At 40.2% G+C, this 72,089-nt stretch overlaps 1 protein-coding gene and 1 long non-coding RNA gene across 2 annotated transcripts; both read right to left on the bottom strand.

The window, feature by feature from the left end:
- Positions 1-3,576: 3,576 nt before the first annotated feature.
- LOC140122108 (uncharacterized) lies at positions 3,577-8,661 on the bottom strand. The gene is made up of 2 exons (XR_011854252.1): positions 8,223-8,661; positions 3,577-4,343 (listed from the first exon to the last, which is right to left on the bottom strand). It is a non-coding gene; the product is annotated as an uncharacterized lncRNA (long non-coding RNA).
- Positions 8,662-25,401: 16,740 nt separating this feature from the next.
- Positions 25,402-56,895, bottom strand: CLDN16 (claudin 16). Its single transcript, XM_072139565.1, has 5 exons — positions 56,737-56,895; positions 52,498-52,600; positions 46,484-46,648; positions 28,153-28,344; positions 25,402-26,070 (listed from the first exon to the last, which is right to left on the bottom strand). The coding sequence occupies exons 1-5, from the start codon at positions 56,878-56,880 to the stop codon at positions 25,937-25,939; spliced, it is 738 nt and encodes a 245-aa protein (XP_071995666.1). The 5' UTR covers positions 56,881-56,895; the 3' UTR covers positions 25,402-25,936.
- Positions 56,896-72,089: the final 15,194 nt, after the last annotated feature.

Genomic DNA, 72,089 nt, shown 5'->3' with positions numbered 1-72,089 from the left:
ATTAGGAATCGGAACGCACCTCTGGGTGCAGAGTTTTGTGTTGTGTTGGACACAGTGCAGCTGTGACACAAACCTGGCACAGACACATCATAAATACATGTGCAAGCAGCGTGCATATGTATGTATGTGTAAACTGCACATAACAACTGGCACAGCCAGTTTTATAAATGTGCCCCAGTATCTATACTTCTTTGATCAACTTACTAAGAGAAAAAATATAAAAAGAGAGAAAAGGCGTTCAAAGGGCAAATACTTGTAGGTTCAAAGTGGTCAGGTCATAGTGGGGAAAGGTGGTCTGCATGTACTCTCACCTGGATGGGTTAGGCCAAGTGCATAACCACTGTAGAGACTCTAAAAAAGATATACCGTTCACTGCTACAGTTCTCCTTCTGGCACTCCAAAGGCTGTGTTGTAATATGAATCTAGGTAGAAGAAAAATGAAGTATCTTCACTGCACTGTTGCATCGAGAAGGACCTAGTGCATTAATTGATCACAGAAGGTTTATTGTATTTAGTCAAGTGAACTACGCGTTTCAGGAGCGAACAGCTTCCTTCATCAAATAATTAAAAACCTGACCATTGGTAGTAATTTATGAGAGTTTTGGAACAATTCTGTGGTAACTTTTCACAGATTTGGGTTTTCCCCAGTAGAGTAGCAAAATCTGTGGAAAGTTACCACACAACTGTTTCAAAACTCTCACAAATTACTAGTACTGTCAAGTTTATAAGTACCTGATGAAGAGAGCGGTTCGCTCCTGAAACGCGTAGTTCGCTTGACCAAATAAAATAAACCTTTGAGTGATAAATTAATCACAGGATTCATTTTGATGCAATAGTGCCGTAAAGATACTCCATTTTTCTTCTACCTAGCTTCTTTGATCAACTTATTTTTGTTTAGCTGCAAGGTCACATGTAAACGTATGGCTTTGTAGGTGAAATGTCAATTAGCAAAAAAGAAATTTGGTAACCTTTTTTTATTTTAGTAATTATTGAACATTTTCGTGCACCATGGGTATGGTCGGGAGGACTCTCCCAGATTCACCACCTAGAGACTGTCAACTCAGCCTTGATTGACAGTGCCCTGTGACCCCTGTGAAACTGGAAAAGATGGTACACCAGAATTTGCATGGTGCCGTAGCTTTAGATCACTGGGGGTTCAACCATATAGAACTACAAGATCCCAAAAACACTAATGCAGATCTAAAGCTTTATTCATTCACATGGGTGTCCTGTACAATCTTTGTGGCGCTCCATTCACAATCTGTGAATTGCTTTTATTCCTTCTCAGTTAGTTGGCATAAATATTTAAAGGGGTATTCCCACAAAGACAACAATCTTAAATGTACTCAGGATAACAAAATAACACATTCTCCAATTCACTGTTATTAACAAAAATAAAGCATTTTAAAAATATAATTCCAACCTGTCTCTATCAGTCCTGGTGTACACAATTTCAGTTGCCCCTAGACATGACCCTGTAATTTCTGACTTAGGGTCGAGGAAGCCATCTTGGATTTCTGTTTGAGGGCCATACAGCTGAGTTTCTCTCTCTCTGTTCCCTGCACTCTAGCCCCAACCCCCTGCAGTCCAGGACGGAGCTCACAGTGACACATACACTGACTTCCTGCCAGCAGGAAAATTTGATAATTTTCTGTCATGGGAAAAAACCCTTTAACTTCTTTATGAAAATATGGGCGCTGTGGTTTACCATGCCTACCAGGAACACTGGTGGGTAAACTGTGTCATTGCTAATACTGTTGCGGGCACAATATTTGGCATAATAATGGTTATAAAAGTGTTGCAGATTATGGCTCCTTAGTATGGAGTTGTACAAACCCTCATATAGTTGTTTGGTAAGTGTTGAAAGGAGTTATGGCTCTTTGGTGTGTCATATATGAGAGATGCTACACTGGTTCACACAAAGTGAGATTATCTCTGCAGCTCCGTTCTATGATATACTGTTGTACCGTGCTGTCAGAAACACCTCCATATTATAGCAAACCAGACAAATAATATAGCATGCCATATTCTGTATGACTGTATAAAACCTGAGACATAGGGGAATATAAGTAGGGTATAAGCATGTAAATGGCAAGTATCTAGACACAATAGCTGAGGTCACACTTATTCCTCAAATCAATGTGTAAAGTCAAGGCCTCTTCTGTATGCAGTGACATGACCTTCTTCATCACTTTTATCTGGTGCTAATGTCTGACTGCTACATTCAGAAATTGCAGTGCTGCTTCAGTGACTGGTAAGTATGAAGTGTCCCCAGCAGCCCAGACAGTGACAGCTTTACAGGCAACATTCAATCTCACATGACTGATGTCTCCTTAGTAATCACTCTGGATGCCAGAACTGTAATACAAGGTCCTTATGTTACAGAGCACAGCTCAAGTCTTCCTGACAAGATGTTTTGTGATATATTGTAAATGCTAATCTCACACTTTGTGAGAACATGGCACCCTAAAAGTTATTGTTACCGATATGCCATACAGGAACCCACAGCAGAAACAATATATTAAACTGCAAAAGGGACACTAAGAGGCAGATTTATGAATACTGTAAATTCAAACTGCTGTTGTTGCCCAAAGCAACCAATCACAGTACACGTTTCATCCCAAATTTGACTCTTGAAACATGAAAGCTGTGCACATTGATTGGACAAAGTAATGTCCCTGTCAACTCCTTGGAAACATAATGCATGAAGCACCACACATAATGGACCATTTTATTAAAACATTTTTTAGTGCACACATATTATCTGCAAAATCTATTTGTGTAAAGACTTATGTTTTGGTAAGATGTTTGGACAATTTTTTAGGGCACCATTAACCCATTTCAAATGCTCATGTTGACATGTTTATTCTATAAATATTTGCATAGTACTCTTTATTTCAGACTTTTTTCATTACTTGAGTCACTGTTTTGGAGGGAAATATAGCATTCTAGTTCCATTATTCATGTCAATCATTTCAGAGAACACAGATTGACCCCACTATAGATTAGTAGGGAATGTTGAGCATCTGTAGTAAATACTATGACAAAAACATGAACAGGAGCATCAGGCGGCTGCACTGGAGGATGTTGATGCTGCGTGTATGTGTAGTACTACCCTGCATGGACACTGACCAATTGTACTGACTTGTACATGACGATTCGGTTCAGTTAAAGCGGTATTTCCAAAGTAGGCGGAGTTATTGCCAAGATGGCCGCCATTAGGAACTTCATGTCCCATGATCCTTCATGTTCTCAGTATCTCCTCCTCTCTCTTATGCACTATTCCCAGTGATTATCTAACAGTAATGATCTATGTAACTGCCATCACTGCACATTACATCTCACCACAACACTGGCCATACTGGATGCACTGCAACCAACCGACTACATACATACATAGTGATGATCACATGACCTGCCCAGGCAGATGCAGTACATGTGATGTAGACTTGTGACCAGCGGCCATCTACTGTCCTGTGTCTGCTCCGCACAAAGAAATTGAATGGACTGATTAAAGGGCCGGTAGCATTTTAATTCTTCATTACCGTGTATGTCCACAGCATTTTTCCTCTGAGGGGAACAAAGTTTTAAATAATAACTTATTACATAATTACATAATAATAAGAAATGACTAATTAATTATTAGCGACTCATTTGAATATGAATTATGCTTATTCCTGAAATACCCCTTTAAGGACAGTTAATCCAACTAATATGCATAGGGAGCTTCATGTGCAAAGGGTTATAGATCTATATAGCATAATGGCAGCTTTTCACTTATGGTTTTATATTATAGCATCTATCAATCAAATTTGACAACTGTACTTTGTGTCTTTTGTGTTACAGGATCTTCCTACTTGTCCTGTTAATCCTGATTGTGCGCTGTGTTACTGCCTGCTGCCTCCAGTGTTGTGTAAAGAGACAAGCAAAAGTTTGTTCTAGAAAGACAGTTACAGTTGTCACTCTGAGTAGGTCAGATTCTATATATGGTAAGTACATTCACAAATATTTTACCATACTTAATATCGAGCATTGGTAGGAACAATAATGACCTACCCAAGATTTGTTTGCAGTTAGTAATGTAATGGACAGAAGTGGAAGCTTTAATATTGGATGCTTAAAATAAGTCTATTTTCACACTGGACAGAAGGTGGAGCACAAAGCCTTTTTTTTAACACTGCACTCTGTCTAACACTTTTTTTTTTGTTTCCTGCAGGAACAGATTCTTCCCAGTGTCCTCCTCCCCAGCCATGGACTTCACATCAAACTTCAGATTCTTCAGTTTTTACAGTGTCACTTGGAGACCTGGAGTTAGGAGCTCCACCGTCATATGAAGAATTATTCTGCAATCGAAAAATTAATCAATTACAACATAGCTTAGTTGCTGAGTCCAAAAATATGGTTGCAAAATAATGTTGGTTAGTGTCACACTTGAGGTCCATCTCACAACAAAAACAAAGGAAATTTAACATTGTCTTTTGGATAATTATGTATACTTAATATTACAAAATGCAATAACTTATTTAGTTCTATTGGCCGCATCTGGCCACATCCATTTGCTACTCAAAAAACTTATATTCTTTATGGAGATCATAAAATTGACTGAAATAGAAAACTGGTGAGTTCTGTGTAAAAAGAGTGTTTTAATGTAAAAAATAAATAGAAATAAAATAAAGAAAATTTTGAATCACCTCCTAACAAAATGAATTTACGGCTTAACACTGTTTAGTTTCTATCATACCTTTATGACCACATGAAATTTGTAGTTTTTTGCAGTGGTAAAACTTCATGAATAAATGCATTTGACATCCTGGAGCTTATTTACTAACGGTCTGTCGACGCACTTTCGTCGGACTTTCCGACGTTTTTGGGTGTGACCGATATTTAACAGAGGATTATGTTGCATGTGTTTGGATTTTTGCGACAGAAGTCGGGGGACGGGCCTTCTGACGTTCCAAGTGATTCGGACTGAGTGCGGGATATAACTTTTAAATTGTGTCACAAGATCAGCACTTACATGCACCAGGAAGAAGAAGGTGAACTCCGGCAGAAATGAGCTGGGGAGCGACACATGCAGAGTATCAGGCGTAGGATTTTAGTGAATCGCGGCAGCTGTGATGATAGTCGGACAAGGCACTTTCTGTGACGGGTAAATAAATGTGCCCCACTGTGTTTATATCCCACTTTACACTTAAACTTTCATATGCATATGTATCCATACGAATTTGAAAAGTTTCCTCCACTGTGCTCCTGTATAACACAGAATTTGCACCACATGTCATTATAAGATAAGATAATCCTTTATTAGTCCCACAGTGGGGAAATTCACAGCGTTACAGCAGCAGAGAGGGTACAGAGAGTGAAGTACAAACTATGACAACAATAATATTAGGGATAAATGAACAAAAAGAAAAGGGGGATAAAAAGACAAAAAAGAGACAAGCAATGATCGGCAGTTTGATGTTTAGTCTGTGGATGGGACCTGCAGGGACTGGTTAGGTGGGGGGCGCAGGTTACTTCTGTTTGGGCCTTGTTTGTTGAACAGCCTGATGGCAGCGGGGAGGAATGACTTACGATAACGCTCCCTCTCACACTTGGGGTGAAGCAGTCGGTCACTGAATGTGCTCCCCAATGCCACCACAGTCTCATGCAAGGGATGGGAGCTATTCTCCAGAATAGACTTCAACTTACAGTGTTCTCCTCTCAGCTACCACCTGCACTGTGTCAAGAGGACCCCCCAGGACAGAGCTGGCTTTCCTAATCAGTTTGTCCAGTCTGCTCCTCTCCCTAGCTGAGATGCTGCTTCCCCAACAGACTATGCCAAAGAAGATGGCTGGTGCCACTAAGGAGTTGAAGAAGGTCTTAAGAAGAGCCCCCCGCACTCCGAATGCCCTCAGCCTCCTCAGCAGGTGTAGCCGGCTCTGATCCCTCCTGTGAAGTGCGTTTATGTCCTCTACCCACTCCAGTTTATTGTTGAGGAGGACACCCAAGTACTTATAGGACTTCACTGCCTCAATGTCTGTCCCATTGATAACCACCGGTTGAGAAGGAGGACTGTGCTTACGAAAGTCCACCACCATTTCCTTGGTCTTCCCAGCATTAATCCTAAGGTGGTTTCGCTGGCAACAGTCCACAAATTTCTGTATCAGTTCTTTGTACTCCCTGTCATTCTCACCTGTAATGAGGCCGACTATTGCAGAGTCATCAGAGAACTTCTGGAGGTAGCAGCTACATGAATTGTACCTGAAGTCTGCTGTGTACAATGTGAAGAGGAAGGGAGCATGAACTGTACCTTGAGGTGCACCTGTACTACTCATCACAGTATCCGACACACAGTCCTGGGCTCTCACATATTGAGGTCGGTTTGTGAGGTAATCTAGGATCCAACTAGAGAGATGGTGGTCCACTCCAGCCAGATCCAGTTTGTCCTTTAGTAGCCCTGGCTGTATGGTATTGAAAGCACTGGAGAAATCAAAGAACATTATTCTCACAGTGTTCCCAGGTTTCTCCAAGTGAGAAAGAGTTCGGTGTAGAAGGTGGATGATGGCATCATCTACACCAATGCCTGGCCGATAAGCAAACTGTAGGGCGTCCATAGATGAGCTCACTAGAGGGCGGAGATGTCTGAGAACTAACCTCTCGAAGACCTTCATCAAATGGGATGTTAATGCCACCAGTCTGTAGCTGTTGAGGTCCGATGGGTGAAGTGTTTTTGGAACTGGTACCACACAAGATGTTTTCCACAGTTGTGGTACCCTTCCCAACTCCAGGCTCATGTTGAACATATGTGCAATGATACCACAAAGCTGATCACCACAGGTCTTGATTAATCTTGCTGATACCATCTGGTCCTGTAGCCTTGCCCACTTTGAGTCTTTTCAGCTCTTTTCTCACCTGGGCACTTGTAAGGATCAAATTGTAGCCTGATGACTGACAGCTGGTTTGACTGATCTGTGGATGAGGGCTAACAGCAGGGGATCTAGTGGGGGAGACATTGGGGGTCATTTACTAAGGGCCCGATTCGCGTTTTCCCGACGTGTTACCCGAATATTTCCGATTTGCGCCGCTTGTACATGAATTGCCCCGGGTTTTTGGCGCACGCGATCGGATTGTGGCGCATCGGGGCCGGCATGCGCGCGACAGAAATCGGGGGGCGTGGCCGAACGAAAACCCGACGTATTCGGAAAAACCGCCGCATTTAAAAACCGAAAATGTGTCGCTTGGGGAGCGCTCACCTTCACCTTCTATGGGATGGTGCATTCCGGGGCGTTAAGATTATTTTTGGCGCTGCAGCGCCACCTGGTGGACGGCGGAGGAACTACCATCTTAAATCCCAGCCGGACCCGAATCCTGTTCAGAGAACGCGCCGCTGGATCACGAATGGGCCGGGTAAGTAAATGTGCCCCATTATCCTACAAAAGATGCAACAGTACAGGCGGTCCCCTACTTAAGAACACTCGACTTACATACGACTCCTAGTTACAAACGGACCACTGGATATTGGTAATTTATTTTACTTTAGTCCTAGGCTACAATAAACAGCTGTAACAGTTATCACAGGTGTCTGCAATGAAGCTTTATTGTTATCCTTGATTCTTATGACAACCCAACATTTTTAAAATCCAATTGTCACAGAGACCAAAAAAGTTCTGGTTGGGATTACAAGGATAAAATATACAGTACCGACTTACATACAAATTCAACTTAAGAACAAACCTACAGACCCTATCATGTATGTAACCCGGGGACTGCCTGTACTATACAAGCAATAATACATATACACTATAGGCTGTAACTGAAAGGGACCTTAAAAAGTTACCTTCAAACATCCACTGACATGTCAGCAAGACATATTAGGTGAAGTCTATGTGGTTCATGTCTCTTTATCAATCAGTGATCGTAGAACCAATTGTGGTGCCCAGGGGGGACTTACTGTTATGGTACAAGGGCTTGCTGTAGCTTATAGTAAGAGTTTACTGTCAGATAAAAGACTATAATCCATTACATATTTCAGGGCATAGACTTGCATGAGAAGTGTTGGTCACAATTCCCTTTTGTCACATAATCTTCGCCTTCTTTAGTATTGGCTATGGAGACATAACTTGTTGGGGTTTTTTATAGCAGGTTGCTACTGGCAATGGGTACAGTACAATCCTACATTACACTGCCATGGATGGGCCTACACAGTTTGTGGGAAATAATTTTAGGACATTCTTACTCACAGAGGCTACTGGCATGGTTCCCTATTGCAGGGACGTACAGTGATAGATGTATGTTCCTTAGGCTGAACCATTACAGGCGCTGTGTGGAGCAGAAGAGCCTTGTACATCTCTCTCTCTTCTGGTACATGAGGTTATAGATGAGGACGCTCTCTCTTCTTGTATATGAGGATATAGATAAAGACGCCCTCCTGGCATGGACTGTAAGCAGCTCGGTGCATACTGAGGTAAATCTCTCACAGTGCCATGATCACCGCAGCACTCCAACGCTGGGAATGGATGTTGGTGTTTAATACAGATCTCTCACTAGATCAGGTAATTGGAAGCTGGGGCCTAGGTTGAATGTTAAATGCAGCCTAAATAGCTGTATACTAAAAATCCTGACTGAAAATCTCCTCAGCATCTAGTCCCAACTGGCTCCTTCCTCTGGTGCACAGGTATCTCTTGGGAGACTCCTCCCTCAGAAGATTCTAGAGGCTTCCCCAGGAAGCCTGTCTGAGGGAAGGTCATGTGACCACAACTCTTATGCCTATACAATTATGCCAGTAGGCGACAGCAAAGAGCAAACATTAACTGAATCACATAATATATTTGGCAAATCCTCAACCTCCCAACAACTACATTATCCAGTAGCTTGGATGAGGTAATGGGACACTACACAATTGATGAGAGAGATTTAGTGACATGTCAGGCAAACTTTCCTCCTAAGTCAAAAAGTCTTAAAAACCTACAATAAAGCCTCTTATCATAAGCTGGAATCAATAGGTACACAAATAACTGGTATTACCCAGCCGATCGTGATGCCTTTAAAACAGTTATAAAAACAGCAAATATAAAATATAATGAAGGCAACCACAATAAGTATTATAATGCTTAGGGGTAAGCCTTAGTGTTCATTCCCTTAAGTAGTAGCAGCCTACTAAGGTTTAAGAGAGAGACAAATTACTATACATACATAAATATATATATACGTTACAAAATGCACGTTATACACATACATTATAAATACAATTACGAACGATGGTTGTTACGAATGTGAGACTTGATACTGATTCTGATATAGATACATGCATAATATAGTAGCACATGCACATGCTGAGACACCAGGCACGGGTGGCGTTTGTGTGGGTGTTTGGTTGCAGACATGCTGCCTTGTCCAAGTTGCCTTTTACCATGTCCTATTTTTGCCTGGTGTTGTATTCAAGCAATGGGTACAGGACACTGTCGGAACTAAGACACTATGCTGTGGCTGTTTCCATATGTCCAGGTGCATTCCAGGTGCCCCCCCACACCAGGTCCTGGAGGGGGGTGGGGGAGGCAGGACTGGCACTGCAGCTGCCGTTGGCCAGATCCTCTTCAGTGTGGTCTCTGTGGTCTGTGCACGGTTGGGATCATAGAAACCTCCTCGTCCCCTTCCTCCCCGCTGCTCTCTCCTCCAATCCTCACCATTGGTGTGATTAGTGAGAGGAGTGAGACACCATGAAATTAGGGGAAAAAACGACTTCAGATATTACAAATACTGTATATGAAGCAAATCACAGACCTAAGTGATTGGTGGTGGCTGGCACAAGATCAAACAGTCTAGAATTAGTCATTTTATTTTTTCACATGGTCTACTATTGGCTAAAATTTTGAAAACTGTACAAAACTCCTTTAATATGACAGTGCTCAGTAAGGTCATTTTAAAGTATTTGTTGACTCAATACAAACTTCAATAAAACAGTTCTTTAGCAGTTCTAGTCTTTTTTATTCCAGTTAGGGTGACATTTAGGGCGACTCTTTGTTAAGATGTTAGATGACATTTTGATCATTCAGGTTTAAGGCTTCAAATATTTTTTATATACAGTACTTTGTTTAAAGTTCAGTAGACCTGCTCGTGTAACCCCTGAATCATACAGTAAGTGTCATATCTACAAAAGTATTTTGTAAAGCAGAACTGCTTATAATCATTGTAATGTGGTGCATTTCTCAGGAATGCAACACTTATTTTCAAATTAACTATATACTATTTAGAATCCCTAAAAGTTGCTTGCGTTCCTGCTTTCATGTAAACATTCTATGGAGAATGGAGGGGGATGAGTGTGACACAGCAGCTTCTCTAGGTCTTTGGACACCATCACAGAAAGAATGAGAATTTCACAGACAGAAAGTGCAGAGAGGAAAACTACTAAAAAAAACACATAATGACCAGAAGCAGTGATATTTCTTATACAAACACTAAAAAACTGAGTTCTGCTAACGTTTGTTAAAAGGTTAAGTACATTTTAAAATTCAAATTAACATCAATACACAATGTAGTTTGAAAGTACAATAGTTCTTGTGCTTGAAATGCCACCTTTGTTTGCACAGCATGACCTTTTTCTGCTCTTTAGGGTAGTAAATTAAAAAGTTTCATTTTCTCATATATGTAAACTTAAAAAAGGCAAATTATTCTAAGCTAGTTTGTTCTTTTCATAGGGTCATGCCTTTAAATCCATCCAAGGCAAAAAATAGAAAACTCCTTCCTGCATTAAATAGCTTTTATTCTGGTTGTAGACACATACTTATATGGGTTCCTATGAATATTGACCACTCATTCTTCTTTTACAGATCCAGTGAGTTTAAAATCTACAGCAATATTTTTTTAACCTAAAAGTTCAAATCATTCCCTTTCACTAGCTCACAAACAAAAATAACACAATTATTAACATGTTATATAACAAGTCCCAAAATTCCTGATCTATCAACCCTAGTCAATAGCCTCTCACCCAGCCAAACCAGTTCCCTACGCTGTACTGAAGAATCCCAACCAAGTCAAAACAGCGCTGTCTACAGTTGGGAGTCTGTTCCTTCTGGAATAGATATACTGGTTTGGCTTAATCCTACATCTTAGACTTCTTGTACGTCATACTTGATGTTAAGGGAGCTGCCTTTCAAGGTAGCAAAAGGAGGCATTGTTTTCCATTTAACACCTTGGAAAACATATTTGCATACTTCACAGCAGGGGTGTTACTTTAGCTGTAGCAGCCATAGCAGCTGCTGTGGGGCCCGCAGTGTCAGGAAGCCCCGTCATTCGACCTGACACTTAAGAGTAAAGGATGTGCACCATTATATACATATTATGCTGTACAATGTATGTAACATATGCTGTATTTGATGTATATGTGCTGTATCTGTGATGTTTATATGCTGTATGTGTATACTGTGTATGGTGTTTGAATACACTGTATGTGAGTATATATATTGTATGTTTGTATTAGTGTATAAATGTGTGATTGGTACCTGCATGTGTGAGTATCCAAATATGTATATTTTTATGAGGATAGGGGGGCCCCATGCAGATGCTTTCTATGGGGCCCTGCCACTCCTAGTTACGCCCTTGATTCCCAGAATTCCCTAGTGGAGCATCTATGGCTTAAAGTCCACATGCCTTTAAGGTGGCCTTAATTGGCAATCCCTCCTTAAGGAGAACACCTACTGTCTAACCCTAGTCAATAGCCTCTCACACAGCCAATCCAGTACCCTACGCTGTACTGAGGAGACCCAATCAGGTTGAAACAGCGCTGTCTACAGTGGAAGTCTGTTCCTTCTGGAATAGATATACTGGTTTTGGCTTAATCCTACATCATGTCTTTAGACTTCTTGTAGATCATACTTGATGTTAAGGGAGCTGCCTTTCAAGGTAGCAAACGGAAGAATTGTTTTCCATTTAACACCTTGGAAAACATATTTGCATGCTTCCCAGAACTCCCTAATGGAGCATCTATGGCTTAAAGTCTCCACATCCCTTTAAGGTGGCCTTAATTGGCAATCTCTCTTTAAGGAGAACACCTACTGTCTGACCCTGATCAATCAAAATGCAGTAATTCCCATCAGTAAACCCTGTATGGACAATAGTGCCCAAATGTAATGTAAACTCCACTTTTTCACAATTTCACAGCAATAAAAAGTGATCAAAAGGTCCTTAATTTCCCTAAAATGGTGGAAATGAAAACTCCAGCTTATCCCGCAAAGATATGTCCTTATGCAAGTCCATACCCTGAAATATAATAAAAGTTACTGACATGAGAATAAGGCGAAACAAAGAAATTAAAAGGATTTCATTTCTGAAAATCTATTAAAACCTAATAAAACCTACACACATTTTGTACCCTCATGACCATACCGACCCAAAGAATAAAGTAGAGGTTATTTGAGGCACACAGAGAATAAAGCGAACAAGAATACGACACTACGAAGAATGACTTTTTTACACATTTGGAATTTTTTCTAGTTTGCCAGTACATGGCATGGAATATGAAATACTGTCACTGGGAAGTATAATTTGTTAATGTATCTATCTACAGACTCTATACTAAAATTTGTAAAGACATATAGCCATAAATCACAAACTTATTTATCAAGGATACATATTTTATTAGCATATACAACAAATATCAATAGTACGGTCACCACGACACTAATATCAACCCATAAAAAACAATCCACATTTCAGATAAGTGCATCAATGGTCGATCATATTTGAAAGCAAATACTAATCAAAATCATATATTGGCCACTCAAACTGTGAACTTACAAAGAAACCATTTTTACATATGAATAAAGAGCTATTGCATATTGATCAAATATTAGAGCAAAGTGCAATGAAACTCTGAAAACAAATAGCAACATGAAAAAGACACAGTTTTTAGTCGGTGGCAATATCAATACAATACCGGATCAGACTATATATCAAATACATGTATACAAATACAATAAAAGTGCTTAGTGCATATCAGAAACTGTTTAAATATACCAACCCGGGTGCATAGTGAGGTGGACACAATTGATGTACCACAGAATCCCCTTTTTCATGTTGCTATTTATTTTCAGTTTCATTGCACTTAGCACTTTGCTCTAATATTTGATCAATATGCAATAGCTCTTTATTCATATGTAAAAATGGTTTCTTTGTAAGTTTACAGTTTGAGTGGCCAATATATGATTTTGATTAGTATTTACTTTCAAATATGATTGACCATTGATGTACTTATGTGATATGTGGATTGTTTTTTATGGGTTGATATTAGTGTCGTGGTGACCGTACTATTGATATTTGTAGTATATGTTAATAAAATATGTATCCTTGATAAATCAGTTTGTGATTTATGGCTATATGTCTTTACAAATTTTAGCATAGAGTCTGTAGATAGGTACATTTAGATTTGAGTTTTGCAGGCTGTGCATTGCACGTTTAGGATCTGGTGAATTGGTATTCACAGTATAATTTGTTAAGCTGAAAACAAGCCCTCATACAGCTTTTTACATGGAAAAATAAAGTTAGTGATTTTTGAAGGTGAGCAGCAAAAAATTGAAACGCAAAATGGAAATATCAAATATTGCCATATATTTCATAAATAAACGCAAAACATTTTCAACTAACTTGAAGTACAATGTGTCACATAAAATTTCAAAATCACCTGGATATGTTAAAGATTTCCAAAGTTGTTTGTTCATTGTTTTGGCAGTACAATTTTCGTTAGACAACAATTACTTTTCCTTTGATGGGGAGTTTTATGTACAGAGGTGCGGAGCAGCGATGGGGGGCAAATGCTCCCCATCGATGGCCAATATCTACATGGCCATATGGGAGGAACAGTTCCTCTTCACCTTGGACAATCCCTTCCTCTCCCGCATGAGGTGGTACGGTCGTTATATTGATGATCTTCTGCTGGTGTGGGAGGGGACGGAATCTGAGGTCACTGAATTTACCCGTATATAAACTCAAACAACATGCATCTCCGGTTTACTCATGAGTTGTCCAAACACAAAGTACACTATCTTGACATCACACTCATAGGTAACACACATGTTATCATTGAACCCTACTTTAAACCAACAGCTCTCAATTCAACACTTAATGCTCGTTCGTGTCATTCAAAACACGTTATTAAAAATATCCCCGTGGGGGAAATGATACGTATAAAACGCAATTGTGCAGACACTACGACTTTAACTCATAATATTCACAAGAAAAAGAAAGATCTGTCACATAGAGAATATCCGAAATGGATGCTGAATAGAGCACAAACTATAATGGAAAAAATCCCTAGAGATAAATTACTGACAGAAAAAGAAAACACTAAACACAAACAACACAATCGACCAGCTACATTTTCCACCACGTTCAGCCTACAATACCAACAAATCACACAAATTGTCAATAGACATTTTCCCATACTATACACAGATAACTATCTGGCCTCCATACTTCCCGAAAAAATTAATTGTGTGGCCAAAAGAGCGCCTACATTAGGTATGCAACTATCACCCAGTTTATATCTATCCAAAAATCATTTGCCCGGCACTTGGCTTGACATACAAGGATTCTATAAATGTGGCCACAAGAGGTGTATCAATATTGCCACACCAAGTAAACACTTTATCTCTGCTCGCACTCAACAGTCAAAATATGCAATTTCATCAATTGCAATACAACATATGTCATATATTTGATCACATGCACCAGGTGCAACATACAATATGTGGGTTGCAACACTTGCTCTTTGAAGACTAGAATCCGTCGTCACATATCAGATGCAAGCAAACCTGAAATGATAAATGTATCCATGGTTTTGCAACATTTCCAAAATGTTCATCACGGAGACTGTACAGGACTTTCAGTCATATCAATAGAGAAGGTGAAACGCCCCACTAGAGGGGGGGGATTACAGAAGGAAACTTCTCAATAGAGAAACCTTCTGGCTTTTTACGTTACAAACTCGTGTTCCGCAGGGTCTGAACAAAAGACAGGATGTAATCTATCAATACTAAGATCGTTCTACTTTCCTCTGCTATCCTTTTTGCTACTATGTACCTCCCATTCCTACTTGCTTTCCCATTTTTATCAATTGATATGTTTTAATGTGTTTAAATACATTTGTGTTAAAAAAATAACCTGTCAATCTAATCTGGGTTTCTCACGTGACCTATGACCTATTGATGTATCATGTGATCGCAGGTTACACGTATATTAGCTTCCCGTTAGTATTGACGTATTAGCCATGACTAAGGAGATGTTTTTCTGAAACGCGTAGGCAATTATCTGTCTCCTCAGTACCCTTGAGTGTACTGCCGTGTTTACAGGCTGCTTGCCTCTACCATGTTCCTGTTTTAACGCTTTCATAATAAAGGTAACAGTTTTTACATTCACGTGGATGTCGTTTGAAGCTGGGTTTTGTTTGCCATTTGGACATTTACTAAAGGTCTGTCAGACGCATTTCTGTCGGGTTTCCTGAATATTTCTGATTTGCACAGGGGTTTTTGTCGCACGCAAGCAGATTGTGCCGACTTCATGCGAATTGGGGCCGTGGCCATCGGACAATCCGACTGATTTGGACAAACCGCGGGATTTAACTTTCAAAATTGTGTCGCAAGAGACGCACTTACATGCACCTGGAAGATGGTGAACACTGGCAGACCTGAGCGGGGAAACGACATATGTAGGATTTTGGACGCACGATCTTAGTGAATCGCGGCAGCTCCGAATCCCTGTCGGACATTCCGGATCGGCAGCGTCAACGGGACGGGTAAGTAAATGTGCACCATTATTTTCGTTTTATAATTCACAAATGTGTTTTTGTCATTTTTACCATGTACTGTAAAGATGACGAGTTACACTCATTCTGTGGGTAAGTATGATCATTGCCTTATCATATTTTGTACATTCTAATTGAGATTTAAAACCTAATAATACAAACTACAAATACCACAAAAATATCACAAGGTTTTTCATCTTCCCTGCAATACTTATGGACAATTGTTTATGACTGAAGGCACATGTAACAGCACAGTGGTTTACAGCATATTTTTTTTTCCACAAAAATAAATATAATCTAGAAACAATACGAGAGATTTATCAAAAGTGTCTGAGAGCAAAACTGTTCTAGTTGCCCATTGAAACCACAGCTCATCTTTCATTTTCCCTTACAGGTTTATAAAATAAAAGCTGTGCTCTGCTTGGTTGCTAAGAGCAACTAGTTAAAATAGACGCATAGAACTTGCCATTTACCATACAACCTCCAAACCCCCAACAACACCATCAATTTGCTATGGACAGGTTCTACATGTTGATTTGTGAAAAAATAATAATATTGTGAAAAAATATAATAATATTAATTCCTTTATTTATATAGCGCTCACAGATTCTGCAGCGTTGCACAGAGCTTGCCAAATCAGTCCCCGTCCCCAATGGGGCTCACAATCTAATCAACCTACCAGTATGTTGTGGAGTGTGGGAGGAAGTGGATAATCATGAAAAACTCATAGAATAATCCTATCCTTTACTATGGTTTAAAAATATTTGTCAGCTTTATTTCAATCTATTAAAAATTGGTATGCATCATGAAAAACAAACATTTCAGAAGCATTTCTGGCAAGGTCACAAAGCCCTTAGTCACATCGCAATTTTTAATGTAAAAAGTAAGGAGTAAAGAGTAAAATGAAGGTGACAAATATTTAACCATAGTGCTGGAGAGCACTGGATTATTCTGCAATCCAAGCGACGCTGAGCTGTAACAGTGTTCTGCTACTTTTTTAAAATGAAACTTTAGCCAATGTCTGTCCAATTAATGACACACCCCCTTCTCTTCATCTTCAAATTATCCCATACTTTTTGAATTTTCTGTAAAAGTGCCTGGTGTATCTCAAAGGTCCCCCGCCATCTGAGTATTAACAGGAAAAATAATCATTGTTACATTGATGTCACATTGATGTAATTAATGGAAGCAATGCCATTTATTTTATTGAAATGTAAATGTATTTTACTTACTTTATATATAAGTATAGAAAATAGGAACATCTCAATTCAGTATATCAAGTACTGCTTGACGGAACTCATATTTAAAGTTTACATTTTCAATATTTAGAGTAATAGCAACAACAGAATCATTTCTTTTTCTATGATAGATACTTGTATTTATATACAGTTAATTCCCTTAAAACTGTAAAGATTGTTCATTTACAAAAAGTACATTTTCTAGTTTTGATGTTAAGTTTCTCTTTTCCAAAACCCATATTTTTTTTACCATTTACAGAGTCATATGAGAGATTTTATCAGTTGATCAAATTGTACTTCTTATTTACACAATTGTATATTCTAAATATGTACTGGAAAGATGGAAAGTAGTAATTTGTTGGCATTGAAAAAAAATTTTTTCAGGGAGTAAAAACACAAAAATACCAATTTCATGTAGTTTTGTTATGTCTTAAAATCTTTAAAAAAGAATAAAAACTTTTCAAAAAATGCCTTTGTATCTCCATACTCCAACAACACATAACTTTTTATACTTCAGTGTATGGATGCATAAGATTTTTTATTGTTTCTTTAACATACCCTGGCTCAAAGCAGGCAGTGTGTGATGAGCAGACGCGTTCAAATCGCACAAGTTGTCTTCTCCTAAATGCCTTCTCCCCTCCTCCTCACTCATTTCCCTCCCTCAGCCTCGACCCTGCTCCCCCCCCTAAGGTCAGCTCACTGCCACAAGCAATTCTCATTTGAACAGATGCACAACCAATGAGCATCAACATGCCGGAAGCTATTGAAACTAGAGATGAGCGAGCACTAAAATGCTCGGGTGCTCGTTATTCGAGATGAACTTTTCCCGATGCTCAAGTGCTCGTCTCGAATACCGAACCCCATTGAAGTCAATGGGAGACTCAAGCATTTTTCAAGGGGACCAAGGGTCTGCACAGGGAAGCTTGGCCAAACACCTGTAAACCTCAGAAAATGATGGAAACACCACAGAAATGGACAGGAAACAGCATGGGCAGCATGCATGGATGCCTCTGAGGCTGCTTAATCGCACCATTATGCCAAAATTATGGGCAACAGCATGGCGATGACAGAGTGACCGAATGAGGCTAGATAGCATCTAAAACATGCAATAATTGACCCTGACACTATAGAAGACGGCATGCAGAGGTAGCGGCAGCAGCGGCAGGCTAGAGAGTGGCATGGCGACATACCCCAAATGGACTCAGGCTTCAAACCAATGGGTGGCAGAGAGGAACCAAAGGAGGTGAGCAAGAAGCGCTGAAATGATTTCCTATGTGAACAAAAGGTTGACGGTATATTTAGTCGATAACACAGCATGGTGGCGACATATTGATCAAGTTCCATAACGTATCTGGTGAAACACCCGAAAAATGAGCCTCACACAGCTCGTTTGATAAGGGGACGACATGTGGAGGCAGCCATGGAGACGACTTCCATGATTAAGAGTGACAGTATGGGGCATCCATATTGCGCTGCTATGATTGAAACTTCAGGTCTCCAGGATGGCGGCAACAGATGCGCCAAGTTCCATTATGTATCTGGTGAAACACCTGAAAATTCTGCCTGACAGCTCGTTTGATAAGGGGATGATGTGCTGTATATCCTCTCGCGCTCCAGTGTCTGGGGTATAGAGAGTTGAAAGTTGGGCATGGAGACATTGGTGGATGCTGTGGAGGATCGTGGAGGCGAAATGGACAGGAAACAGCAGGGGCAGTATGCATGGATGCCTCTGAGGCTGCCTAATCTTGGGATGGAGCTGGCGGTCCGCTGCGAGCTTTCACCTGCCCCTGTCTCTCGGCTCCTCCCCACCCAAAATGGACCTGAGGGCCAGAAGCGTTTACTTTGAAAAAAATATCATTTTCAAAGCAGGCGGGGGCTACAAACAGCACTTCTAAGAACCTTTTGTATAAGATCAAGTGTAGTACTGTTCTTATAAATTTTGGTTATGGCGGGTGAGGGGTGTGCATGGATGCCTCTGAGGCTGCCTAATCTTGGGATGGAGCTAGCGGTCCGCTGCGAGCTTTCGTCTGTCCAAGCCCCTGTCTCTCGGCTCCTCCCCACCCAAAATGGACCTGGGGGCCAGAAGCGTTTACTTTAAAAAAATTATCATTTTCAAAGCAGGCGGGGGCTACAAACAGCACTTCTAAGAACCTTTTGTATAAGATCAAGTGTAGTACTGTTCTTATAAGTTTTGGTTATGGCGGGTGAGGGGAATGTAAACAGATGCGCAAGAAGCGCTGAAATAATATCGGTAAATGATAAATGTTTGCCAGTATATTTTGTGGATAACACAGCAGGGTGGCGACAAAGTTAACAAGTTTGATGTGGAAGCCATGAAAACAACCCAAAATTCTGCCTGACACAGCTTGTTTTTCTTATGGGACGATGTATGGAGGCAGCTATATGGACGACTTTGGGAGGCAGCTATGGAGATGATGTATGGAGGTAGCAATGGAGACAACGTGTGGAGGCAGCTATAAAGACCACGTGTGTAGGCTGCTATGGAGACAATTAAATTTGGAAAGTGCCTGTATGTGGCAGTCCAAAAAAGTTTTCAAACAAGAGGAGCAGGTAGGTGGTCCTCCAGAAAAATTAAATAGATTGAGTGCCTGTATGTGGCACTCCCAAAAATTGTTTAACCCCTTAACGACTTGGCCTTTTTTAGTTTTTTCACTTCCATTTTTCACACCCCACCTTCAAAAATCTATAACTTTTTTATTTTTCCACATAAAGAGCTCTGTTATGGCTTATTTTCTGCGTAACAAATTGCACTTCGTAGTGACGGTATTTAATGTTCCATGGCGCGTACTGGGAAGCGGGAAAAAAATTCCAAATGCAGTGAAAATGGTGAAAAAACACATTTGCGACGTTTTCTTGTGGGCTTGGATTTTACAGCTTTCACTGTGTGCCCCAAATGACAGGTCTACTTTATTCTTTGGGTTGCTACGATCACAGGGATACCACATTTGTACAGGTTTTATAATGTTTTCATACATTTAAAAAAATTAAAACCTCCTGTACAAAAATGTTTTTTTTGATTTTGTCATCTTCTGGTGCTAATAACTTTTTCATACTTTGGTGTACGAAGCTGTGGGTGGTGTCATTTTTTGCGACTTTTGATGGCGTTTTCACTGCTATCATTGTTAGGACTGTGCTACCTTTTGATCACTTTTTATTAATTTTTTTATATTTTCCAAAATGGCAAAGAAATGTCATTTTTGACTTTGGACGCTAATTTCTGTTACGGGGTTAAACGCAGTAAAAAACCGTTATTATATTTTGATAGATCGGACATTTTCGGACGCGGTGATACCTAATGTGTTTATGATTTTTACTGTTTATTAATATTAATATCAGTTCTAGGGAAAGGGGGGTGATTTGAATTTTTAGGTTTTTTTAATATAATTTTTTTTTTTTTTACTTTTTTTTACTTTTACTTTAACTATTTTTCAGACTCCCTAGGGTACTTTAACCCTAGGTTGTCTGATCGATCCTACCATATACTGCCATACTGCAATATGGCAGTATATGGGGATTTTACTCCTCATTCATTACAATGTGCTGATAGCACATTGTAATGAATAGGTTAAAACGAGACAGCTTCGGGCCTTCGTGAGGCCCGATGCTGTCATGGCAACGGATCACCGCATTGCCGGAGGTTACCGGTAAGCCTTTGCTACAATATGCAGCAAAGACTTACCGGCTATGGAGAGGGCTCGGCCCGCGAGCCCTCTCCATGCACCGGGACCCGGCGGGAAGGGGTTAAAACAGAGGACCGGGTAGGCGGCCCTCCAGAAAAATTAAATACATAGAGTACTATAGCTAAAGCCAGTTGGCCCTGGCAAAAAATAGCCAGTTTCCTCTGCTTTAGTGTACAAAGAGGAGGAGAAGGAGGAAAATGAGGAGGAGGAGTGCATACATTATTCAGGTTGAGCTTCTTTCACTTGGTGGAGAAGTCCAGGCTTTATTCATCTTGATAAGCGTCAGCCTGTCTGCGCTGCCAGTCGACAGGCGTGTACGCTTATCAGTGATGATGCCACCAGCTGCACTGAAAACTCGCTCAGACAACATGCTAGCGGCAGGGCAGGCAAGAACCTCCAAGGCGTACAGCGCCAGTTCGTGCCACATGTCCAGCTTTGAAACCCAGTAGTTGTAGGGAGCTGTGTGATCATTTAGGACGATGGTATGGTCAGCTACGTACTCCCTCACCATCTTTCTGTAAAGATCAGCCCTACTCTGCCGAGACTGGGGACAGGTGACATTGTCTTGCTGGGGTGACATAAAACTGGCAAAGGCCTTGTAAAGCGTACCCCTGCCAGTGCTTGACAAGCTGCCTGCTCACCTACTCTCCCTCGCTACTTGTCCCGCAAAAGTACGCCCTCTGCTGCTAGCGCTGTCAGAAGGGAAATACTGTTTCAGCTTGTGCACCAGGGCCTGCTGGTATTCATGCATTCTCACACTCCTTTCCTCTCCAGGGATGAGAGTGGAAAGATTTTGCTTGTACCGTGGGTCCTGGAGAGTGAATACCCAGTAATCGGTGCTGGAATAAATTCTTTGAACGCGAGGGTCACGGGATAGGCAGCCTAGCATGAAATCTGCCATATGCGACAGTCCCAACGCGCAAGAATTCACTCCCCTTACTGGCCTGACTGTCCATTTTCTCCTCCTCCAACTCCTCTTCTTCTGCCCATACACGCTGAACAGTGAAGGACTGAGCAATGCTCCCCTCTTCTGTCTCGCCAACATTCTCCTCCTCTTCCTCCTCATCCTCCTCCACCTCCTTCGATATGCGCTGAGAAACAGACCTGAGGGTGCTTTGGCTATCAACAAGGGAATCTTCTTCCCCCGTCTCTTGTGACAAGCTCAAAGCTTCCGACTTCATGCTGACCAGAGAGTTTTTCAACAGGCCAAGCAGCGGGATGGTGAGGCTGATGATGGCTGCATCGCCGCTGACCATCTGTGTTGACTCCTCAAAGTTACTCAGCACCTGACAGATATCAAACATCCACGTCCACTCCTCATTGTAGACTTGAGGAAGCTGACTGACCTGACTACCAGTTTTGGTGGAAGTTGACATCTGGCAGTCTACAATCGCTTTGCGCTGCTGGTAAACTCTGGATAACATGGTTAATGTTGAATTCCAGTCGGTGATCGGGCAGTTGGAGGCGGCGGTGCGCTGCCCTGAGAGTGGCAGCATCTGTGCTGGACTTCCTGAAATGCGCACAGATGCGGCGCACCTTCGTGAGCAAATCAGACAGATTGGGGTATGTTTTGAGGAACCGCTGAACTATGAGATTTAACACATGGGCCAGGCATGGCTCATGTGTCAGTCTGCCGAGTTGCAGAGCCGCCACCAGGTTACGGCCGTTGTCACACACAACCATGCCTGGCTTCAGGTTCAGCAGTGCCAGCCACAGACCAGTCTGCGCCGTGATGCCCTGTAATAGCTCTTGGACGGTGTGCCTTTTATCGCCTAGGCTCAGCAGTTTGAGCACCGCCTGCTGTTGCTTAGCGACAGCACTGCTGCTGTGCCAAGAGCTACCGACTGATGGCGCCATGCCCACGGATGGTAATTTGGAGGAGGAGGAGGTATAGTAGGCCTGAGAGACCTGGACCGAGGTAGGCCCCGCAATCCTCGGCGTCGGCAGTATATGACCAGCCCCAGGGTCAGACTCGGTCCCAGCCTCCACCAAGTTAACCCAATGTGCCGTCAGCGATATATAGTGGCACTGCCCGGCAGCACTCGTCCACGTGTCCGTGGTCAGGTGGACCTTGTCAGAAGCGGCGTTGGTCAGGGCACGGATGATGTTGTCTGACACGTGCTGGTGCAGGGCTGGGACGGCACATCGGGAAAAGTAGTGGCGGCTGGGGACCGAATACCGAGGGGCGGCCGCCGCCATGAGGTTGCGAAAGGCCTAGGTCTCTACCAGCCTATAGGGCAGCATCTCCAGGCTAAGTAGTTTGGAGATGTGGACATTGAGGGCTTGGGCGTGAGGGTGGGTTGCACTGTACTTCCTCTTGCGCTCTGGCGTCTGGGGTATGGAGAGCTCAACACTGCGCATGGAGACATTGGTGGATGCTGTGGAGGAGCGTGGAGGCAAAGGTGTGGTTTTTGCACGGGAAGTGTTTGGGCCGGGGTCCTGGGCAGGGGGCTGACTAGCAGAGGCAGCAGGTGACACAGGGGAAGAAGCAGTGGTGTGCCCGGCCGGAGGTGAACGGCCTTGGTTCCATTGAGTGGGGTGTTTAGCATTCATATGCCTGCGCATACTGGTGGTGGTTAAGCTGGTAGTGGTGGAACCCCTGCTGATCCTGGTGTGGCACAGGTTGCACACCACAGTCCATCGGTCATCCGGTGTTTCTTTAAAGAACCTCCAAACTTCTGAAAATCTAGCCCTCGCCACGGGAGTTTGACTACGTGAAACATTTGGCGCTGATGCACCAGCTCTGGCCCTGCCTCTCTCTCTGGCCCCACCACTGCCTCTTCCAACCTGTTCTCGTCGAGGACTCGCCTCTGTCTCAGAAGCACTGTGTTCACCCGGCCTATCAACCCAGCTTGGGTCTGTCACCTCATCATCCTCCGATCCCTCAGTCTGCTCCCCCCTCGGACTTTCTGCCCTGACAACAACTTCACCACTGTCTGACAACCGTGTCTCCTCATCATCTAACACCTCTTTACACACTTCTTCCACTACGTCAGCAATGTCATCATCACCCACAGACTGCGACCGGTGGAAAACCTGGGCATCGGAAAAGAGCTCAGCAGCAACCGGACAAGTGGTTTGTGACTCTGGGAAGGGTCCAGAAAACAGTTCCTCAGAGTATGCCGGTTCAAATGCCAAATTTTCCTGGGAGGGGGCAGACTGGGGGTAAGGAGGCTGAGGGGGAGGAGTGCTGATTTCGGTGACATGGGTGGACTGCGTGGAAGACTGACTGGTGGACAAATGGCTAGAAGCATTGTCCGCAATCCACGACATCACCTGTTCTTGCCTCAACAGTGCTCTACCACGAGTCCCAGTAACTTGAGACATGAACCTAGGGAGTGTAGCTCTGCGGCGTCCCCCTGCTCCCTCATCAGCAGGTGGTGTCTCACCCCGCCCAGGACCCAGGACTGCAGTAGTTGGATGCCCACGCCCTCGTCCTCTACCCCTAGCCCTCGGGTTCAACATTTTCAAAATTAAAGTGTAAACTGTAAATTTTTTTGTGTTTTTTTTTTTTGTTTTTTTTGTTTTTTTAACAAAACGATGCTATCCTATTGCTATGGCTAGTTTCTAACCTACACTGACAGCACACAACAGGATTTTGTGCTGTGCCTGATGACTTTTAGTTTTGAAAAAAAAAAAAAAAAGAAAAAGCAGACTGTGCCTAATTCAACCAAACCCCTAATAAATTGTCCCACTTAGGTGTTTGCGATGGATATGTGTGTCACTAAGAGCTAAACAGAACGTTCGCAAGTCTCCCTGCAAATTCGTCACAATATTGTACTAGCTGCACTACTAGTGCCAGCAAGGCCAGCCACAAGCAAATCAACCAAAAATAAAATATATAACGCTATTGTATCCCTAAGAAGGCCTGTTGGGTTCTTGTATGCCTAGTTTCTAACCTACACTGACAGCACACAACTGGATTTTGTGCTGTGCCTGATGACTTTGAGTTATAAAAAAAAGAAAAGTAAAAAAAAAAAAAAAGCAGACTGTGCCTAATTCAATCAAACCCCTAATAAATTGTCCCTCTTAGGTGTTTGAGATGATTATGTGTGTCACTAAGAGCTAAATATAATGTTCGCAAGTCTCCCTGCAAATTCGTCACAATATGGTACTAGCTGCACTACTAGTGCCAGCAAGGCTAGCCACAAGCAAACAAAAAAAAATAAAATATAACGCTATTCTAGCCCTAACAAGGGCTGTTGGGTTCTTGTAGACTCACTCCTGCCTAACAGTAAGCTAATATAACACCCCAACGCTATCCCTGCAGCAGCAGCAGCTCTCTCCCTAACGGCATCCAGACAGAGAATGACGCGAGCAGCGCTGGCAGGGGCTAGTCTATTCCAGGTTCACCTGATCTGGCCAGCCAACCACTGCTATCGATGTGTAAGGGTACCACGTCATGCTGGGTGGAGTGCAGAGTCTCCTGGCTGGTGATTGGCTCTGTTTCTGGCCGGCAAAAATCAAAACGGCGGGAGATGCCATTTTCTCAAGCTGGCGAAGTATTTGTCCGAGCAACGAGCAGTTACGAGTACCCTAATGCTCGAACGAGCATCAAGCTCGGACTAGTGTGTTCGCTCATCTCTAATTGAAACCCATCATCATGTAAAAATGACCTTCCTGATTACAGGTTCCCTTTAATTAGCAGAAAATAGTCATTGGTTAATAATACTGTCATTTTATTTAAAATCAAGTATGACATTATAAATCCTTTTTACAGCATTATTTCTCTAGAGTTTCCTGCCCTTAGAAATATTTTTTAGTGCAATTAAACTGATTTTTTTGCAGACCTGATGTAATGCAAAGAATTCATATTTTAACTACACAATTCTCTGCACGTTTAAGTGTTTGTGAAACTTTAAGTACATAATAGGATGATACCTGGTGTACCATATATTTGCTATGATGCCTCAAAACCTTTGAATCCCATTAAACATAATCTTCCAATATGCTTTTAGCTATTTTTATTTTATAACATCAATAGGTTTCTTTGTACATACAGTATTTAGAGTTCTTTTCAGTATGTTAATAACAATGGCAACATTTTCATCCATCACATCACAGTTCATCTATACTACATATAATATAATCCATTCCCAAACATTCACCTATAGGATAGTCACTAGACAACATTAACTAGGAAGTCTAGACAATTTTTAGGTATTTTACTTTCTTGCTCTCTACTGAAGAATAAAGGATTCTGCTTGAAGTGATGTGTTGAATTATACTCTTGTACCCACAGCATACATCTTTGCAGTTTCTGTTTGAGGGGGTGAATAAGCTTTGCTCATCTGACTTCTTGTACGGAGATAGGTTTTTCTAGAAGAATATGAATGATTCCTTGAATATCTTGCTTCTGAAACAAATATATGAGCAAATGAAATTCAGAAATAACTGGACAATGAAACAGTAATGTGGCTTTCATCTTTATACTTTTACATTTATATTTATGATGTTTATACTTTTATTTTTAAATTTATCTTTAGCAGTCAATGGTCAACCTTGATCTGAAGAACTTATAAAATGTGAATTGATATAACACAATGGGGGTCATTTATTAAGGGCCCGATTCGCGTTTTCCCGACGTGTTACCCGAATATTTCCGATTTGCGCCGATTGTACCTGAATTGCCCCGGGATTGTGGCGCATGCGATCGGATTGTGGCGCATCGGCGCTGGCATGCACTCGACGGAAATCAGGGGGCGTGGCCAAACGAAAACCTGACGTATTCGGAAAAACCGCCGCATTTAAAAACCGAAAATGTGTCGCTTGGGAAGCGCTTACCTTCACCTGGTCCAGCTCGGTGTATTCCGGCACGTACAGATGATTTTCGTCGCAGCAGCGCCACCTGGTGGACGGCGGAGGAACTACCTTCATAAATCCCGTCCGGACCCGAATCCTGTTCAGAGAACGCGCCGCTGGATTGCGAATGGGCCGGGTAAGTAAATCTGCCCCAATATGGTGCATTTTGGTGCATTTATTTAATGTATAATTTGTCCACTTCCCTCAAAAAGCATGTGTGGCTTTCCAGAAACAGGAAGGAACTTCAAGTAGTCAAGGAAAGAGGCTTGACTTCATTATGCCGATTCAAGTCAAATTGCATAAAAAACTAATAGGTGGTATCAACCAGTCAGTCTCAAGATGAACCAGATGTATCATTTATTTAGCATTAACCTGGTGTATTTTGAAACTTTCTAGATGGAATTTATTAACATTGGGGTTTTAAACACCAGTCTTTAAATTCCCCACACAGTTCTCCACTGCCCAGATCTACTAAGAGGATCCAGCTTCTTAGTACATCTGGGCACAATCCTTGCCAGGTCAGACCTGTATGAACCAGGTCTGAACTGGCAAAGATTTCTGCTATATTTCTGTCCATCCAGTTCTGCTCCTCGAAACACCTAAGGTGGCACGTGGACGGAAAAATCCCAGAAAATGTAGGGTTGGGGAGATCTGCATTCCTTCTCTGCCCGAAAACTGAGGGAGAAGGCATGGTAAATCTCCCCAACTGTCTGTAACTCTAAAGCTATGTTAAGGGAAGTAAGAGATTTGAGCTAATGTAACATCTGTGCTGGTGTTATCCTCTGTCTGTGGAACGTGGCTGAGGATCTGTAGATTTTACTTTGCGTTTTACTTATCATTTGCCTGTGTGAACACGCACTTAGCTCGCTGGCTGATTGAGAGTTTTTGAACCACAGCTTCAAAATGTCCAGTACTGTGCTTAGTACCGTAAGCAATGAATATACCAATGGCCTTGTTTAAGACATCTACATGAGCCTACAATATAAGCTCAGTGAATCCAGTATAATGGATTCATACCCTAGAAATGTATAATACTGGTGTCTGCTCGAGTTCTTATACTGCCTGAAAACCTGAGTTATTCATGACATGTAATATAAACTGTAAAATTATGAATATATTTTATTTTATATTATGTATGTCTTCATATATAAATGAAAAATAATATACATATATTTTTGTGCCTGCCCTTTCAATAGCTATAAAAACAGAACATACAATCATTCTTTAAAACTCTTATAACTTTCCTAAGGTGAACTTTGGCAAATAAGTGTTTAAAAGCTGGAAATAAATTGTTTTCTGAAGTCTGAAATGTGTGTGAATAATGATTGGGCGCTGTTTATAATGCGAGTTGTAGATCATATTCACTATATTATATATCACCCCTCCTGACAGAAGGAATAGTTAACAGGACCGGAGCTTCAATTTGCTGATCTAATCTAAAATTCAAGCTTGAATTATATGTCTTTATGTAGAAAGTATTTAGGAGAGTCCTCCTATGTAGTAAAAGGAGTTTAAGGTATGATAATTTACCTGTAATTTTCAATTTTGACCAGCTGGTCACCTGAGATTATGGGTCAGTACTAGTCATGTATGTCCTTTATCATTCAATTGAAATCAGAACATTCAAGTTTTTTACCTTTAAAAAAGTAATGACAAGAAATAAGGAGAGCTCCACATAAAAAGCACCCTAGGGATCCAATCATTCCGAGCCAGCAAGACCAGCCAAACTTATACTGGATTCCTAGGAAAACATTGTTTATAATCAAACTTGAACGTTCCACGTAAACATCAATGGCGTACCACACCGAACCGATGATCCCTGGAACACCTGTAAGAATAAAACAGAAACCTGCTATTACTCCCAGGAACTGTGAAAATGAATTGCCGCATCTGAAACTTACTGGTTAAGGAGAGCTCTCAGCCCATGATCCCTCTCCATGCACCCGCACCCGGGGGTGCAACAGTACGTCACATGCCGGGTGCGGGTGCATGGAGCGGGCTCACGGGCTGAGCTCTCTCCATAGCCGGTAAGTGTTTGCTGTATATTGCTGCAAAGGCTCTCCAGCAACACCCGCTGCCAAAATGGTCTCTGCCATCTTGCCGAGGATCTTCACTACTCGGGTCTGCCTTGGTTTAACCCCTTCATTACAATGTGTGATCAGCACATTGTAATAAATGAGGAGGGAAATCCCCATATACTGCCATACTGTAGCATGGTAGTGTATGATAGGATCGATCAGACAACCTAGGGTTAAAGTACCCTAGGGAGTCTGAAAAATAGTAAAAATAAAAATGAAAAAAAGTTTAAAGTAATATATAATAAAAAACCTAAAAATTCAAATCAACCCCCTTTCCCTAAAACTGATATAAAAATAAATAAACAGTAAAAATAATAAACACATTGGGGCAGATTTATCAAGTGTCTGAAAGTGAGAATATTTCCAGTTGCCCATGGCAACCAATCACAACTCAGCTTTCATTTTACCAGTGCTCATGGGAACTGTGATTGGTTGCCATGGGCAAGTGGAAATATTCTCGCTTTCAGACACTTGATAAATTTGCCACATTAACTATTGCCACGTCTGAAAATGCACAATATATCAAATAATGTTTTTTTAACTGTGTTTAACCCTGTAATGGAAAATAGCACCCAAAATCGAAAATGTCAATTTTTGCCATTTTGAAAAATATAAAAAAATCAATAAAAAGTGATTAAAAGGTTGTACAGTTTTTAAAATTATAGCAATGAAAACGTCATCAAAGTTTTAAAAAATGACACAACCCACAGCTCCATACACCAAAGTGTAAAAAAGTATACATACAGTGAGGAACACTACCCCCATACAGTGAGGAACACTACAGCCATACAGTGAGGAATAATAAGTAAGAAATACCTGTTGAGAGGTACCCTTTAAAAATCTGGAACTTAATTTTAGAGAATGGGGTATCTAATAAAGTTATGGTGTAGTGGTACAGAAATTGACCAGAGAAGAGAAGACCACAGTAACAAGTAGAGGACAGTAACAAGACAGGTGAGAGCATCAAAAACATGTTAGGCAATAATTTAATAATAAATACTTTATTTATATAGTGCACACAAATTATGCAGCGATGCACAGAGTTTGCCAAATAGGTCCCTGACCCCAATGGGGCTCACAATCTAATCAACCTACCAGTATGTTTTGGAGTGTGGAAGGAAACCGGAGGACCCAGAGGAAACCCACGCAAACACAGAGAGAACATACAAACTCTTTCACAGATATTGACCCTGGGACTTGAACCAAGGTCCCCAGTGCTGCAAGGCTGTAATGCTAACCACTAAGCCACCATGCTACCCTAATTTACAGAAAGTAAGGAAATTACATTCTCCACTGGCATGTCACATTGGATGACTTATATCCTCAGGAATAAGCTGGTCAAGTTTGTTGTGGGGACAGCCAAACCTACAGCATATATATTTTTGGGGTGATATTCTTTTCTGCCATTTTGTGTGTATTACAATGTCCCTGTTGGTTACTAAAAGATAGGTTGAATCATCATCATAGATGATACATAAAAGCATTTGTACTTTTCCATGTAGCACCTGTGCATATTCTAGAGGAGTAGACTGTCTACATTTCCCAGCACTATAGTGCCTTCTAAAGGGGAGGTTGCAGAGAAAAGGATGGTGGATCATGGCTCATCAACAATGGAGAAAGAGAAAAAACAACAGAAATTTCCCAGACAGCCCAGCAGCACAGTTTTAGAAAAAAAGAATACATGTTAGGAAAGATTCACCACTGCACAGCAGACTCATTTCTATGTGATCTGCAACTGTGGCTTGAGTGATGGACGGCTGAACTAGTCTGGACTGCAGGTTGTGTCCATTGTGCCCTTTATATTCAGTCCACTCCCTTCAAAGGGTTATTCAGTTTTCTCTTGCTATCTAGTTCTAATCATTTGATGGCTATTCTGTGTATTTGACCTCTGCTACCTTTATTGACCATTCTATTGCTATATGATTCTGTATCTGCCATCTTGGTTTTGACCCGGTTTTGTCCGACGTCTGTCTGTATCTGTTGTTTGCCCATCAGTTTTATGTGTCTCTCGGTGTGACCCCTTTTTCTCTGTCCCAGGTTTGTTATGTTTCTGGCAGGACACTTTTCTGTGTACTGGTGTGAAAACTGGTCTCCTATCCGCTCCATCATCCAGCAGCTGCCAGATAAAGTAAGTCTTCCCTGTCACATTGTAGGGTCTCTGAGGGTCCATTAGTTAGATTCCTAATAGCGGGTTCACCCTTGTCAGGGTGCTTTAGTCCACAGGAATGTTGCAGGGTTAGTTTGTTACCACTTAGCCAGTCTGATAGCTAGCACCAAGAGTGCTTGTGGCTGCGCTGTTTCTGGACAGGTTCGTTACCATATGTTAATGAGTTTTATTTTTTATGGTTTATTGTGCTTTAACCCTTTAAAAACTTACAGTTATTATTATATTAAGATTTCTTTTTTGACTCTTATCCCAACCAGGCCTGGCATATATAGAATACCATTAACTACTACTACAGGTTAATTATACCAGATTGTGTCTGTATTATACTATTTGACTAGTTATGCTTATTTCCTGTTTGGTTTTCATTGTTTACATTGGCTCATCCCTATTTACTTCCCTTACAATAAATCAGCCAAGTAGTTTTAGCAATACTTCATGTAAGCATGTCCTGAGCTTAGGCAGTCATTTCCCGAGAAATGGCAGAAGAGGAAAACACTTCTGCATAACTACAGTTCTCACTGCAAGATTTGGGTGAAACCAATGAGTTATAGTTAATTTAAAGTCATCTTACATCCTTCATGCAGAGGTTATTGAATATTTACCTATTTATCTATTGATATTATTTTGTACATGACATGATAACATAATGTATATGATTTATCACGAAAGTAAACTGACTTGAATTTTTCAGGTTTTCATTATTTATTTCACAATAAATGTATATGTACCATATAGAGAACCTTTCAACGCCCCATACATGTGGTGATGAGCATTCAAATGGCATTTTCAATTATCTTTCTAGATCCCACAGTTTCTGAGTTGCAGTAGCCAGCTAGACAGCCTGCATGTTCTAAAAAGCAGTAACCACCTGGGCAACCTGTAAGTTTTATTGCAATAGCCACCTGGGCAATATGCATGTTCTATAGCAGTAGCCCCTTAGGCTATAAGCATGTTTTTAGCACATGCTGGCTGCTTAGAGTCTACAGCTATATAACATGCTTGTTGCCTGGTGGCTACTTCTGTAGAACACCTGCGACAGATCAGCATAGGGAGATCACACTGTGAATGTGCACAGTAGCTGCTGCAGATTGCACACTGTTAGAGAAGATTAACATAACACATGCCTCCTAGCACCTTTTCTCCTCCTGACAGTGGAGAGCAATGCAATAGCGCTCCTCTGAGCGCTCAGTGCTGTGCTCACACTGTATAAAGAGGGCTCGTCATACAGATGTGGGGTTTGCTATATACAGTATTGCAGAAAACACCCACTGTTAATACCCACTGTTAACTCTATAATCTCTGCTGGCGGAGATTTGAAATTGCCGCTCCCCGTAACATCCTAGGGGACTGGTGAATAGTTGCCATGACAGCATCGTGCTTTAAAAAAAAAATAGTAAAAAATATTTTAAAAAAGTTTAAAAATTTTAAAAAACCCTAAAAATTCTAATTACCCACCTTTCCCTAGAACTGATATAAAACAAAATAAATAGGAAAAAATCAAAAACATGCTAGGTATCACTGCATCCCATATTTTTTTTAAATAAAAATTTCTCGCTCAGCCCCCCTATGGGCCACCCTAGGCACTGTGCACCGGTACCTATTTGCAAATATGCCCCTGTGTATAAGATTGTATTAATGTGTGTAGGAGTGTAGAACTTTGTGTGATTTTACAAATATGTAAAAAAAAAATTTAATTGGGAAGGGGGCCCCATGCAGAAATCTGCTATGGGGCCAAATCTCACCAAGTTACACTTCTGGCTGCCTGTGTTTGATAGCTCCCAATCAAGACCTAGAGATCTGAGTGTTAGTTTGAGCTAGTTTTGTGAGCAACTGCGGCTTGAGTGATGGATGGCTGAATCAGTCAGTGCTGGGGGCAGCGTCCATTACTCCCTGGTTATTGCAGTCCTTTTCCTTGTCTTTGCTTGTGCTATTGCAATCTTTGCTATTCTGTGCATACAACTTCAGCCATGTTTAATTGACCATTCTATCGTTTTTTAAATCTGTACCTTTTCCACTATCTTGGTTTTACTTGGTTCAGTCTGACTCCACTTGTAAGTCTGTATCTGTTGGTGGCCCTCAGTATTATATATCTCCTCGTGTGACCCCCCTTTCCTTGTCCCAGGTTTGTTTTGTTTCTGGACACTTTTCTGTGTACTGGTGTGAAAACTGGTCTCTCTCTGTTAACTGTTTGCACCATAATCCAGTAGCTGAAAGGATAGCAGATAGGGAACACAACAGCGCTCATAGGGTGATATCGTTTTGATTCAGGGTATATGACGTGGTTGGACAGTCACTTACCTGGTAGAGTTGTGCTTCAAAGTAAGGCACAACTCTCTTGTTGGCATAAAAGGGTTTTTTTAGGTCGAGGTGCAGCCGGCGTCTTATTGTTTTCCAGGCACGAGTTGCTAGTTCGGCTGGAGTCAGAGAATAGGTGCAGGGAAGTCAAGAGCGGGTGGTGCACAACAAGACCGGGTGATGGTTCCAATAGGTTTTCTTTTTATTTAAATCATAAAAGGTACACGGAAGACACACAACGCGTTTCGGGGATCTGTGGTCCCCTTTTTCAAGTGGATTAGTGATCTGTTAGTTGACGAAGAACAAAAGTATACATACAAAAAATAAGAATTGGTACAAGGGGCTACTGGTTGATGTAATCGGTGAAGGAATAGCAGGGGGTAATATAGGTGAGAATAAATCAGTTTAAAAATATATGGTATGGATCATGATATGATATGAAAGTAATTGCATAAAAGAACTAATAAATAAAAAGTTAAAATCCAGGTCACACGGAATCTGTGACCTGATCTCAATAGGGCATCATTGATAAATGAGAAATATATAAAAAAATATATAAAATATATAAAAACGTAAGTCCATACTAATAAATAGGGTAACAAAATGATATAGGAAAAATACATAGATTGGGGGACTGTAATAATCAATTATTTCATTCAGTATTGGTTAGTAATTGAGAAATGTATAATAAAAAGCAAGAAGATATATATGACATATAGAACATAATAAATCCATAATAAATAGTAAATAATAAATAAAGTGGCACTTAAGAATCAGGTAAGATCAGTGAAATAAGAGATATGGGATTGATATATAGATAATTGAATAAATAAATAAATAAATAGATAATTTTATAAGTATATGACCAAAAATAATTATATAAATAAATAAATAAATGATCAAAAATACATGGCCAAAGGTAGGTAGTTGAATAAATAACTAACAGATGAACCTATTCTTATAATGAGGGGTCCCTGTTTGAACTGGATGGGGTAAGGGGATGTGACTTACCGAGCCCTGGAGAAGCGTGAGGATCGCTCCAGTGCGTGTGCGCGCGGGCGCTCACATGCATTGGCGGGTGAATGTGCGCTGTGCGCATGCGCACTAGCCTGTGGGGAGCCAAGAAAATGGCGTCCCACATAGCGGCGTCATATAGAATCTAAGTGCACGGGGCGATTCACTGCTATGTTAGTGAATCGGGTGCCGGTACAAAAAAGAAGGTTATGAGGTTTAGAATGTTTGGGAGGTGTGTTAACCCCTAGGCGCACCACGACGTTATACTACGTCCCCGGGGCTAGATACTTAGCGCACCGGGACGTAGTATAACGTCCAGCTTCTGGGACCGGCTCACGAACGGAGCCGGTACCAGAAGCAGCGGCTGTCAGCTGTCTAGTACAGCTGACAGCCTGCGCTAACACCCGCGATCGGAGCCGGCTCCGATCGCGGGTGTTAACCCCTTACACGCCGCGGTCAAGCATGACCGCGGCGTGTAAGGGTGTTCCTGCTGTGGATCGGATCCCCCGTGCCGCTTACCGGGGGATCCGATCCTCTTCCGGGCAGCTCCAAGGACTGGCATGTGCCCCGGAGCTGCCCGGTCTCCATGGCAGCCAGATCCCTTCCGGGTCTGACTGCAAACTGTCTGAGCATGCGCAAGCTTGCTCAGACAGTTTACACTGCTCTACAATAAAATGGTATTGTAGAGCAGTGTATTGAACTTAAACCAGTGATCAGAGCATCACTGGTTTAAGGTCAAGTATGTATAAGTAAAAAAATGCAAAAACACTGAACACTACACATTATAATAAATAAAAAATAAATACATAAAATATAAGCCCCTAAAATGTCACTTTCCCATAAAAAAACTTAATAAAGTATAAAAAACATAAAAACACAAAAAAAACCCGCATATTTGGTATTGCCGCGTCCGTAACAATCTGCATAATAAAACAGATTTGTTACTGGACCCGCACGGTAAACGCCGGAGGAAAAAAACGCAAAAAACGTTCCGAAAAAAGATAATTTTTAATTAATACCCTATAAAAAATGCTCTAAAAAGTGATTTAAAAAATTTTATGCACTCTAAAATAAGCCCACTAAAAAGAACAACTGTTCTCGCAAAAAATAAGCCCCTAACAAGATTTGTCAGCCAAAAAATAAAAAAGTTATGCATATAAAAAGATGGTGATGCTAAAATGAATAAGATTTTCTCCAAATTAGTACAATTGAATAAAATACACAAAACCCCCACATATTTGGTATCCCTGCGTCCGTAACAATCTGTATAATAAAACAGAATCGTTATTAGATCCGCAAAGTGAACCCCGTAAAAAACAACCTAAAAAAACTCTCTCTGAAAAAGATGATTTTTTATTAATGCCCTTTAAAAATGCTCTAAAAAAAGTGATTTAAAAAAGTTACGCAATCTAAAATAAGACCACTAAAAAGAGCAATCTTTCTCGCATAAAATAAGCCCTTAAACAGATTTGTGAGGTGAAAAATAAAAAAGTTATACATATGAAAGACGGTGATGCTAAAATTAACAACAATTTTGCCAAATTACTTTTTATTCAGTAAAAATGGTAAAAAATTAAAAATATATAAATGAATTATTTTCATAATCGTGGCGACCCATAGAATAAAAATAATATACTATTTTCATGGTATGGTTAACGGCCAAAAAAAAAAACACATAAAAATTTTCCTAAAAATTGATGATTTTCATTTCCTCCACCACCAAAGAGTTAATTAAATCTCACCAATTAGCTATAGAGGCTCCAAAATTATGTATTAGAAAAGTGCATCTCATGTGGCAAAAGAAATAAGCCCCTATAGGTCCCCATTAAAAAAAAGAAAAAAATTATAGCCTGTACAATGTGACATAGCAAATCTGATCTGGATGGCGCCTCCTTCCCTTCTATGCCCGGCCGTGCGCCCATACAGCAGGTTACCAGCACATATGGGGTATCCGTGTACTCGGGAGAAATTGGGTATCAAACTTTGTGGAGCCTTTTTTCATTTAATCCATTTTAAATGTTTAATTTTCCACCCAAAATGAGTGTATTGTGAAAAAATATTACAATTTGCAGACTCCACCTCCGTTTTGTTTTAACCCCTATAAAACACGTAAAGGGTTAACAAACTTCTTAAAAGTAGTTTTTCATACGTTGAGGGGTATAGTTTCCACAATGGGGTAATTTATGAATCTAGCTATTATTTAGGCCTCTCAGTGTCAATTAGAAGTTGAGCAGGTCCATCTAAGTACGGGTTTTGGCGATTTTACAAAAAATGTGAAAAATGGCACCCAAATTCTGAGCCTCATAACATTCTAGTAAAATATGTGGAATCTTAAAAAACCATGCCAACATAAAGCAGACATTTGGGAAATGTAAGTTATGAATTTATTTGGGTGCTTTGACTATCTGCATCAAAAGTAGAGAATTTAGAACGTTGAAAATAAAGAATTTTTCAAAATTTTTGCCAAATTTTGTTTTTTTTCATAACTAAACGCAAAAGATTTCATCCAAATTTTTAAACTAGTTTGAAGTACAATGTGTCACGAGAAAACAATCTCAAAATCCCCTGGATATCTCATAGCGTTCCCACGCTATAACCACTTATAGTGACACAGGCCAGATTTGAAAAATGGGGCCGCGTCCTTTAGGCCAAAATAGGCTGAGTCCCCTAGGGGTTAATCAAAGAATTTGAATGGAATGCTGAAAATGGAAGTATATAATTTGTTGAAAGAAGGGGGGGGGGGCATATTGAATTGGATATGCTCAATGTTAATAATAATTTAAACGAATACATGGATTATAAGTGATAAGAGCCCATATAGTGAAATATAAAATATATAATATATATTATATAACAATCGGCGGTGGCCAATAGATACTAGATTGGATATGTTTAAGGACTCATAGATCTAAGATATAGTATATAAACATGAGTAAATAAAAATTAAAAATGATAAAACATTTCAATTGAATGAATGAATTCATAAGTCAGTGAATCATAATAGATACATAATTTGATGACCGATCACAAATAGGTTGTGGATATATCTATATATACATACCGTATATACCGGCGTATAAGACGACTTTTGAAGACAGAAAAATCTTCTGTCTTCTCTGGGGTCGTCTTATACGCCGGTAATCGTCTTATACGCCGGTAATGACGGCGTATAAGACGATCGCGGTCGGATCGCGCTGCATGGAGAGGGCTCACGGGCTGAGCCCTCTACATAGCCGGTAAGTCTTTGCTGCATATTGCAGCAAAGGCTTACCGGTAACACCCGCGATCGGTGCTAGCACCGATCGCGGGTGTTTTCACAGCGATGGCTGCCGGCAAAGCTGCCGGCAGCCTCAAAAAGATGCGCATGGGACATACTCACCGCGCCGTCTTCTTTCTTCTGCTAGGCGCCGCCATGTTTTTCCCCGGGTCGGCGCCTAGTATGACGTCAGCAGCGGCGCGTCATACTAGGCGCCTGCCGGGGAAGATCAATGGCGGCGCCCGGCAGAAGAAAGAAGACGGCGCGGACATCGGGGGAGCATCGGGGTGAGTATATGATTATTTTTTTTTAAATGCTGGGCTGTATACTACTGGGGGCTGTGCTGTATACTACTGGGGGCTGTGCTGTATACTACTGGGGGCAGTGCTGTATACTACTGGGGGCTGTGCTGTATACTACTGGGGGCTGTGCTGTATACTACTGGGGGCTGTGCTGTATACTACTGGGGGCTGTGCTGTATACTACTGTATGCGTTGGAAAAGGGGTAGTCTTATACGGCGAATATATCTTAAACTCTATATTTTAAACAGGAAAGTAGGGGGGTCGTCTTATACACCAGGTCGTCTTATACGCCGGCATATACGGTATATATGAGAAACATACACACACGCATATAATATAATATAATCACATATGCATATGCATACATACATACACACACATATACACATAATGGATTAATTGATTAAAAATTCATTGTTGGCTTTTGAGGTTAATTTGACAAACCATTGGTTATCAGTACGCGGTGGGGGAGAGAAAGAGGGGGATTTGGTGGTGGTATGTTAGAAATTATCTTCAAACTTTTCGTTGAGCCCTGCTGGGTGGAGACTGTTCAATTTAAAAATCCAATACATTTCGCGTTTACGCAATTTTTGGAAACGGTCACCGCCGTCTTTGGGTATGGATTCAACGGGTGTAAGTGTAAAAGCTGACATATTCTTATCGTGACAGACTAGAGCGTGTTTAGAGACACTGTGTTTGGTATATCCATTTGTTATTTTGCTTCTGTGCCCATTCATTCTGGTGCGTAAAGTAAGGCAGGTACGACCTACATACTGTAGGCCGCATGTGCATTCCATCAGATAGATGACATAGATAGATGAACAGTTGAGAAATTGATGAATTTTGAAGGTTTCTCCGGTTTGATTGCTAGTGAAGGAGTTTTTTCGGTGTTGGATACTCATGCAGCATTTACAGTTCGCCTGGCCACATCTAAAACTTCCCGTTGTTTGTGGAAAGAGTGATGTTGTTATTGCCGTGTTTTTCTTTACCCGTAGTTTCGTAGGGGCTAATATGCCTTTTAGTGTCTGTGATCGTCTGTAAATGATTTTCGGTTGTTTGGGTAGATCCTTATTGAGGAAAGGATCATTCTGAAGTATAGGCCAATGTTTTCTAAGGATATTTACGAGAGTTGGATGGTTATTATTGTAAGTGGTGATGAACATTGGACAATTATTGGGGGGAGGTTTCTGATTGGATTTCAGATTTGAATTTGACGGTTGTAGGCATTCAGCCTGTGTAAGGTTATGCGCTCTGTCATAGGCTGCTTCAACTAATGGTTTTGGAAATCCCTTTTCTTTAAATCTCTTTTTTAGAATTGAGCTCTGTTTTTTAAAAGTGTTGGTATCTGTACAGTTCTTCCGTATCCTCCTGAATTGGCTAAAGGGGATATTTCTTTTCCATTTATTATGGTGTGCGCTGCTGTAATCTAGGTAACTGTTAGTGTCTACCGGTTTGAAATGGGTGCTGGTGACAATTTGGTTGTTTTCTATGGACAGGTGTAGGTCCAAGAATTCGAGTTTAGTTGAGGAGTGGGTGGCAGTGAAGCCCAAATTATTGTTGTTCAGGTATTTGATGAAATGGTCAATGGAGGTGGCCGGACCGTTCCATATGATGAGTAAATCGTCTATGTAGCACTTGTACAATATGATGTTGGAATTCCAGATATTATTTTTATAGATCATGTCCTCCTCAAATTTGCCCATATAAAGGTTAGCAAAGCTAGGGGCAAAACGTGTCCCCATAGCTGTGCCTTTTGTTTGTCTGTAAATGATATTCTGGAAGGAAAAATAGTTATGGGTTAATATGTAGTTGATTGCTTCAATAATAAAGGTACTTTGTTGAGTGGGCATTATGGGGTCCTTGTCTAGATAGTATTGTACAGCGTCAAGGCCCTTTTGGTGGGGGATATTAGAATAAAGGGCTGTGACGTCCAGGGTTAACCACATGTAAGTTGGTTCCCATTTAATTTTCTCTAGTGTTAGTAGGACACTGGTGGAATCCCGTAAATAGGAGTCCAGTTGAGTGACATGTTTCTGGAGCAAAACATCCACATAATGAGAGAGGTTGCAAGTTAGAGATGAGATCCCCGAGTTGATGGGTCTACCGGGTGGGTTATTTGTGCATTTGTGAACTTTTGGGAGATGATAAAATGTTGGGGTAACTGGGGTTTCTACCCAGATGTAGTTTCTTTCTTTTTTATTGATAACCCCAGATGTGGTGGCTTTATTCAGTAACGTCTTCAATTCCATTGTATAATGAATTATGGGATTTGTGGGTAGGATATCGTAGAATTCCTTATCGGAAAGGATTCTCAAGGCCTCTGACAGGTAAGTCTCTCTATCTTGTAGGACTATCCCCCCACCCTTATCTGCATTCTGGATGACAAGGTTGGGATTGTCCGTCAAATTCTTGAGGGCCGATTTTTCTGTGGGTTTGAGATTATGTTTAATTTTTATACCTTTGTTTATGTTTCTAAAATCGTTCTCCACCATGGAGAGGAAGGTGTCGATATGACTCCCTCTATGGTGTGTCGGATAAAAGTTAGATTTTGGTCTGAGGTTAGTAGGGATGACTGGGGGTTCCATAGAGGGTGGGGATGTTTGAGATAAGTCCCCTAGGTTTTCTTTGGTGGGGGCTTCCCTATCGATAGGTTTGTCTGCTAGGATGTTGAAATGGCGGGTGAGGGTCAGTTTTCTGACATAGGCATGGAGATCATTAAATAAATCAAATTCATTGAATTTTGTTGTTGGGCAAAAGGAGAGCCCTTTTGTTAGGAGAGACATCTCGTTTTGTCCCAAGATGTGGGAGGAAAGATTGAATATTTTTACTTTTACTTCAGCTTCTTGTTCTTCTTTACCTTCTGTACTAGGGTCTGTGGTTCCAGCAGTGCCGGATTTGGGCCTCCCCCAAATCGTTTGATGGCTTTTGATGGAGCCTTGTTGAAAAAAATGATGGATGGTGTTGAGTCTAATTGGACTTTTGTCGAGTGGGATGGTGGGGGTGAGGGTTTCAGGTAGAGGGATGTAGGGGGCAGAATTGGTGGTGATAGGAGGTTCAATGTCCGGACTGGTATTATTCGCTGGGGAATTGGAGGTGGAGGTATGTTCCTCGAGTGTAGTGAGATCTAGAAGGGAGGAAACATCATGAGCTATGTTGCTAAATGTAGTTGGGGGTAGGCCAAGGGGCTGGCCAGTTTCCAGTCGATGTGGTTGATTGGTGTTCGGGGGGGTGAAGAATAAAGGCGTATCTGGGTTTTCTAGTAACGGAGTCAAGGGGAATGGGGGGAGGTTTGTGGGTAACGGCTGGGTGGATGTGGATGTATGGTTGGTGGAAAGTGCGTCTGAGTTTGTAGTGGAGATGTGCGTTCTATTTGGGTAATGATTATATGTGGGTTTGGGTTTTCTAAGGTTATTGGTATTGACGAAAGTTTTGCGGGTTTTATCGTGTTGGAATCTGTTGATTCGTGGGTGTTGTTTTTGACGGTTAAAGGGGGGCTTGTCGGTTTGTTTGAAGTCCATGGTGGGTACATTTGTAAAGTGTGAGTCCTGAGGTAAATGGGTATTGGGATTCGTGTTAGTATTGATGTGAGTAACCTGGTTAGTGGGGGTCCTGGTTTTAGATATTGTGGTTTCAGTTTTCTGCCAGAACTTGATGTTCCCAGTTTGAAAGTCTATTCTGTCCCTTTTGAGTTTTTTTAGTTTGTTTTCTATCCCCGGCAATAACAACATCACTCTTTCCACAAACAACGGGAAGTTTTAGATGTGGCCAGGCGAACTGTAAATGCTGCATGAGTATCCAACACCGAAAAAACTCCTTCACTAGCAATCAAACCGGAGAAACCTTCAAAATTCATCAATTTCTCAACTGTTCATCTATCTATGTCATCTATCTGATGGAATGCACATGCGGCCTACAGTATGTAGGTCGTACCTGCCTTACTTTACGCACCAGAATGAATGGGCACAGAAGCAAAATAACAAATGGATATACCAAACACAGTGTCTCTAAACACGCTCTAGTCTGTCACGATAAGAATATGTCAGCTTTTACACTTACACCCATTGAATCCATACCCAAAGACGGCGGTGACCGTTTCCAAAAATTGCGTAAACGCGAAATGTATTGGATTTTTAAATTGAACAGTCTCCACCCAGCAGGGCTCAACGAAATGTTTGAAGATAATTTCTAACATACCACCACCAAATCCCCCTCTTTCTCTCCCCCACCGCGTACTGATAACCAATGGTTTGTCAAATTAACCTCAAAAGCCAACAATGAATTTTTAATCAATTAATCCATTATGTGTATATGTGTGTGTGTGTATGTATGTATGCATATGCATATGTGATTATATTATATTATATGCGTGTGTGTATGTTTCTCATATATATGTATATATAGATATATCCACAACCTATTTGTGATCGGTCATCAAATTATGTATCTATTATGATTCACTGACTTATGAATTCATTCATTCAATTGAAATGTTTTATCATTTTTTATTTTTATTTACTCATGTTTATATACTATATCTTAGATCTATGAGTCCTTAAACATATCCAATCTAGTATCTATTGGCCACCGCCGATTGTTATATAATATATATTATATATTTTATATTTCACTATATGGGCTCTTATCACTTATAATCCATGTATTCGTTTAAATTATTATTAACATTGAGCATATCCAATTCAATATGCCCCCCCCCCCTTCTTTCAACAAATTATATACTTCCTTTTCAGCATTCCATTCAAATTCTTTGATTAACACACCTCCCAAACATTCTAAACCTCATAACCTTCTTTTTTGTACCGGCACCCGATTCACTAACATAGCAGTGAATCGCCCCGTGCACTTAGATTCTATATGACGCCGCTATGCGGGACGCCATTTTCTTGGCTCCCCACAGGCTAGTGCGCATGCGCACAGCGCACATTCACCCGCCAATGCTGATAGACTCGCTGTCATATATACCAGCATGTGATCGCCTGGAGCGATCCTCACGCTTCTCCAGGGCTCGGTAAGTCACATCCCCTTACCCCATATAGTTCAAACAGGGACCCCTCATTATAAGAATAGGTTCATCTGTTAGTTAGTTATTCAACTACCTACCTTTGGCCATGTATTTTTGATCATTTATTTATTTATATAATTATTTTTGGTCATATACTTATAAAATTATCTATTTATTTATTTATTCAGTTATCTATATATCGATCCCATATCTCTTATTTCACTGATCTTACCTGATTCTTAAGTGCCACTTTATTTATTATTTACTATTTATTATGGATTTATTATGTTCTATATGTCATATATATCTTCTTGTTTTTTATTATACATTTCTCAATTACTAACCAATAATGAATGAAATAATTGATTATTACAGTCCCCCAATCTATGTATTTTTCCCCTATCTATTAGTATGGACTTACGTTTTTATATATTTTATATATTTTTTTATATATTTCTCATTTATCAATGATGCCCTATTGAGATCAGGTCACAGATTCCGTGTGACCTGGATTTTAACTTTTTATTTATTAGTTCTTTTATGCAATTACTTTCATATCATATCATGATCCATACCATATATTTTTAAACTGATTTATTCTCACCTATATTACCCCCTGCTATTCCTTCACCGATTACATCAACCAGTAGCCCCTTGTACCAATTCTTATTTTTTGTATGTATACTTTTGTTCTTTGTCAACTAACAGATCACTAATCCACTTGAAAAAGGGGACCACAGATCCCCGAAACGCGTTGTGTGTCTTCCGTGTACCTTTTATGATTTAAATAAAAAGAAAACCTATTGGAACCATCACCCGGTCTTGTTGTGCGCCACCCGCTCTTTACTTCCCTGCACCTATAATCCAGTAGCTGCTAGACGAAATGAGTCTTCTCTGTCAACTTGTAGGGTCTCTGAGGTCCATTAGGTTAGGTTAGTTGGTTTCCAGATAGCAGGTTTGCCTTTATCGGGGAGGCTTAATCTGCTATAGGCAGGGCCTTAGCCCACATGGATGTCACAGGGTTGGTTCACCACTACTTACCCAGTCTGACCCAGCTGTGCCTGGTTGTGGTTACGCTGTTTGCTGGACATATGTGTTGGGTTCTCATGCTTTTCTCAAGTTACTCCATGATAGTCCAGCATTTCCTCCATTGCACAGAGTCTGTCTTCTGTTTTATACTGCCTCCATGTGGTGAGGTAGAACTGGAATTTATTAATTTTTGTGTGCGTAGTGTCCTTTATACTGGTCCTTCCAAGAGTAGGGGACACCAGTTGCACAGACTGAATACAGTTGGCTATTTTATGAAGAATGATCAGAAAGTAGCCGTGCAGTATTTCAGCCAGGCATTATGCCTCTAATTTGGCAGTATAACTTTAAACTGGCCACTTTAAGGTTTAAGTCCTTTTCCTTTCCTTTTTACACCCTGTTTTATTACAGGAGATGCAAAGGTCTGATGCACTTTACATTCCCTGTAATAGAAGCAGTACAATCTAAGCCATCACTTTTATAATAGCAGGCTCTTTACTTAATGAGGGAAAACTTGAGAGTTAAGAAACTGAGCTGTTAACATGAATGAAAACATAGACACTAAAGAGCAAACATTGGAATGTAATGTAATTATATATTTACATGATAATTATCTTAAAGGGCTCTCACACAGTCATTTCTATATCACTGTGGAACCCGCAATTGCTTGTTGTTACTAATGTGTTTGTGAAAAGGGACCCTTCTTCTTGAATTATGAGAAAGATATTGCAATTATATATTAGTGCATTTATTGTTTTCTCAGTTGACATATACTTACGGTATATTAACAAGTAAATTTTAAATAAGCCTCGAGGCCAAGGGCATTACTACCACTGTAGTGTACCTTTTATCACATTTAAGTGATGCTACACAAAATGCTGCGACAGAAAACTGGCAAAGAAGCCCTGAGATAAACACAAATGCCTGGTGATCTGCCGGCACTTGCAATTACTTTCCCCTATACTCCAGTTCCCCGCCAGAGGGGTTTGGAGGGGTTTGGATGGGTGTGAATAATAATAATAATTCCATTATTTAGTGCACACAGATTACGCAGCGGTACACAGAGCTTGGCAAATCGGTCCCTGTCCCTAATGGGGCTCACAATCTAATCAACCTACCAGTATGTTTTAGAGTGTGGGAGGAAATCGGAGGACCTGGAGGAAACCCACGCAAAAACTGAGAGAACATACAAATTCTTTGCAAATGTTGACCCTGGGATTTAAACCAAGGTCTTCAGTGCTACAAGGCTGTATTGCTAACCACTAAACCACCGAGCTGCCCCTATGAAGGGAGGGGATGAGGCCAGCGTCAGACTGGGCAGGCCCGGGGCATTCCTGTCCCATGCCTGCACACAACTGCAGCGTATGTACGTTCAATAATGAAAGTTCATATGCTGCATAACATTTCTAAGTAAGGTAGGACCTGGAGTAAAAATAAGCTCTGTATAGACTTTACCCAATACCTAAAGATGCTAGAGCCTCATAATGTATCAGGCTATGTAGAAGGGTCGGCAACATTATCATACGCTGGCACTCCAATGTGTGCATTTGGAGGTGGCTACACCTCTACTTGATGTGGTATAAATAAAAAGGCACAGTTTGGCAATTCTTATGCATTTACCAACTCCAAGGCACACTGGGGGAGATTTCTTAAAGTGTTCCCCCTCAGACCAGTATGACTAGAACAATCTTCTGCTGCACCAGAATTATCACTGTGTTGAAGTATAAAGCTGGGGTAGTTTAAAACTGTCGAGTAACACTTATTACATATATTATTTTGTCTAGTTAACTGTGAAAATTTTTGGTGCACTGACTTACATTTTTTGCCACACTTTTAGATCAAAGACTATTCCTTCTTTTAAGAGACCACAGCCATTTTGTCACACTAGTCAGGAAAAGTGTCAAAAAATGGTCTAAAATCTTCGATAAATATGGCGTAGTGCAATTTTGGCAGTTTGTTTTTTGCACAATTAAAGCCAGAATTCTGGTGCAAACAAATCGATAAATCTCTCCTCCTGTGTATTGGCACCCTTAGGCCACAGACATACAAAGATTGTGTTTTAAGCTTTGATGTTCATAAGTATAACTTAATACTAAAAACTCATAAATCAACAGTGCAGATGATAATAGTAAACTTTTTAATATCATTTATTAAACAAAAATGCTCATGTGTCCTTCTTGTATCCCTCCCTTTCTTTTTGATCAGTTTTATCTAATAAACTGTTGTTTTAAAACAATTCCAATGTTGGATCTTTTACAATTATGGCACAAATGCAAGACATTTTAGGACTGCCAAAACAGTTCATATAATTGGCAAATTTATGAAAATTCATCTACTTGATACCTGTCCCAAAGTAGTAGGTCTGGACAGCAAAATGAATGTGACAAATGTGCATTTTTGCCCTGCTGTGATGGCAATGGGTGCACGGCGCCCTACGGGAGTGGTACGGTGGCACACACGTGCGGCACCGTACGGTTCCTTTGCCGGGAGATAGGACATGTCCTATCTTTCGCCGGAATACGGCGCTATGCGTCATATATTACTATGGGGAGGGGCGAGAGTGAGCAGCACTCATTCCCTCCTCCTCTCCCTGGCGTCAATGTATCGTGTGAATGTAGCCTAAGACTGTGGAAGGAGCAGCACTTCAGTGGTTAATGTGAAGTTATAAGATGTATCCATTGTTCACAGAACTACTTACAGCTACACTATGGAGCCATTTTTAAGCTCCCTCTCACTCAGCCCTATACATACATTAGACACACTGATATTATGATTTCCATTAGCATGCTCTAATTATCACAGCCTTACCTCCAATAATGAGGGTAATTCCAGCCACATAACAGATTTTTAACTTGATGTGTGATTCATCTGTAAGGAATTTGACACAGTCGAGCCCCAAGAGAAGGAAAATGAAGCCAAACCCTGCCAGAATATCTGCTGTTATCATGAGACCACGTGTCGCAACTAATTTCACTGGAAGAAACAGAAAAATAGGAGTATACATAGTTACTTTCCAGTTTGCATTGAATGATTGATGATTATGAAGAATAAAATTACGCTTTGTAATGAATAATAAATCTGGGCCATTTTATCTGTCTTACTTTATTGTTCTTTGAAAAAAAAAATGGTTGCAATTTATACTTCTCTGGTAATGTTTTGCAATACAGAAATTACAGTAAATTTGATGTGCGTTTGCCGAATTATGTTTAGAGCAATAGACTGGATCTGGGCCAGTGGTGATAGATGTAGGGATAAGATAACGGTTTATACTGTATCTTGTAGTTTTGGAGATTCAATATCTTTGTGGAATTATTATATAAGGGGCTCCAAGGCTAACATAAACTTTTAAGACATTAATAGCTAAAACAGTAAAAGGAAACAAGGTCAAAGGAACAGGAAATAAAATTATCAACACGATTCAAACAAAAAGTATATGATCTACACGCGGGTTAATCACATAAGCTTAGATTTCAAAATGTAGAAGAACAAAATAATTGTAGTTATCTGCAAGATAGGGGTAAAAACAGTTTTTTTAATTGAAAATTGTAAAAAAAATATATAAATATGTAAAAAAAAATGACTGGTTTCTTACTCTTAGTAGATTCAAGTGTCGGTGTGCCGGTGAGGGGAAATTTAAAACTGGTGTTCAAAACACCTTAATAGATCCCCCCGATTATTTTTAATTATCTATTGACTAAAAAGACCAACATTTGAACCTGTCAGACGTCTGTCACTTATCATGGTCTTATTTTTTTTTCAGTAACTTTTCTGGAATATTAATTGGTGCGGTTTGTGGCAATGGTTAAATATCAAACATATAGTCAGGGCCAGAACATGGACACAGAGGGTGATTGTCTTATATTTCTGCCACTATAAATCATTCATTACTTGTCATTAAGGTATCAAAATGACTCTCTGTGTCACATTATTGTAGCAGTTTTCCCACTTAATGGCCGTGATAGCTTTTTATTTAATGTTTTTTTTTTTCATTTGAATAAGTGTGTGTGTGTGTGGGGGGGGTATTTATTGTTGCAAATTTTACTCCCTTTCTTTTTTAAATTATTGTTGGACTAAATCGATTGGCTGGCAATATTAACCTAAAAGTCAAAAGAATACTGATAAATTCATGTAAAATGTCAAAGCATTTTCTACAAATCACATGAAAAGGTATAAAGCAAAAGGTGTAAAGTCCTTTCACCCACAACTCTGGGAGTGGGTTTAAAAAATTTCTCAAATGTCCAAATCAGGAGCATAACTACAGGGGTAGCAGCCATAGCAGCTGTTATGGGGCTCATAATGTCAGGTGGCTCTGGCATCTTGAGTACTGGGTATGTATACGTTGTGTGTGTGTGTGTGGTGTGCATATATTGTATGTGTGTCTATATGCTGTGTGTCCGTATATAGTATTTTATGTATGTGTGTATTTGCTGTATGTGTATATATGTGATGTGTATAAGCTGCATGAGTGTATATGGTACTGCTTATCTAATGTATGTATGTTTATGCTGTATGTGTGTATATGGTGTATGTATGCTGTATGTGTATATAAGTATAAATGTTTGTATATATGAGTGTAAAAATGTGTGTGATTGTAACTGTACAAATATCTAGATTTTTAAGGGGGAAAGAGAGCCGCATCCACAAGTCTGCAGTGGGGCCCTGCCTCTCCCATTTAGAACAATAAAAGTAGAACTGTAAATAAGCTCTTTTCCTCTTTTCTCCTCCAAAAATAAAACTGATTGAGTACTGATGTGACTATTGCCACATATACACCCCTATAGCTACAACATACGTATAGATAATTTTGTAACTAACACCTTTTATTTTTGGTTGATATCTACACTTGACAAATGTGAAAATAAAGGCTAATTAATCTTTTTGTGTGATTCTTAGAAATAATAGACGAGTGACAATTTATATATATTTTTTTGATCACGTCACCAACAAAAATTCCACTTTATGCTTAAAGAGGTATTCTCATTTTGGCAAATTAAAGGGGTGCTCCCATTTCAGCAAATTATTGTTATTGTTTTTATGATAAAAAGTTATACAATTTTTCAATATACTTTCTGTATCAATTTCTCATGATTTTCTAGATCTCTGCTTGCTGTGAGTCTATAGAAAGCTTCTATGTTTACAGCCAGTAGGAGGAAAACTGACCATGATCACACAGGTGCACGGCTCGTTAGTATCACAGAGAGTAATCAGAGGTGTGTGATATAATGAGCCGTGCACCTGTGTGACCATGGTCAGATTTCTGTCCACTAGTAGTAAACAGAAAATTTCCATAGAATACATAGATTAACACTCAGCAGAAATCTAAAAAACTGTAAAGAATTGATGCATAAAGTATATTGGTAAATTGTATAACTTTTTATAATAAAAAGAATGACATAAATTTTCTGTAATGAGAATACCCCTTTAATGTTATTGTTTGCATTATACATTTTTCCAATGTACTTCCTTACAGTTTTCTAGATCTCTGCTTGCTGTTGTCCTATAGAAAGCTATGTTTATGTCTATGTTTACGTCCAGTGGACAGAAATCTCACCATGGTCAGACAGGTGCATGGCTCATCATACCACACAGCTCTGATTTATCTATATCAATATAACGAGCCGTACACCTGTGTGACTATGGTCAGATTTCTCTCCACTGGAAATAAACAATGAGGCTTTCTATAGCAGGACAGCAAGCAGAGATCTAGAAAACCATGACAAATCGATAGAGAAAGTATAGGGGAAAATTGTATAACTTTTCATTAAACAAACAATAACATTTATTTGCTGATATGGGAATCCTTCACATTTTACAATGCGTAATTCTGAATAACAAATACAAAATAACACAAAAGGGCTGATTTATCAAGCTGTCTAGAAGTCAGAATATTCTTAGTTGCCTATGGCAACCAATTACAGCTCAGCTTTCATTTTACCAATGCTCATGAACAAAGGAGAGCTGTGATTGGTTGCCAGACGCAACTAAGAATATTCTGACTTTTAGACAGCTTTATAAATCTGCCCCAAAATTCTGTCTCTAAAGAAGAACCTTGTAAATTGTTAAGTTCAAGGGGTACAATACTCACTGATATATAGTAGAGACAGGGTATCGTTTATAAGGCTATCAATCTGACTCTAAGAAGGGGAATATTAAAAAGTTGTAATTGTATATTTAGGAAATTTTGATATAAAAGTTAGTGTATGAACATATTATACCTTACTGGTAGAAAAAAACACACTATAAATGATCTAATATACATTAGACCAGCAGTCTGTTCAACCACAAAGCAATTTTCACTGTGGTTTAGAACATCACTGAATTCTCTGAAGAACACAAATTGGTTGGGTTAATTCATTGATCTGTCAGTCAGTGGATCTGGCATTCAGTGGAATTACATGCCCGATGTAAATAAAATTTGAAGTCACCTCTGATTATGATGGAGTGGCTTTGTAATTGAGAACCTTAATACAGTCAAGCCCATTACAGCAGATTGATTTGAAGAAGTGCAGTTTGTGGCGATGTAAATTAAATCGTACAAGATCTTCAATTTCAATTTGGAAAGTGGATCTGTTGTCTAATTAACTATTCTTGATACCTCGTCTGTTTATAGAAGTGACGTATGTACAAACTGTGATAGATTTTCTGCTTGGTTAGGCCAGACGTTTAATAAAATATGGACTCTTTCATAACAATATGAGCAAAGATGTATTATTTATGTAGTGTTTTATAAAACATATAATGTACCATATTTTTTGTACTATAAGACGCACTTTTTAGCAAGAAAAAATCTTGATAAAAAGTCCCTGCGTCTTATAGACTGAAGGTCAGGAGGATCCAGCACTGCCACACCCTCCTGACCGCTGTAATGGAGATCAGATGATGCCCTGAAATAGCACTTCATCCGATCTCCCAGAGTGTGTGTGTGTATTCATGTGTAGAGTAGTTCCCAGAGTGTTCCTTATGTGTGTATAGCAGGGCTGTGTATGTATTCATGTGTATATTACTTCCCAGTGTGTTCCTTATATGTGCATAGCACAGCTGTGTGTGTATTCATGTGTAAAGTAGGTCCCACTGTGTTCCTTATATGTGTATATAGCAGAGCTGTGTTTATTCATGTGTGCAGTACATCCCAGAGTGTTCCTTATATGTGTATAGTAGAGCTGTGTGTGTCTTCATGTGTGTAGTACTTCCCAGAGAGTTCCTTATATGAGTATAGCAGAGCAGTGTGTATATTCATGTGTAGCACTTCCCAGTGTGTTCCTTATATCTGTATAGTAGAGCTGTGTATGTATTCATGTGTGCAGTACTTCCCAGAGTGTTCCTTATGTGTCTATAGTAGAGCTGTGTATGTATTCATGTGTGTAGTACTTCCCAGAGTGTTCCTTATATGCGTATAGCATAGCTGTGTATGTATTCATGTGTGTAGCACTTCCCAGAGTGTTCCTTATATGTGTATAGCAGAGCAGTGTGTGTATTCATGTGTGTAGCACTTCCCAGAGTGTTCCTTATATGTGTATAGCAGAGCAGTGTGTGTATTCATGTGTGTAGCACTTCCCAGAGTGTTCCTTATATGTGTATAGCAGAGCTGTGTGTGTCTTCATGTGTGTAGTACTTCCCAGAGAGTTCCTTATATGAGTATAGCAGAGCAGTGTGTATATTCATGTGTGTAGCACTTCCCAGTGTGTTCCTTATATCTGTATAGTAGAGCTGTGTATGTATTCATGTGTGCAGTACTTCCCAGAGTGTTCCTTATGTGTCTATAGTAGAGCTGTGTATGTATTCATGTGTGTAGTACTTCCCAGAGTGTTCCTTATATGTGTATAGCATAGCTGTGTATGTATTCATGTGTGTAGCACTTCCCAGAGTGTTCCTTATATGTGTATAGCAGAGCAGTGTGTGTATTCATGTGTGTAGCACTTCCCAGAGTGTTCCTTATATGTGTATAGCAGAGCCGTGTGTGTATTCATGTGTGTAGTACTTCCCAGAGTGTTCCTTATATGTGTATAGCAGAGCTGTGTATGTATTCATGTGTGTAGTACTTCCCAGAGTGTTCCTTATATGTGTATAGCAGAGCAGTGTGTGTATTCATGTGTGTAGCACTTCCCAGTGTGTTCCTTATATCTGTATAGTAGATGGTGTATGTATTCATATGTATAGTAGCGTCAGTGTGTGTGTATGTTGCAGTGCCCTCTGTGTATAGTAGTGTTCAGTGTATGCAGCAGTGGTAAGTGTGTTCCTATTTCTGTTTGTCTGTGTATCGATGAGCTGTGTGTGTGTAAATATATGGGTGTAGCAGTGCTGTATGTGCTGTGCTTTAGGGCTACCAACAGGGATATTTTAATTGGTTTAAAGTAAATTTTTCTTTTTTTGGAAGGCTAAATCTGGGTTGCGCCTTATAGTAAGGAGCATCTTAGAGTCCAAAAAATACGGTACATTAATTTTACCAACAGAATTATTTATGAACTGGTACTTTTGGCATGGTTGTGGCAAAGGTAAGAGGTGTGGTCGACATGTTAATACATTTTGTACATGGTGCACTCATCCTTGATTTAAACCCCATTCGCCCACCACGCTGGATACATCAAGAGGCACTGACCACCCTGATATATCTCACATAATTTTTAGTAAATATGGAAGTAAGGAGTACAACTGTGAAAAGACATATGTGCAATGATGTTTAAATGTTGGCATAGTCAGTCCATTATAGTACTGTACTGTAGCTCCATATTTTTTATAGTGTGGTTTTAAATACTGTACTATTGATTTGAGCAAAACTACTAAAGTAAAAACTAGCAAATGATCTATACCAAGGCTATACATACATGGGTGTTCTGCATATATGGAGTCATATTCATCACAGGTTGTGATTCCATCAAATACGTTGGTGACACATTCCCACCAAAGACCACGGCATTTGGTACTCACCTATAACAAAAGTATAACATGCCTTTAATATGTCAACTTTTTGCTTTCATGTGTCGTAAATGAAAAACAAAGATTGATATATTCTGTTGATATTAACCTGTGGAATAACCTGCCTCAGGAGCTGGTCCCATTAGGGACAGCAGAGACCTCCAAAAGGGTTGATGTTTATTTTATTATATAGAATTGTGTTCCCTTACATCCAACTTGATGGACATATGTCTTTTTGTAACTATAATGTAAATATATAGTTTTAAGGTCATCTTTAGGTTGATAGTCACAGGTACAGTGCTTTCTATTTACCCCTAACCTGTGTTGTGGTCCAAGTACAGGCGGTCCCTAACTTAAGGACACCCGACTTAAAGACAACCCATAGTTACAGACAGACCCCTTTGACCTCTGGTGAAGCTTTCTGAATGCTTTACTATAGTCCCAGATTGCAATAATCATCTGTAAGATGTCTGTAATGAAGCTTTACTGATAATCCTTGGTCCCATTTCAGCAAAAAATGTTTAAACTTCAAATGTCACTGGGGCCAAATTTTTTTTTGTCTGGATCTACAATTATAAAAGATACAGTTTCAACTTACATACAAATTCAACTTAAGAACAAACCTCCGGACACTATCTTGTACGTAACCCGCGGACTGCCTGTATAACACAGGCATCCTGGAGCCAACTTGGTGGTCAGTGCAAGGGTAACCATAAAAAGGGTAAAAATCATTCCCCAAGCTCCAGTTCCAGCATTGAAGTGGTCTTCTATTCTTCAGAGATGCCATCTAGGTAAGTGGGAGTCGAGGTAAGTGAGTGTCAACAGATGCGGGCAAGTGACGCAAAGCAAATAATGTTAAGGGTAACACTGAGGCCAATATTTGACCCAACACTTCCTGCCCTGAAGAAAGGGAGATCGCTGAGCCACTGGAACTGGTAGGCAGAGAAAGGTAAGTGCACTATAGGGTTGATTAAGATTCCTGGAGAAACCCTTTGATGTTGCATGACCATCTTTTTAAAATAACAAGATTTATTAACATTCTTTAACAAAATATCTGTATTTTTTATGTGAACCCACAGTGTGTATATTGTAGATTGAAGCTTTTAAAGGGTTTTTCTAGAAAATTTTTACTACATAGATATGGTTTTTATTGGAAATTGTCCAATAAAATATCCAGGCATGGAGTACTTTATAAAGGTATCATGTATGACCCAATAAATAGCAATGAACTCAAGCCCCTGTGTGAATCCGAAACAGTTTTATAAATTGATTTATATATTTAGCCATGTTGTTGTGTCACTTTATTTATGAGCAGCATCAATTATTCTCATAAACCTTATATATTGCCTATATGACCACCAGACTCAAGTTAACCTTTTATAACATTTATTGTAAATCATATACATTCTTTGTAATTATAATTTTTACAATGTCTTTAAATATTAATCTGCCAGTAGCAGGTTTTTAATACTAATTCAGAAACAGCGGTGGCCATGATGGAAAAATATGCAACAAGCAGCGCAGGCCTGTGTTTTAATATGCATCCTGTTGCTAGATATTCTTCATAATGACTGTGCGGCCTGACTACTACACATTTTATAAATCCCTTCATAGCGGGTGTATTAAATAATGTCTCCCCGGTGGACCATGTTACTCCATATAATCAATATTCATATTGCTTACTGCAGCAAATGAGCACATTCTAATCCTGGCACCTCAACGAGATTAGTGCTGGAAATATAATAGGAAACTGGCAGAATACATCGGTGGCTGAACATTCTGAAAACTTCTTTCCACCCTCCAGAGATGTGATGTAGTTCTATAACTCAGCAGGAGCTGTGCAGCTATGGGTCATTTACCTGCATGTACAAAGTAAAAAGTCTCTGAGGTCATTCGGCAGGGAAGGAAACCCACTCTATCACACATTAATGCCTGGGGCCTGTACTTGGAGGGATTTGGAACAGCTTTGACTCCCAGATACGTGAGAAAATTAGCTGTCATTAACTAGGAAACCTGTTAATGAGGCTGTTACACCCAATACCTTGCAAAGGTGCCTTTGTCTATAGCAGGAAAGGTTATTATTTTGTTCTACTCTACTATAATATACTATGTTATTACCTATAAAGTTTAAATCATCATTATTATTCCACAATGCATGCTTTAGAATACCCAATCATTCTGGATCTTTAACTGAATTTAAAAGAATTAGTTCTGTTGTCATTGCAGACATGGGTAATATCATTAGTAGTAACAAGACTAGTACAATTTTTGGATAAAGCCTTAGACCCTGTTATTCTCAGACTATATTTCTTCTGTTGATCTCCTGCTAATAAGCTTTAGATGTGTCTTCCCCATTGGCTTAGAGGATCATCAGATTTAAAATGATTGACAAGGAAATTTTATTGTACATTATGTCCTATTCTAAAATAGAACAAACCATGAGTTGTATTAAAAATGCAGACCATTATTCAATAGGCATGTATGTAACACTAGTCCTGCTGAATTCATCTTCATTCATGTTCGTATTTTACAGACAATCCTCAATATTGGTCCATTACTAATTGTCGAAATAAACTAGGGTTTGTTACAGAGACTTAAGTTACTGCACTCCAATGCCCGATGTCTACCCGGTCCCCAACTAAATGTACTTGTCTTCTCATATTGGAACTCCACATTGGCCCTGTAAGGATCTGGAGCCTTTGTACCCCCCATAAAACACCCTGATTTGTTTCCCGTTGGAACAGTAATGGCAAAACCTTTAATTTTATAGGTGGATATGAACTGCAATAAGATATACAGCAGTGTTATTTTGACATGTGATCTCATATTTTTGCTGAATTTTAAAGCTAAGTTTCACTAAGAAAACATAGTTCAGCATTCTTTGATTATTATGATATCCTTTGAAAGCACTGATGTACAGTATGGATAAATAAATGAAGACCGGGAGAGCAGGACCTCCTGATTTTATTTACCTTACAAAATACCCATGCTCCTTCATGGTTTAACCCTTTCTTATAAAGAAATTCTACTGTGCAGGGATACTTAACTTTGCATACAGTATATTTGCTTTATATGCATACATGGTTTCTGAACGATCTTAAAAGTATCTATTTTTGTAGAACTTCATTTTGTGAACTGTTCAGCAGACTGAAGAACAGAAACTATGTGTTAAAGTGTCCTACAAGCAGTAAAAAAAGTCTGAGTAATAATAATAACAATCTTTATTTATATAGTGCCATCAAATTGCGCAGCGCTTTACAAGCTACACTTTGTAAAGACTTTACAAATATCTGTAGAGAGAAGTTATTTTAGATTTCTAATTGTAATGGATAGGAGGAAGCCAAAAAAAATTTACAGGAAGAGTTGCCCAGGACACACGTCAGCAGCCTGGGGTCGCAGTACCCTTTGTCTGTCATTTTAAGATGAATCCAATAAAGGAAGTCATTATTTTTATTTTCCGGTGCTGGAACCATTTTTTACCTATCCTCATACAAGTTTTCAGAGATGCAATCCAGGCAGCATTGGTCACAAGAATTGGAAGTCTATTAATAAGAACCCAGCTGCGGGAGGTTTTTTGTTTTTTGAAGTTTTTTCATGACAGTATGAAAATAGCCTAACTCTGTATCAATCAGCTAAAGTTTATATTGGTTAAACCCTGTGCAGAAAACTGAACATTCTACTTACTTTTTGAGGCCTTTTTGGAAATAATGAAAAAAAACTTGTATAAACCTTATGGATTAAAATTGAGCTTTCTTTTGGCTTTTGCAGAGAATATATTAAGCAGGAATGGAACATGTTTAATAAGAAAGCTACTCAAATATGTGCTATCAATAATTTTGATTCAAGTTTAAATGCATGTCAATACTTTTCATACGCGAGATATAACATAATTATGCTGATAAACAGGATATGGGTTTTATTACTTCGTTGTTCAGGACTATATAGCTCATGGGACAAAGACTGAATAGACTTCAATCTATTCTAAAGGACAGAAATTGAATGCACATCATTATTGCATTTCCTGGCAGTATGTATTTAGAGAATATTGTATCCACTACCCACCACTTACTGAGCTATATAAAGAATTACTATTCAATGAAAATCCTACAGGGTAATTCTTGTATTAGAGGAGAATTATTATGTCTTACCTCCAGAGAGTCATCTGCATTCTGCATCCAACAGTCAGTCCAAGTTGCCACAATTAGAAACCCAGCAGACACAAAAGCAAGAAAAAATCCTATGTATTGGGACAGGTTCCTCACCATGCCAAGACCGGCACTTGAGGTGTCCATACCATCAGTCTACATACATCCGGAAAAGTGGAAAATTGGCCTTTTAAAATGCGAGATAATGCTTAGGTTAAACGATTTAAGTGCCTAATAGTAGATGGAGGTAAGATAAAAGATTGATTCTAGGATAAAGATTTAAGAGGCTCTACTACAGAGTTAAAGATATAGGCTATTAGACAAAAAACAGTCGCCGTAGTCATGTGATGTTGAGTTTGAAAAGAAAATAGAAGTATAGTTCACATTGAACCACAGATATTTAGGCATAGGGGAGTAGGATGGGGGATATGTAAAAGAAAGACATTTACATCAGTAAGATCAGTTAATTATTGACTGGGATTGCTTCACAGCTCTACTGAGTTTTTTAGGTCCATGACAATGTGAATTTACTTACTGAATGTTTTCAGAAAAAAACATGAAATATTCCTGACCTATATCTGTCAGTTTAAGGAGAGACCCAATGGGGGAAACTGAATAAAACCGGAGGACCATCTAGACTAGAAAGAAGGACACCAGGTGTTTTCATTATTTTTTACTAATGTATGGTCAAGTTTGCATTAAGTTTTAATAGCTGCTTAAAAATAAATGATTAAAGGTGTTTACCACTTTACCTCATGTTTTTGTAATGTGTCTGTGTGAGTGTATATGGGGGAGGGCAGGGGATCAGTAAATTTACCAATATATATATATGTACCAATATGTACCAATATATATCTATGTAAATTGAAGCCTCCTGTCTTTTACCTCATCAGCCAGATATTCCTGTCCATAAAATGGCCACAGATGCGGGGGCATGTGATCTCTAACTCTCCATGAGAAATCATTCATTATAGTATTCATGAATATAAGATAAAGGTCTTGGAGTCTTGTTACACTACTGCAAAAACAAGGTATTTTTGCTGCAGAACTATCCACACTATTTCCATCATGGTGATTTAGATTCAGGAATAACTTCCCATTAATAAGGGATTATCTCATCAGAATAGTCATTGTGCTGAAACAGGAATATATAACTTTGGCCTATCACAACTTTTGATGATGGTTTATAAAACTGTACTTGTAGGCAGTGGCGTAACTACCACCGTAGCAGCCATAGCAGCTGCTACGGGGCCCGGGCGCTCCATGGGCCCGATCATGCTGAGGCACCCAAGTTTCCACACAAATCAAAAGAGTGAAAGATGTGCTGTGCTGCATAGTATGTGATACAGCACAGCACGACCTCCATTCTTTTAATATTAAGGGTCCCTTACAAACTTTCTGAGCAGTGGGACTGAGCTCCGCTGAGTGCAGGAATATGAGGGAGGGGGCGGGGCAGAGGACGGCAGCTCAGCAGGACCAGAAAGCTTTCTCTGCCTGCCTCATGGGAGAGCCTAGCTGCTAGTCTGCTGTATTCTTATTTATGTGGCCTTTTTACCTCATGGGAGAGAAGATGCACAGTTAAGAAGAGCTGCAATAAGAAGAATGCTGGACAGAGCTTACAAGGAAAGTCAGTGTATGCAAATATGCAGGGTGTAGAAATGTGTGTGTGTGTGTATACAGCAGTGTGTACCTGTGTGTGTATACAGCAGTGTGTATCTGTGTGTGTATACAGCAGTGTGTACCTGTGTGTGTATACAGCAGTGTGTACCTGTGTGTGTATACAGCAGTGTGTACCTGTGTGTGTATACAGCAGTGTGTACCTGTGTGTGTATACAGCAGTGTGTACCTGTGTGTGTATACAGCAGTGTGTACCTGTGTGTATACAGCAGTGTGTATCTGTGTGTGTATATAGCAGTGTGTACCTGTGTGTGTATACAGCAGTGTGTACCTGTGTGTGTATACAGCAGTGTGTACCTGTGTGTGTATACAGCAGTGTGTACCTGTGTGTGTATACAGCAGTGTGTACCTGTGTGTATATAGCAGTGTGTATCTGTGTGTGTATATAGCAGTGTATACCTGTGTATATAGCAGTGTGTATCTGTGTGTGTATATAGCAGTGTATACCTGTGTGTATATAGCAGTGTGTATCTGTGTGTGTATATAGCAGTGTGTACCTGTGTGTGTATACAGCAGTGTGTACCTGTGTGTGTATACAGCAGTGTGTACCTGTGTGTGTATACAGCAGTGTGTACCTGTGTGTATACAGCAGTGTGTACCTGTGTGTGTATATAGCAGTGTGTACCTGTGTGTGTATACAGCAGTGTGTATCTGTGTGTGTATATAGCAGTGTGTACCTGTGTGTGTATACAGCAGTGTGTATCTGTGTGTGTATATAGCAGTGTGTATCTGTGTGTGTATATAGCAGTGTATACCTGTGTATATAGCAGTGTGTATCTGTGTGTGTATATAGCAGTGTATACCTGTGTGTATATAGCAGTGTGTATCTGTGTGTGTATATAGCAGTGTATACCTGTGTGTGTATATAGTAGTGTGTGCATGTGTGTGTATATAGCAGTGTGTGCATGTGCGTGTTTATAGCAGTGTATACCTGTGTGTATTTAGCAGTGTGTATCTGTGTGTGTATATAGCAGTATGTGTATATAGCAGTGTGTGCATGTGTGTGTGTGCATATAGAAGTGTATACCTGTGTGTATATAGCAGTGTGTACCTGTGTGTGTATATAGCAGTGTGTACCTGTGTGTGTATATAGCAGTGTGTACCTGTATGTTTATAAAGCAGTGTGTGTATATAGCAGTGTGTACCTGTGTATGTATATAGCAGTGTGTATCTGTGTGTGTATATAGCAGGGTGTGTGTACCTGTGTGTGTGTACCTGTGTGTGTGTGTACCTGTGTGTATATAGCAGTGTGTACCTATATGTTTATATAGCAGTGTGTACCTGTGTGTGTGTATATAGCAGTGTGTACCTGTGTGTGTGTGTGTACCTATGTGTGTATACAGCAGTGTGTGTATATAGAAGTGTGTGTATATAGCAGTGTGTACCTGTGTGTGTATATAGCAGTGTGTACCTGTGTGTGTATATAGCAGTGTGTGAATATAGCAGTGTGTACCTGTGTGTGTGTGTATCTGTGTGTGTATATAGCAGTGTGTACCTGTGTGTGTATACAGCAGTGTGTATCTGTGTGTGTATATAGCAGTGTGTATCTGTGTGTGTATATAGCAGTGTATACCTGTGTATATAGCAGTGTGTATCTGTGTGTGTATATAGCAGTGTATACCTGTGTGTATATAGCAGTGTGTATCTGTGTGTGTATATAGCAGTGTATACCTGTGTGTGTATATAGCAGTGTGTGCATGTGTGTGTATATAGCAGTGTGTGCATGTGCGTGTTTATAGCAGTGTATACCTGTGTGTATTTAGCAGTGTGTATCTGTGTGTGTATATAGCAGTATGTGTATATAGCAGTGTGTGCATGTGTGTGTGTGCATATAGAAGTGTATACCTGTGTGTATATAGCAGTGTGTACCTGTGTGTGTATATAGCAGTGTGTACCTGTGTGTGTATATAGCAGTGTGTACCTGTATGTTTATAAAGCAGTGTGTGTATATAGCAGTGTGTACCTGTGTGTGTATATAGCAGTGTGTATCTGTGTGTGTATATAGCAGTGTGTGTGTACCTGTGTGTGTGTACCTGTGTGTGTGTGTACCTGTGTATATATAGCAGTGTGTACCTATATGTTTATATAGCAGTGTGTACCTGTGTGTGTGTATATAGCAGTGTGTACCTGTGTGTGTGTGTGTACCTATGTGTGTATACAGCAGTGTGTGTATATAGAAGTGTGTGTATATAGCAGTGTGTACCTGTGTGTGTATATAGCAGTGTGTACCTGTGTGTGTATATAGCAGTGTGTACCTGTGTGTGTATATAGCAGTGTGTGAATATAGCAGTGTGTACCTGTGTGTGTGTGTGTACCTGTGTGTGTGTACCTGTGTGTATATAGCAGTGTGTGTATATAGCAGTGTGTGTATATAGCAGTGTGTACGTGTGTGTATATAGCAGTGTGTACATGTGTTTATGATTGTATATATGTGTGTATAAATATAAAGTGCCTACATATGTGTGTATGAATATATGTGTATATAAATTAAAGGGAAACAACCCAGAAATATAAACATAACACAACATATACATATCTTACATGTTTCTTTAAAACCTTAAAATGTTTTTTGGAGCCTTGTTTAATTTTTCTTTTTCCAGTTACATAGCATTGGCAACCTTTCTGTAGTATAGGCAATCATACAGCGCTTTTCATTGTATAGTGGTGGTCCAGGGCGGCAACAGACTCAGCTACTTTAGTATCCCTGCACCATCACTACGCAATGGACAGCACTATCAGCTTCTGTCTCTGTCTTTTGCGTAGTAAAGCTGCTGCTCTCCTCTGATCAGTGGTTCCAGGTGTTACTACAAAGACTTGTTAATATTTTGTGGATACAAAAACTTTGCTAAACATATATTTTAAGGTTTTGCAGCAACATGCAAAAACCTTATATTGGTACATTGGGGGTGAGGGAGAGACTAAGAACTCAGGTACGGTTAATAAATTTAGTTACAGTGGTGAATGTCATGGTTAAGATGAAGGGGGCCCCATTCAGAATTTTGCTATGGGGCTCAGCCTTTGCTAGTTACGCCTCTGCTTGTAGGAATCAGACTGACATGCTAACTGGATCTAAAAACAAGTTGTAATTGTTCAGGAAGCAATTCAATGGCCCACATTGTATTAAAAACAATGCAAGCTGCACTATGTGCCTGTGTAGTGTGCAGAAGGCGCCTGATTCATGATTTGTGGCGCACGTTGTTCCTGAATATGGCACCCCCTGCAGTGCTCCGCAAGAGTGCACCATTTTTTTTGGTGCACCTTTAACATAGCACACGACCTGTCAGACTTTGCATGATAAATGTGGCGCACAGTCCGACTATGCACCAGTACGCCCATTTCAGTGCAGAATTTTGTGTTGAGTAAAGTGCAGCCGCACCACAAAGTGTTGTGTGTGCCACAAATGTGTCCCAGACACAATATATGTGCAAGCAGTTTTCGATTGAAAGGACGTGCAAAGTCTGTCTGAAAACTGGTGCTGGGGCTTCAATAAATCTGGGCCAATGTGATCATCAGGATCAAGGATTCAATAAGCAATAGTGTAGTACTTGTAAGGTTCTGTTTCCTCCCTTTAATAGTGCTATATGCTCTATTTATTTTAGCCTGTAATACACGTAGTTTATAAAGTTGTATGTTTATGTTCAGATTTAGTTCATAATTTGTATTTTAATGCATTTTAAGATTTTTATAACCCTGCTTAATAGCAACTTTGTCATAAATCCTGCAATTCATATAACTGACTTCAAACATTACACAATCTCATATTTTCCCAACTGCAGCTGATATAAAATCTAAGTTACGCTAATAGGAATTCTATAAATTCAGCATGATCAACTACTTCAGCCATGAAAACTGAAAGGCTGTAAAATTCAAGCAGAAACCCCTTAGGCGCTCGTAGAAACTTGTCATGCTAATTTGCAATCACTAAGACTTCAGTTATTGAAAGATAAACGCTGACTTGTGGGTGGAAAAAGAAGATTGTCCTTGTTAATAGGTAATAGGATGCAAGGTATGTGTTCACTGTTTTCATTTCTTTATAGTTCATTTTGTGGATACAACATAACAAATATTCAAATAATGTACATTGACAAGGGAAACTACCAGTTGTGTGATTCATTATTACAGAGTAGTAAAATACACAGAACCTTACTTTTTTCATGATAATCTGCACTACTTCTTTATACAGTTGTGGAGTAGAAGATGTGTTTCTCTGGAATGACCACTGTGTGGCAATATTACTGCTACCTATGGAGGTTCATAACGCTTGCATTCACTATTTTCCTAACTGGCTCAATTTTCATTTTCTATGTTTGCACTTCTTAATTATTTTATTTTCATTTTTTTTTTTTTAATATTCAATGATTAAATAAATGATAAAGACTGATCTAAAGCATTAAAAGAACCCATATTTACCTTTCTCCTCCTGTAATCACCCCCAAAGCTTCAATGCCCCACTACAATGGAATAAAGGAGAAAAGAAAATATGGGGTTTTATGTTATTTAATGAGCTATTTATAAAAAGTAAAATGGTCCCAGATAACTTGATCCACTTGAATTTAGTTAAAGGGGTTATGCCACGAAACAATTGACTACAAAAAACTGTCAAAGAGGTTAAAATATTTCAAAAATATATTTGTAAAGGTTACCTGGAAGTAAAGATCCCTTTCTATTTGTTATTATGATGCTTGTTCAGCCTCTATTCTGCTCCACACAGATGTGGGAGGGGCCTAGCCAGGCACCTGCACAGCACTGACAGCTGCAGTTATTGCACAACTCAGTGCTGCAGAGCGCTCAGCCTTCAGAGTCTCCTTCCACCTGCTGTGCTCAAATAGTCCCTGCATTACTGATCCAATAGAAGTCCAATAGAAATGTGTCATACGCCCCATGTTAAAAGTGCACCAAAAAAAGTTGGTGCAGTCTGTCAAAGCAGTGCAGGGGGCACCAGATTCATGAAGAACGTGCGCCAGAAATCCTGAATCTGGCGCCCCCTGCACACTACACAGGACACTGCACATAGTACACATGTACTATGTATTCTCACAGCATCATGGTCGGTCAGGTTGACATGCATGGCGGAAGTCTAGGTGGTTGCAGGGGAGGCAAACCCCACGTGTATCGTCACTCCAAAGTGCCACTTACCCCTGAGGAAGTCACTTTGAAGCGAGGATACGCATGGAGTTTGCTGTCCCTGCATTTTTCTAGACCTCCGACATATTTACACTTTACTGTCCGCCTGACGACCATGATGCTGTGAGAATACATTGTTTTGCTCTTCTTGTATGCATTGATTGTACAAAATTAGGTGCAATAGTTGTTTTTATAACTTTTACTAATAAACTTTTGTATTTTTGTATGTTGATTGAATCTCTTTCTGTGTATTTTGTAAGGAATTGCAACCAAATCACTAGATAGATAGATATGTGATAGATAGATAGATAGATAGATATGTGATAGATAGATAGATAGATAGATAGATAGATATGTGATAGATAGATAGATAGATAGATAGATATGTGATAGATAGATAGATAGATAGATAGATATGTGATAGATATGTGATAGATAGATAGATAGATATGTGATAGATAGAGAGATAGATAGATAGGAGATAGATAGATATGAGATAGATAGATGGATATGTGATAGATATGTGATAGATAGATAGATAGATAGATAGATAGATAGATAGATAGATATGTGATAGATAGATAGATAGATAGATATGTGATAGATAGATAGATAGATAGATATGTGATAGATAGATAGATAGATGGATATGTGATAGATATGTGATAGATAGATATGTGATAGATAGAGAGATAGATAGATAGGAGATAGATAGATATGTGATAGATAGATAGATGGATATGTGATAGATATGTGATAGATAGATAGATAGATAGATAGATAGATAGATAGGAGATAGATAGATATGTGATAGATAGATAGATAGATAGATAGGAGATAGATAGATATGAGATAGATAGATGGATATGTGATAGATATGTGATAGATAGGAGATAGATAGATAGATAGATAGATGACAGCTTCTCACATGTTGCTGATGTTTAGCGACTTCCCTGCTAGTCAGGCACAGGGGCCCCTTTGCAGGACAGCAGGGTAACATGGAGGGACAGTGCATGGAGGAGAGTACAGGAGGAGGACTGCATCAGGAGAGGTCAGAGCTCAGCCTGTTACTTGTGTTATCTCTGCAGCCTCCTGTGTGACCTGACTAATGGTGGAGGGAGGAAAGGGCTGATACATTGCTATGATCCATGTTAGGGGAGGACTCCTCTGAGCAGACATGTCTGGCTGCAGTTACCTTGTATCTGCTGCTGTAGGCTCCTGTGTAGCTGGTGAGCAGTGGCCATCACAGCACAATCTCTGCCCCTCCTCCTCTCTCACCTCCTATTGGCTGCAGTGTGTCAGGTGATCTCTCAGTGTGCAGAGGAGCTGTGAGCTGGTGGAGTGATCTGTAGTGGAGAACAGCTGACTGACTCCCTGTGCGCAGACTGCTCAGGACGGGACACAGCTACCACCGGGGGGCGCCAGCAACCAGAACAAAAGGAGTTATCTCAGTAAGCCTGCAGATTTTGTAATAAGTGTAAATGGTGAAAGTACTTTTAACAATGCATTGGACCCAATTACAGCAATGTGCAATGGTGACACAACCCCTTTAAGGACTCCAATAAAACCAATACCATATAACTAAGAGAGTAATTTAAAGGAAACCTACCGCCACAGATCTACCTATTAAGGTAGATCTGGTGGTAGGTGCATCTAACAAATGTAAAGATAGCCCTTTTTAGGGCTAATCCTTTAGTCCCCACAATCTTTTAGAAAGTTTAATGGCCTTGATATGCAAATCTTCTAAAGAGGCCACTGGGGCGTGGAGTAGCTGGAGCTGAGGCTACACGGCGCTCTGGGTTTGGAGCCAAGATCGCGCAGCAGCTGGCCTGTGTTCTGCGCATACGCTGGAACCCGGAGGTGAGTAAAAGAGTATTTTTTGAGGGAGGCGTCCAGTGTCTGAGTTATTATATAAGTGCCCTAGGCGGAGGGGGGCAGCCTGTGTATGAACTATGTATGCTGTATAAACTATAATTTGGGTGACTATATAAAGGATGTTTATGTGGAGAATAATTTGTTAAGTCATGCTGTGAGGATAATATATATTAGAAACACGCTCCATTATACTGTAAGTGACTGTGGTATTTTTAAGGGCGCAGTTGGGAGATGTGCTACATAGAGCTGAATGTTCAATTGTGAATTCAACAGAACAAAAACAATGGTCGGGAGAAATCGTAAAGAAGGCCTCTTCCTGATGGAGCAGATGGCCACCTATAAGGTACTAGATGTCACTAATGTCACTAATGACTGACTTCTAGTGTGTTGGGTAGCATCATCGGGTGGGGGGGCAGCATTTTCAAGTTTCGACTCATTCTAGCAAAAAGCTAGAATCGGCCCTGGCTACAGGTAGAGCACAGGCACATGGAAAGAGCGCCCCATATGGGCCCCGTGAGGACCTGCCTCTCCTGAGTCTCTATTAAAGGATTCCATTTATAACAGTTTTGGTCAGCGAGATTAATTTTCTGTATTTATGTATAATTTAACTATATAATAGAATGTTCTCTTCCATTACATGAACATTTAACAATGATTTGGGTGACTACAGTTGGTAATGTTTGGAGGATCGGTGGATGTGCATGGAATTCAGGGACACTCTCCCACATGGCGATGAGAAAGAGAGATAGCAGACAAAAAAAGAGTGTTCCTGCTGTTTTACACACCCTGGAGCTGCATTGCATACCTGGGTGTGACACAGGGAACAGCAGTGGGAGCGTGAGGAACAAGTTCCATCAGATTCTCCTCTGCGCCACTGAGAAACAACATCTGTAGGGAATACAAATAAAAGACAAAAGAAAGTGCTATACAAGCTTTATACAGAAATAGAATAGATAGAATAATTCTATAATATCAAGATGAAGAGATTCAAGTATCCAGGAACACCAATGTTCCTGATTACCCGTTTCACCTCTTTTCCCATGGATACTAAAACAATAAGTTGTACATATTAAAATAGTGGATTCCATGGAGACCAAACGCACAAAGTGCAGCCTTCTGTAGCAGCATCTCATACACTTACTCAGCATCACATGATGGAGCCTACAATGCTGCATTCTTGTAGTCATACAGTCATCACATAGACAAATCATGTCTCCTTTGTTGTCATTTTAGCCTAATAAATATTCCCATAAATTTTTTTTTTATTTTGCATTAATGTTTTTTGCACTCCTTCTTTAAAAATCCATGGCTTCTATATTTTTCCATGTACGGAGCTTTATAAGGGCTTGTTTTCTGCATGCATCTTGTTGGTGGTATTTGATTTTTCATCCCATGTACTGGGAATCTGGAAAACAAATCCAAATGCAACATTTTCTTGTGGACTTTCTGGTTTTTATGGCTTTCACTGTGCTCACAAAATGACACCTCCTCTTTATCCTTTGCGTCGGAGCGATTATGGAGCTAACAAATTTATATAGGTTTATTTGATTTGAAAGTTTCTTCATTTTGCCTTATTCAGACGCTAATAATTTTTTCATACTTTGGCATATGGAGCTATGGAAATCTGGGGCGTAACTTGAGGGGGTGCTGTCGCAAATGGGCTCACTAAGGTGTCACTTCCCCATATGCGAAAACTAGTACTATAAACCATACATTATAGTCGGGGGGCCCAGGACAGACTTGGGGCCCATCAGCTTCAAGTAACACCACTAATGGAAGGTGTAATTTTTTTTGCTGAACATGATGTTTTCATTGCTATTATTTTGGAGTTTCAGACCTTTGGGCGCTATTTTCCATTACGAGGTTCACCGCCAGGAATAACCATTTTTATATATTGATAGATTGGGCATTTTGAAATGTGGCAATACCTAATATGTTTATGATTTTAGTTTTTCTAGCAGTTCTAGGGAAAAGGGGGTGATTTGAACTTTTAGGTTTTTTGTTATTTTATTTTTAATCTTTACCGATCCTGCTATGACAGCTCAGAACCTTGTGTTAGAGTCCTGGACGTCATGGCTACCGGCCGACGATCACCAATGATGTCAGTGAGGGCACTGGCCAGATCTAAGATGGCGTCGCCCATCCAGCACTATCATTTAAGTCCCGACACTTAAAAGGTTAACACCCACGATTGGTGCCAGCATTTATATATAACATATAATGATATTATATATGATGGTAACATAGGAAAAATTATCACATCTTGTGATGAAGAACATGTAATTTTGTTCGATAATATGGCACATGAAATCCACTCAATCATTGAAAACTATAAGGTTTTATACTTGACCAGATGCACAAAGGAGTGGTGTCTTCCACGGCTTTAGAACTTTAGAATGACATGGTTTCCCCCTCCTGAGAGTCAGCGCCTCAATACACCAAGTAACGGGAGCTGCTGTACTACAGAGATCCAGCTTCCTCAGTCACCAAAGCTGCCAAATGAGCACACCAACTGCTGCATGCGTCATTTGGCACCTCATTACAAATGGCTGTGACTGAGGGGGCTGTAGTACTGCAACATAGATAAATTCCCGAGCATATTACACATCTCTAGATCATGTTATCTCTGGATTACAAATTACAAAGCAGTGAGACAACTGGTCTGTTCACAAGGACAAGTATAATAAAACCAAAACAAAAAGGAAGGGGGCCGGGACTGTTACTATCCCTATGTGGCAGTGAATACACTGATAAATCTGTTCCATTAGACAGGTCACTGCATGTTTATGTACCAGTAACTTTGACTCCTGCGTGCTTAAGCCTTTTTTTTGTAAAAACCAGGGAATAAGAAGCTAAAAGAAGAACAGATCCTGCCAGAGGGGGGGCAACCAACATGTCAGTGTGCTTGATTTACAATACTTAATCCTGATGGTAGATGTCATTTGAAACAAATGTCACCACATTTAACCACCCCAACCCCGATAGAGTTAACACCGATAATTATGAAGGTGTTTGAACGTTTCATTCGGAGACATCTTGCCGAAGTAGTTAGACCGTATCTTGACCCTCTACAATTAACCCTCTGAGTGCCTTTGAATGTGGCATGGTTGTTGGTGCCAGAAGGGCTGGTCTGAGTATATCAGAAGCTGCTGATCTCTAGGGTTTACAGAGAATGGTCCGAAAAAGAAAAAACATCCAGTGAGCGGCAGTTCTGTGGGCGGAAATGCCTTGTTGATGCCAGAAGTCAGAGGACTTCTGGGCAGACTGGTTCGAGCTGATAGAAAGGCAACAGTGACTCAAATCGCCACCCGTTACAACCAAGGTAGGCATAAGAGCATCTCTGAACGCACAGTACGTTGAACTTTGAGGCAGATGGGCTACAGCAGCAGAAGACCACACCGGGTGCCACTCCTTTCAGCTAAGAACAGGAAACTGAGGCTACAATTTGCACAAGCTCATCGAAATTGGACAGTAGAAGATTGCCTGGTCTGATGAGTCTCAATTTCTGCTGCGACATTCGGATGGTAGGGTCAGAATTTGGCGTCAACAACATGAAAGCATGGATCCATCCTGCCTTGTATCAATGGTTCAGGCTGGTGGTGGTGGTGTCATGGTGTGGGGAATATTTTCTTGGCACTCTTTGGGCCCCTTGGTACTAATTGAGCATCGTTGCAACGCCACAGCCTGCCTGAGTATTGTTGCTGACCATGTCCATCCCTTTATGACCACAATGTACCCAACATCTGATGGCTACTTTCAGCAGGATAATGCGCCATGTCATAAAGCTGGAATCATCTCAGACTGGTTTCTTGAACATGACAATGAGTTCACTGTACTCAAATGGCCTCCACAGTCACCAGATCGCAATCCAATAGAGCATCTTTGGGATGTGGTGGAACAGGAGATTCGCATCATGGATGTGCAGCCGACAAATCTGCGGCAACTGTGTGATGCCATCATGTCAATATGGACCAAAATCTCTGAGGAATGCTTCCAGCACCTTGTTGAATCTATGCCACGAAGAATTGAGGCAGTTCTGAAGGCAAAAGGGGGTCCAACCCGTTACTAGCATGGTGTACCTAATAAAGTGGCCGGTGAGTGTAGATGATTTTCATTCATGCTGCATCTTAGAAATATGCTAAAATAACCTCCAGGGCATGTACATATTACAGAAGAAGGCACTGTTTGTAGGCTTGGGGGTTACTGTAGTGACAGGTTCGCTTTAAACTTAGACAGTGTTAGTAAATTTGCCTCATTATGCCTTGCTGTATCAGTTATAATAGAAAATAATACTTGCCATACAAAGAAAAACAAATGAAGTTCAACCTTTAGAGATTGTTCTTGCTTCAATATACCCAGTAATTTAAATCCTGTTGTTCTTTCACTGGTTATGTGTTAAGGCAAAGAATGAAGTGCAGGCCCTGAAGTCACCTACAACCCCTATAACCTACCTAACTAGCCTGCAAACCCTAATGGTCAGGAACTCATGGTCAACAGTCCCTACTCTGAATGGGTGCACAGAAAAGATGACAAACACACAGCGACAAAAAAACAAAGAAGAAAGAACAAACAAAGTTAGGTAGAACTGGGTCAAATCCCGGATTGCAACAAATTACAAAGTTGAGATGCAAGAGATAGAAGAGTAAATGTAGCAGAGGTTGGATACACACAATAGGAAAAGCAATAGCAAGGATCAGAGGACTGAAATAACCAGCAACCTGTGAGCAAACTGGGTGGACATATAAGGGTGAAATGGACACCGTCCCCAGCCGTTGACTGGGTCGACTGTTCATCACTCAATCTACAGTTGAACATGAACTGCACTCAAATGATAACACAGCTTTCCCTAAGGAAGTTATGCTGAAAGGCAGCTGTCAATCAAAAGCAGCCCTGAGTGTCTTTTTCAAGCACAGAGCCTGAAACCAGATCTAATTCAGAAGATTCAGACATTATTGTTAACTTTTATATCTTGCAGGAATAAAGCAGTCCTGTGAGGTCTAAATATAGTGTATATGTCAGCACCCATCCAGCAAACCACGCAACCACAACCAGGATTGGCGCTAGGTGTCAGACTAGGTAAGCGGTGGCAAACTCACCCTGCGACGTCCCTGCGGGCTAAGGCCCTGCCTAAAGCAGATAAACCGCCCTGATAAGGGCAAACTCCCTATCAGGAACCTAACTGACGGTCCCTAAGTGACCCTACAACATGACAGGGGAAACTTACTTCGTCTGGCAGCTGCTGGATGGTGGAGCGGACAGGTAACCGGAAAACAGGCATAGACCAGTGTTCACACTGGTGCACAGAAACCAACACAAGACCAAACAGGTAACCGGAATACAGAAATAGACCAGTGTTCACACTGGTGCACAGAATACAAACACAGGACTGAGACAGGAACAAAACAACAGATATAAACAGGTCTTCAGGCAGATAATCACAGGTCAGATCTAAATACAGGTACAGGCAAGATATACACAGGTCAGGTCAAGATCAAAAAGTTATATACAGGTCAGGTCAAGATCAAGCAAATTATATACAGGTCAGGTACAGATACAGGCAGACAGAGACAGGTAAACCTGAACTAGAAACACAGGGAAGACAAGACTCAAAATAACCAGCAAGGTATGATGGGAATAGGCAGGTATATAAGGCCGATCCCGGACACTCCTCCAGCAGTACACTGAGGAAACTGTCCATCAGGCTAGTAACCCTTGCTGGGCAGGGCTGAAATGCAAGAAGCAGGGTGTGGCTCAGTTAATCCAAACACAGGCAGTACACCACAGTTCACACACAAATAAACGCCTCTATTCCGCCAATTGCGGATAGTGCGACATAGGCACGGACGTTACAGTATATTTTATTTTAGTGCAAAATAATGTCGGTTTGTCATGAGGTGTAAAGTCAAGCAAAAAGTGTTTCAAGTATTTTAACCAGTTACATCCAGTCCAGTGGTATGTTAACAAAATTATGTAACTTAAGGAACTTAATAAACAAAATCTATGCGTTTAATATCATAACAACTGCAAATAAAGCTACGTGGAGGGTAAACTAACATAACTCTGCCTACAATTCCCCACCCTGTTTCTGAACACAAAAATTCAGTGTTTCAGCAAAATACAGCAAGTATCAACACATCCTCTCAAGAGACTCATACTGTACTTTCAGTATTTCTGATTAACTCTTCTTCCCCCACAGGGTAGGCAATAACATGCTGATTTGTGAGGTTTAAGTGCTTATCATGGGAACAGAAGTCTTGTTTGCCAAAATGAAAGGAGTAAAAGGTTGAACATGTATAATTCTGCTCCTACAATTTGATTTCTGTTTTTTACAGATCCAAAGCTATACAAAATATAGCACTTGTATCGTACAAATGCTAAGATCACATACTGCACACCTCCATATTAAAAGAAAGTGTGAATAAGTCTTAACTCATCTGAGCCAAGGTGAAACTCAGAGAACTATGACACAAGTTCAGTGGTTGAAACCGAAAACTCCATATAAAAAAGCAGTCCCTGTGACAGCAGTGTTACCTATCGCTGAATGACTGGTTCATCACTTCTCTTCTTACCCAATCCTTCTCTAGTCTTACTCAGCAAACAAGAATCTAAGCAGCAACATGTCGAGTATTTTCTTTTTTGGCAGCTGACTAGAGATGAGCGAACATGCTCGTCCGAGCTTG

Source organism: Engystomops pustulosus, chromosome 3 (genome assembly GCF_040894005.1).
Source record: "Engystomops pustulosus chromosome 3, aEngPut4.maternal, whole genome shotgun sequence".
NCBI classification, from domain to species: Eukaryota; Metazoa; Chordata; class Amphibia; order Anura; family Leptodactylidae; genus Engystomops; species Engystomops pustulosus.
Note: the sequence above shows the minus strand (reverse complement) of the source record. Positions and strands in the feature narration are given on the sequence as shown.

Excerpts from the sequence above, each read along its gene's own strand:
- CLDN16 (XM_072139565.1), bottom strand. The coding sequence starts at position 56,880 with ATGGACACCTCAAGTGCCGGTCTTGGCATGGTGAGGAACCTGTCCCAA. Across the intron at positions 46,649-52,497 it reads CATATATGCAGAACACCCAT|TGAAATTAGTTGCGACACGT; the intron begins GTATGTATAGCC and ends TGTTTCTTCCAG. Across the intron at positions 26,071-28,152 it reads TTGTCATTACTTTTTTAAAG|AAGCAAGATATTCAAGGAAT; the intron begins GTAAAAAACTTG and ends TATTTGTTTCAG.